Raw genomic sequence first — 72,089 nt, 5'->3', positions numbered from 1 at the left:
TTGCATCAATGCTATTTCCCTTCCAGGCATTTAAAGCCAAAAAGAAAATGTAAATGAAACTCGAATTAGGTCCAGAATTTTCAACTGTATCAATCTGACTAACCAGGAGTAAAATACGCAGCATGTCATTTCACATTTGAAAACAGAGACCAAGGAGGCCCTAAACCTAATCAAGGTTTTGCTTCATCTCTGTTTTCTTGTGCAGAAATGGTTGATCAAAATTAAGTGGCAACATTTTGACAGCAAAATAATGACTTCTTTACAAAGATTACTAAAATATGAAAGGAAATAAAAATCCTCAGCAAACGTCCACTGGAACTCAGGTCACATTTCATCTATTCAACTGCAGTTCATGGCACATAATATGTGCTCTAGAAAAGAGTAAAACACCTTAATGAGGCAGATAGAAGGGTCAGGGAAAAGAGTTTGTTCTGATGTGTCCCCATTAATGGTTCGCTTTTCCCTCCCTCCAGTCTTTCCCCTATACTTCCCTTCTCTTTATGAACTTAATCCTCACTTCTAATATTGGAATGTTTTGCTCCTATTTACTGCCTAAATAATACTTAGAAATACTGGCCTTTCTTGAATTATTGAGAATTTCAGTTACTCTAGAAATAATGTTAAAATATATATATAATATATATATCTGCTAACTGGTGTCCACTACTTTGAATGTTAGGGCAGCATTTCCTAAAGTGCTGGGATATGGCCTGGAGATGCTCTGTAAAAACTGGCTTCCTCAACATATATATCTGGGACTGGTGTTCCCTTTGGACCTTCACAAAGCAGGGAGGCATAGTAAAAGCTTACCTTGGTTTCACTCACTATTTTCCAAATTAATGTGACCATGGAATCTCTCTTTGCAAAATATTTACTGACATGATGTCATGTGCTTTGCAAATCATGCTTTTGGAAATGCTTGTTCAGGTGTCAAATAAAGATGGATTAGATTATCAGTTCTCTTGTAATTTATGAGATCTACATGAATCAGGATATTCTCCTGAATTCAGCCTACTATTTTTTTTTTAACAGTATCTCAATAGAGAAGACATAATGGAATTTGAAAGATATTGTTCCATTTTCATCAAACTTTCAGTATTGTTTTTGAAAAGTCCAGTGATGTTCCCCAGTATTATAAACTCTGTGATGATATGCTTTACTCTGGGTATTTTTTCGTTCACTGTGTCAAGCATTTACTTTGTTGTACCTTTTTTTTTAAACAAAATTTTTATTTTATGCCAGTTTTAGATTTTTAAAAATTATTGTGAACATAGTACAGAAAGTTCTTCTATCTTCTACAGCCAGTATTCCCTACTATTTACATCATATATTAGTATGGTACTTTCGTCACAATTAATGAACCAATATTGATACATTAACTAATGTCCATACTTTATTCAGATTACCTGAGTTTTTCAGTAGAGTTCTCTTCTGTTCTAGGATCCCATCCAGAATACCACATGTCATTGAGTCATCAGAACTCCATAGAATTCTCTCAACTCTGTCAGTTTCTTAGACTTTCCTTGTTGTTTATGACCTTGAGAGTTTTCAGTTTGTGACCTTGAGACATTTTGCAGAATGGCCTTCATTTGGGGTTTGCCTGAAGTTTTTCTTATGGTTAAAATGAGGTATTATGCTTTTTAGAAGACAACTACAGTGGTAAAGTGCTATTTCATCATATCATATCAAGGGTTCGTACTGTGAGCATGACTCATCATTGTTGATATTAACTTTGATCACCTAGCTAGGTGCAGTGTTGGACATGTTCCTCCACTGTAGGTTTACTCTTTATTTTCTTCCTTTCCGTACTGTACTCTTTGTAATAAAGCTGCAATGCTCAGCCCATGCCTGAGGACTGGAGAGTTTTGCTCCACCTCTTGAAGAGTGAGTATCTATATAAATTATTTGGAATTCTCCTGCATGAAAGATTTGTCTATTCTCCCACATTTATTTATTTAATCCTATATACATACATATGAATTTATGGATATTCATTTTATACTTTAGGTTATTATCCCTTAAAATGTTTGGCTATTGGGAGCTCCTTCAGTCGGCTCCTGTATCCCTTTGGCATACACCCATCATTGTATGTGTGTGTGTTTGAGCACTTCCTTACCTTCTGGCACTACATGAAGCTCCAGGCTCATCTTATATATTTCTGCCCCAAGTCCTACAGTCATCCAGAGAATGGTATTAGAAACCCAGATCTGGGTACTAGGTGTGCTTTTGCCAACTGGGATGAAATTGCGTTTAGGTGCTCTCAGTTGACAGAGCCAGGAGATATATGCATGCATACCAACATGTGTGTGCACACACACATATCACGATCTATATTTATCTTAAGCTAAGCATGAGTTCATAATGATGTCTCCAACTCTAAGACATTACCACCATGATAATTTAGCCTCCTCGTCTTGCTTAACTATAACCTCCAACTTCAACAGTGAGAATCCTGGCTCCTAACATCCACCGTTTATTTACTTAAGCGTTCAATTCCAGTATCCATGTATAGTGATTTTAGAAGTGTTAACCTGTATCTCTGTGGGGAAAGAACTTTATCATATAGTATACAGTTATTATATGCAGTTCCTTTTACCTTTAGCCTTTTGGAATCCAGTCATTTCTAGTTACTTAGGTCAGTTTCTTATACCTTTAACCACTTCAGTGAAGTGGTTCAATATATTTGTTGTACATAATTGATTCTTTTATCAGATTCTGTCTTTAATCCTGGGATTCCCATACGGCCATTTAAAAAAAATTATACATTAAGGTTTACTCTTTGTGTTGTACATTTAAATGGGGTTTGCAAAAGGCATAACGCCATGGATCCAGAATTATGGTTTCATACATTTAGTTCCATTACCTTAAAAATTCCCTTGTGCTTCAAAAATAAACTCAAAATGGATTAAAGACCTAAGTGTAAGGGCAGACACTATCAAACTCTTAGAGGAAAACATAGGCAGAACACTCTATGACATACATCACAGCAAGATTCTTTTTGACCCAGCTCCCAGAGAAATGGAAATAAGAACACAAATAAACAAATGGGACCTAATGAAACTTAAAAGCTTTTGCACAGCAAAGGAAACCATAAACAAGACCAAAAGACAACCATCAGAATGGGAGAAAATATTTGCAAATGAAGCAACTGACAAAGGATTAATCTCCAAGATTTACAAGCAGCTCATGCAGCTCAATAACAAAAAAACGAACAACCCAATCCAAAAATGGGCCGAAGACCTAAATAGACATTTCTCCAAAGAAGATATACAGATGGCCTACAGACACATGAAAGAATGCTCAACATCATTAATCATTAGAGAAATGCAAATCAAAACTACAATGAGATATCATCTCACACCGGTCAGAATGGCCATCATCAAAAAATCTAGAAACAATAAATGCTGGAGAGGGTGTGGAGGAAAGGGAACACTCTTGCACTGTTGGTGGGAATGTAAATTGATACAGCCACTATGGAGAACAGTATGGAGGTTCCTTAAAAAACTACAAATAGAACTACCATACGACCCAGCAATCCCACTACTGGGCATATACCCTGAGAAAACCATAGGTCAAAAAGAGTCATGTACCAAAATGTTCATTGCAGCTCTATTTACAATAGCCAGGACATGGAAGCAATCTAAATGTCCATCGACAGATGAATGGATAAAGAAGATGTGGCACATATATACAATGGAATATTACTCAGCCATAAAAAGAAATGAAATGGAGGTATTTGTAATGAGGTGGATGGAGTTAGAGTCTGTCATACAGAGTGAAGTAAGTCAGAAAGAGAAAAACAAATACAGTATGCTAACACATATATACGGAATCTAAGGGGAAAAAAAAAAAAAAAAGGCCATGAAGAACCTAGTGGCAAGACGGGAATAAAGACACAGACCTACTAGAGAATGGACTTGAGGATATGGGGAGGGGGTGGGGTGAGATGTGACAGGGTAAGAGAGTGTCATGGACATATATACACCACCAAATGTAAAATAGATAACTAGTGGGAAGCAGCCACATAGCACAGGGAGATCAGCTCGGTGCTTTGTGACCATCTAGAGGGATGGGATGGGGAGGGTGGGAGGGAGGGAGATGCAAGAGGGAAGAGAAATGGGAACATATTGTATATGTATAACTGATTCACTTTGTTATAAAGCAGAAGCTAACACACCATTGTAAGGCAATTATACTTCAATAAAGATGTTAAAAAAAAAAAAAAAAAAAAAAAAAAAAAAAAAAATTCCCTTGTGCTTCAATTATTCAACCCCCCCACCCCCCGTTTGTAGTTTTGGCTTTTTCAGAATGTCATATAATTGGAATCATACAATGTGTAGCCTTTGCCAATTAAATTCCTTAACTTAGCGATATACATTTAAGACTCTTCCGTGTGTCTTCATGGCTGACAGCTCATTTTTTAAAAATTACTGAACAATATTCTTATATAAGTATATGCCACATTTTGTGTATCCATTTACCTCTTAAGGATATCTTGGTTGCTTCCTGTTTGGGGACATTATGAATAAAGCTTCAATAAACATTCACGAGAAGGTTTTTATTTGGACATAAGTTTTCAAGTCTAGGTCAACCTAGACACATGACTGTGGATCATATGTTAAGGCGATGTTTAATTTTGTAAGAAACTGACAAACTGTCTTCCTAAGTGGCTATATCATCTGCATTTTTACCAGAAAGGAGTAAGAGTTCCTGTTGTTGCACATCTCACCAGCATTTGGCTGTTAATGTTTTGTGTTTTAGACATTCTAAATATATGTTTAGTAGTATCTTATTGTTATCTTAATTTGCAGTTTCCTACTGACAAGTGATGTTGAGCATTTTCTCGTATGATTATTTGGCCTATGTAAATCTTTGGTGAGGTGTCTGTTCAGATCTTATGCTCGTTTTTCAAATGGCTTATGTATTTTATTATTGTTCAGTTTTAAATACTTTTTGTATATTTTTGATATAAATCCTTAGATACGTATTTTGCAAATATTTCTACCAGTCTGTGGCTTGCCTTTTCATTCTCTTAACTGAGTCTTTTACAGAGCAGAAGTTTTTTTAATTTACTAAAGTCTAGTTCATCAAGTTTTTTTTCATGGATTGTGCTCTCGATATTATATTTAAAATCTCGTCACCTAGCCCAGGTGATGGTGATTTTCTCCCGTTTTATATTTATATTTAAGTTTATGTTACATTTTAAGTTAACTTTTGCATAAGATCTAGGCATATATATATATATATATATATATATATATATATATATATATATATATATATATAGTTCCAAAGCACCATTTGCTGAAAAGACTATTTTGTCCATTGAATTGACTTCTTTCTCAAAAGAACTGTTGACTATATTTGTATTGGTCTATTTCTGGACTTTTTACATTGTTACATTGATATATGTATCTATTCTTTGCCAACACCACACTGTTTTGATTTCTATATTGTAATAAATATTGAAATCACATATGTGAGTCCTCCAGCTTTATTTTTCTTCAGTATTGTGTTGCTATTCTAGATCTTTTGCCTCGCCACATGAACTTTAGAATCAGTTTATCGATATCTATGAAATAGCCTGCTGGGATTTTGATTAGGATTGTGTTTAATCCGTAGATCAAGTTAGGAAAAAGTGAAATCTTAAAATATTGAGTCTTACTGTATATTCCATTAACATAGACTAGCTCTTGATTTATTTAGATCTTTAATTTTGTTCATTAGGGTTTTGTAGTTTTCTGCATATAAGCTTTGTTAGATTACAAATTTATATATAGGTACAACCTATATAAAACACATTTAATATACCTAAATATTTCATGGGTTTTGGTGCTATCATACATGGTATTGCTTTTTAAATTTAAAATTCCAATTTTACATTACTAGTATTTTTGTAAAGCAATTTACTTTTGTATATTAGCCTTATATTCTGTGATCTTGTTGTACTTATTAGTTGCTGGAGATTTTTGTCAATTCTTTGGGTCTTTTTTCCATCTGACAAGAGAAACATTTTTATTTCTTGCTTTCCAATATGGTTATCTTTTATTTTATTTCCTTGTCTTATTTCACTATCTAGGATTTCTCATATGATATTGAATAGAAGGGATGAGAAAGGATACACTCTCCTTGATCCCAGTCTTAGACAGACGGTGCCCAGAGTCTTACCATTAAGTATAATGTACCTTTTATGCAGATGTTCTTATTTAAGTAGGAGTCCCTCTCCCTAGTTTGCTGATAATGTAATTATTATTATTGTTATTATTTTGGCTGCACTGGGTCTTCATTGCTGTGAGCGGGCTTTCTCTAATTGCGGTGAGCGGGGGCTACTCTTTGTTGCAGTGCCGGGCTTCTCATTGCGGTGGCTTCTCTTGTTGCGGAGCACGGGCTATAGACACACAGGCTTCAGTAATTGTGGCACGTGGGCTCAGTAGTTGTGGCACATGGGCTTAGTTGCTCCATGGCATGTGGGATCTTCCTGGACAAGGGCTCGAACCCATGTCCTCTGCATTGACAGGCGGATTCTTAACCACTGCGCCACCAGGGAAGCCCTGATAATGTAATTATGAATGAGTATTTTTTGGATTTTTTCCAATGCTTTTTCTACATCAATTGATATGATCATGTAATTTGTGTTCTTTAGTCTTTTCATGTAGAGAATTGCATTGATTAATTTTCTAATATTGAACAATCCTTGTGAACCTGGAATAAATTTCACTTGGTTGTGGTATATGATTGTTTTGCTTTCACCGTTGAATTCACTTTGCTAATATGTTGTTAAGAATATCTTTATCTATGTTCATCAAAGATGCTGATCTGTTGTTTCCCTTTTTACAATGTTTTTGTCTGGTTTTGGTCCTAGAGTAAGGTTAACCTCATAGAATGAATCTCCGCCTTCTGTTTTCAGCCAGAGATTATGGACCATCCTTAAATATTTGTAGAATTAACCAAACATCCCTTAAATATTTGACCTGTGTTTTCTTTTTTGGAAGGTTATTCATTATTGATTTGATTTCTTTAGTACAAAAAGAGTTACTCAGTCTCTCTATTTCTCCTTTTGTGAATTTTGGTAGTTTGTGTCTTTCAAAGAATTGGTTCATATTGTCTAAATAATAAAAAAAATTTGGTATAGTGTTGTTTGCAGTATTTCTTTATTATCATTTTAATATCCATAGAATTAGTAGTGATGACTCTTAGTTCCTTTCTGAAGCTGATAATTTGTGTCTTTTTTCTTTCAGTTTTGTTCAGTCTAGCTGGAGGTTTACTAATTTTATTAACATCAATCAGAGAACTAGCTTTTGGTTCAGTTGATTTTCTCAACTGTTTTACTGTTTTCAGCATCATTGATTTCTGCTCCAATTTTTATTAGTTTTTTCTCCTGCTTTCTGTAAGCCTAAACTTCTCTTCTTTCTCTAGCTTCCTAAAGTGGAAGCTTAGGTGATTTTAGATATTTCTTCTTTTTAAATTATGAATTTAATGCTATGCATTTCCCTCTAAGTGTTGCCTTCTCTGTGTCCCTCAAACTTTGATGAGTTGTGTTTTTATTTTAATTTATTTTAAAATATTTTTAACTTTCTCTTGACACTTCAACTCATACATTATTTAGAAGTGTATAGTTGTATATCTAAATATTTGAGTGTTTTCCAGCTATCTTTCTGTTATGATTTCTAGTTTATTTCCATCTTAATCTGAAAATGTACTTCATATTATTCCTTTTATTTTAAATTTGTTAAGATATGTTTTATGGCCTGGAATACAGTTCATCTAGATAAATGTTCCATGTGAAGTTGGACATCTCTAATTATTCCTTCTAAGAGAGAGTCTATGTTTTGTAGCTCTTTCAGCTGTAATCCATTATATATTATCAGAGTCCTGTTGGCACAGTGGTAAGGTGCAGGAGAAGGGAAGTGTTTTATAGTCTTATACTTAAATATCAGTCTTTGAATGGCCTGTGACCTTCTTGAGTCTTTCTTTTTAGATTGCTTCCCTACTTCCCTTTAGTTAAAACAGGAAGGTAGAGAGAGATGGAATGAGAGGAATCCTCTTCTTCCACAGCTCTGGGATAAGCTCTGGTACCCCCTCTCCCCTAGGAAAGTTGGCTTTTGTTATAGAGAAAACCATGGACATATTTCACGAGGATTATTCTTCCCTTCTCTCTACCAAGACTGTAAGCTTAACAGATCTTCACCAGTCACAAGAAGTGGTGAGGTTCTTAGAGATAAAGACCATGAAAATATGGGGGTTCCATGTAAGATTGAGACCCCGAAGTTTCTGTTTCTCAGGCTAGTCTACACTCAGACTCCAGCAATTTACTAAAATTGCTATACAAGTGTGCTTACCAGTTTATGCCTCCAATAGCTTCTCTAAGTAAACAGACCTCCTATGTGACTTTCTAATTTGTCTGTCTCTACAGATATGAGGGTAGCAGTTAATCCTGTAAAGTCAGTTTTCTGATGGGTCTAAGAAAGTCATTGATTTTCAGTTTGTTCAGCTTTTTCCTTGATATAAAGATAGGAATGATGAATTCCAGACTGTATATGTTGGAACTAAAATGGAAAGTAACACTTTTCATTTTGAAAACTCATACCCATCAGTTCTGAGAATTTTCATATATTTGACAAGTTTTAAACTTCTATTTCTCCTTTCCGGGAATTTCTGTTAGACACTAAGCCTCTTCAATTGATTTTCTAATTTTCCTGTATTTTTTCTCCTGTACTCTCCTTCTCCCTGTGATGGGTTGAATGGTGGCCTCCCAAAAGTTATGTCCATATGGTAACTCCCAGAACCTATGAATATGAACTCATTTGAAAAAAGGTTCTTTACAGAAGTAATTAAGTTAAATATTTCAAATCATGATCATCCTGGATTAGCCAGGTAGACCCTAAATTAAATGACAAGTGTCCTTACAAGAGACACACAAAGGAGATATGCTGGGAGAAGAGGAGGTCATGTGAAAATGGAAGCAGAAATTAGAGTGTAGTCACAAGTCAAGGAATGCCTGTAGCCACCAGAAGCTGGAAAAGGCATTGAAGGATTTGTCCTCAGAGACTTCAGTGGGAATGTGACTCTGCTGACACATTGATTTCAGATTTCTAGCCTCCAGAACTGTAAGGGAATATATTTTTTTTAAGAGGCCAACAGAAAACTACTAGAGCTAATCAATGAATTTAGTAAAGTTGCAGGATACAAAATTCATACACAGAAATCTCTTGCATTCCTATACACTAACAACGAAAGATCAGAAAGAGAAATTAAGGAAACAATCCCATTTACCACTGTAACAAAAAGAATGAAATACCTAGGAATAAACCTATCTAAGGAGGCAAAAGACTGGTACACAGAAAACTATAAGATACTGATGAAAGAAATCAAAGACGACACAAACCGATGGAGAGATATACCATGTTCTTGGATTGGAAGAATCAATATTGTGAATATTTTTGTTATTTTAAGCCACAAACTTTGTGGTAATTTGTCTTAACTGTCCTAGGAAACTAATATACTGCCCATTGTTCCATGCTTAATAATAGTTACTCAATGTCATCTTCCAACTCTTCTGTTTGCTTTTAAATTTCTGCTCTTTTATTTTTAATATTTATGGTATTATTTTTCCCTATTTGTCCTTTCTACATAACATTTTGTTCTTTTTGCTTGTACTAATTATCTTGTTTTTGAGGTTATCTTCCATTCTTTTCACTGACACTATTTTCACCAACTTATTTCTATTTTATTGGTTGGTTTCTCTCTTTCTTGTCAAAAGCTTTACACAGACATTGGGTATGATCTGGCTATAAATTCATAGTTTATAGTAGCTTTCTAAAAAGCTGATTGGAAGCTTTGTGTTTGTTGATGGTGGTTCTGACTGTTGGGTGACCAGGTGGTCATTTCATTGGAGAATTCTGAATGTCAGTGTGTGGGATGTTTTCTTTTGGACTAATCAATTTCTCCAGAGAAGAATTGTGCAATCTTCTGCCTAGAGATATATACCTCAAAGCCAGTGTTCTGTGAGTTGAACAAAAGCAGGGAGATGGAAGTTGCACTGGTCGTTATATGGATTGTTAGTCAATTCCTGAATGTCAGTGAACCACGGCATCCTTTCCTCCAATGAATGGCCTTCATCTGACTCCAAGGATGCTCTACCTATTACTCTCCAGGGAATAAACCTTTCCTCTCTGGTATGTAGAGAGGAGGTCTATTTGCCTGACTGAAGTGAAGCAGGATATCTCTGGTAATTTGATAGCTCTCTGGTGATTTTACAATCTTTCAGAAATTCTTTTTTTTTTAGCACACTTCTCAGACATGCCTTACTAATTTCAAAATGCTACCATCTCTAAGACCTTTCCAGAATACTGTATGTGATTACGCTTCATGTTTGTTAGCATTATTCCTCTGCTGACTCATATTTCAACTTTCTACTTTCTGTTAAATCATTTTGCACTCTTCCATCTGCTTCCCATCTACTCCAAACTGTTTAAATTGCTCAGTTGCTATTGTCTACTCTCTCATTCCATTATCTATTTAGGATTTAATAGACAGCATTTATTAAAATTGATTTGTTCCTTTCTACTCTCCCATTAACATAGTAGTAGAGATAAATGTGTGTGTTCAAGCTGCCATATAATACCCAGAGGTGCAATGTGTGGTAGACAGGGTAACGCCTACCCCTCCAAAGATGTCAATGTCCTAATCCCTAGACTTGTGAATATGTTGTATTACATAGAAAGAAGGAATTTTTCAGATATGATTTAGTTAAAGGTCTTAATATGGGAAAATAAGCCTGAATTTTGCAGGTGAAATGAATGAAATTATAAGTGTTCTTATAAGGGGGAGGCAGGAGTGTCAGAGTCAGAGGAAATGTGCTGATGGGAACAGAGATATGTGTGTATGTGTGTATAAGAGAGAGAGACAGAGCAGTGCTGCTTCTGGCTTTGCAGTTGGAGTAAGGAAACACAGCCAAGCAATACAGGCAGCCTCTAGAAGCTGGAAAAAGCAAGAAAAAAAGATCCTCCCTTAGAGTCTCCAGAAGAAATGTAGCTCGGCTTGATTTTAACACTGTAAGACCCATTTCCAACTTCAGACTTCCATAACTATAAGATAATAAAGTTAGTTGTTTTAAGCTGCCAAGTCTATGGTAATTTGTGTACATCAGAAACAAGAAACTGATATAGTTATATTAAGTTTTTAAAAAGCCGTCATAAAAGAGTATGTACAACAACATAATTCTGTATTTGCCTAAAAATCTATACACCCCAAATATACATATGTACCTACAAATACATGTATATATATATATATGTATATACTACACACATACACAATGGGAAAGAAGATAAAAATTATATTCACCAAAATATTAATAATAATTTTTAAATAGCCAAAACTGAACAAAGATTAGTTTTTCAATTGAAATCTAATTTTAAGAAGTCAAGGATTTTACCTTAAAGCATTAACGGTATTCCTTGCTATGGAGGTAGGGCCGTTTATGTCAACAATGCATGCTTCTTAATTTTACAGTCTGGAGAACAACCATATAGACATTAGGACAAATATTTTGAACACAAAAAATCTCAAGGACTCGTACAAAGAAAAGAACTTCAGGGGAGTCCTAGTAAAACACATTTGGCATAAAGCCACCAAGGCCTACGTGTAGTCAATGCATAATAAAATCCTTAAGACAGTTTCCTAATGCAAGGGAAAACTAGCAAATAATGTGCTTCAGTGCCTCCGTTTTCCCATTCTGCTCCCATGGCATCAATATGATCCAAGACATTCATAATAGATCTTGGTCCTGATTAGTCCAGGCTACACATTAGAATATTTTTCAACATATTGCTCTGGGCAGCCATTAACAACCATTTGGAATTTGCAAATGAGATAACACTTACGTGTCATGCTAGTTCTAGAATAAAAGTCTGATAAGTTCTTGAGATCAAATCTGGCAAATATTCTCTCCAGTGCCCTGCCTCAATGCCCAGGTCTTATAGAAATTTCCTCTATGCATCTCCCTACTCCCCAACGTACTTGAGCTGGGAAGTGTTTCCATGTCTTCTAATTTCTCTGGTTCTTACTACTTCACTTTATATCTGTCCAGAACTTCTCAACTGGTGTAGAAATGTTCATGTGTGCTGTCTGTATGCCCTGCTCCCCCACCTGAGTTTTCCATTTTAGGTGAGGATTGAAGTTCACTGAGATTAAGTAACTTGCCTGCAGTCAGACAGCTAATGAAATTTGGGCTTAAGATTTGATCCAGACAGTTTAACTTTAAGCATGTAGAAAAAAATTAAAGAAAAAAGATAAGGAGGATGGATGTGATTTGCGGGAAAGCTCCAGGAGATTAAACCCCAAATGATAAAGTTTTGAGGTAAAAGGATATCTTTTATCACAACCAGTTTTGTGTAGATCTCTGAAGGCACACATCATAGACCACTGACTACTCCACCAGTATCTGGAAATAAGTGGGAAAATTCTATGATCTATATCTGGGAGTCTGTACTCCCAGGTTGGTAACTGAGCATTCAACTCTGCCCTAGCATACGCTACTTCAAGACAACATGACAATAATTGGAGAAGAGTATCTAGCTTATAGGGGCAAAGAAGTCATTGCCTCCCCTTTCATAGGAAATTTTCAACTGAAAATTTCGGAGTCACAAGAATTCTGAAGTTTTGAAATCTGTTCTTCCTTGTCTGACAATTTCTGGAAAAGTTCGACTCTGCAGCAAGAGATTTTCTTCATTAATAGCATAAGTTGAGAACAAAACACACATTTCTTGGCTTTGTTGTTTTGTGTGTATATTAGAATTTTTGGCTAGAATTAAACAATGACAGTATCACTGCCAGATTTCCTCCTCATGATGATCATTTCCCTGGTAGTGAAAGAAACTCAAATCTCTGGTATGCCTTGTGCCATGAAACTTGTCATTTCCATTTCTAAAGGGTTTATTACAGAGACTCAGACTTAAACAATTTGTTAAGATTTCAAGCAAACGAGGAGGAAAGAAACAAAATCAAACTTGCCCTGAAACAAATTTGTATAAATAACACATGGATAATGCAGTATCAAATTGGATGACAAAAAGATGCCTCCAGTATCCCAATACAAGAGGTCTAAACCAAAGGGAAGAGGATTACAAAGTCCGCAAGCTGGGTAAGATGATGTTGTAGACTGAAACTCTAGCCAGGTTTAAGATCTCAGGATATTCCTATCTTCACTCAAACTCTTGGTGTGTAATTTGCTTACAGTGACTCATGCCCAAATCCATCATTTTTTCTTGATACCTCTTTTGCACATACCTCACATCTAATTCTTTGTTGTATCCTGTCGGCTATAATTAAAATACATCCAGACTTTGAGTACTTCTAGCCAGCTCCTTTCACCTCTTGCATTAGATCATGTCACTACTCCACTTAAGAATCCTCCAATGCCTTTGCCTCTTATTCAGAATAAGAGCTGAAGGGCTACCATGGCCTGCAGGATCCTTGCCCTTGTTTCCTTTGCTCACTCATTCATTCAAATCTCTGCTTGAATATTATGCTATGAGAACAACCTCCTAAAGTATACCACCAAAACTACCTCAAACATGGCCTTAGCTCTTCATTCTCTATCCCCATCTGTGGTCTTATATTTCTCTGTTGTGCTCATTGCTACCCAAAATATGTTCATTTCTTTGGTTTTTGCCCCACCCCCTAGAATACAAGCACCCCAGGAATGGTGCTTGTTTTGTTCACTGCTCTAGTCACAGCCTTTGTGAATACTCATAAAACATTTGTTGGATATATACACTACCAAATGTAAAATAGATAGCTAGTGGGAAGCAGCCGCATAGCACAGGGAGATCAGCTCGGTGCTTTGTGACCACCTAGAGGGGTGGGATAGGGAGGGTGGGAGGGAGGGAGATGCAAGAGGGAAGAGATATGGGAACATATGTATATGTATAACTGATTCACTTTGTTTTAAAGCAGAAACTAACACACCATTGTAAAGCAATTATACTTCAATAAAGATGTTAAAAAAAAAAGAAAAAATAAAGAAGGATGGGGAGAAGGAAATAGGCTTGTAAAAATTCTATTCATTTTGACATAAGAAAGAATATTTATCAGTACCCTAGTGATTTTATCAATGCTTTTCTCCAGTCTTAAAAATAGTATTTATATAGTATTTATAGGGATATTTGGTTTCAAATCCTGCTGGCTAGCTCTTAGTTATGACATCATGAGCAAATTACTTTCTTTCACAAAGTCTTCTTTACTATTTTTTAAAATTATAATAATAATATTTTATAAGATACCCTTAGAATTATAGGGAATAGCATATGTTATGGTGCCTAGGAGAATGTCCAACACATAACAAGCATTGCAAAGATTATTTGTGCTTTCTTATTTAAATGTGACATTTCTCTCCCAGTTTTAAGTGGTAGGGAAGCAGTCACCTTTTTTCTCAAACTTCCAGGTTTACTTGGCAAGACTAAAGTCATTGTATTTACAAAGGCAGGAGCTAGAGGAAAGGAAAGAACAGAAAACAAAAAGGTAATGGAAAAGTAGTTTCTGTCTTCCCACTTTTAAATAAGACTAGTCCTCATCAAATATATTAAATGGATAAAATTTCTTGTGTACCTTTCTGATTTCTATTACCTCTTGCATCATCTGTCTCTGGCCATCATAGGACCTTTGTCCTGTGAGCTAGTTGATAATCTCTTAGGTGTTATTCTTCCATGATATACTTACCTTTCAGCAGAAGACTCTTGGACTTGGAGATTAATATGTCTCCATACTCCAGAAGAAAGGGCCTGAAATGGGTCCACATCGCACTGTACACTTTGGATCCCCTTCGGGCACTGTATGGGAGCAAAGCTGTCTGCTCAGTACTCTTCAGTTTTTGCCATGGAGATGCTTACTTGGGGAAAAAGGAATTCTCTTCTCTTTAAGGCAAATACTGCATTCCGTGTGGCTTTGAATGACAATTCTTTCCCATTATAATAAACAGCTCACCCTGGAATCATGAGGAGGCAGTCTTATTTGTAGCAATGGTGTCACATGATCAGGAAGGTGATGTCACATTTGTCAGGTGTTTTTCGTTTTTTTTCCCATTTCCCATCACCAATAAGGGCGCTTCCATTTGCCTTCGCTCTGGGGCACTTGAAGCCACTCTGTCTACACACAGGTATCCCTAATCATAAATCTCACTCATGCTAAACTAAGTGCTTCAGGGATTCTCTCCTTGTTCTTTGTTTCATGTTTGACAGCTTCATACAGAAGGAGGCTTGGAACATTCCTGGAGATGTGTTATAAATTATTAAAATTGACAAAGCCCCCTTTCCCTTCTTTGTTGTGTGTGTGTGTGTGTGTGTGTGTGTGTGTGTGTAGTTTTCCCTCAAAGCTTAGGATCTAACATTCACTGAATGCCTTCAATTTTAATGGTGCTTTTTTTCTGTCATTGGATGACATGGGTTTTTTTCTTTTATGATTATTATTTTGGAAAGTAGGTATTATTCCTTTAGAAGAAAAGAAAGAAAGCCAAATCAAATCAGACACAAACCTCTGGGCTGTATTATGGCATTAGGCTTTATGTCCCAGAGCAGGTCATAGCATACCTTTGATATATGAAAACTTTTCATTCCCGGGTACATTTCATTTATTGAAATGCTGTTTGAGAGCAACTTTATTAAAGATGCAATACACTGGTACAATGCTGCTTTATTTTGTGTCACTGCGTTCATACAAAATCCTTTTTCCAAACACTTTGGAGAATTAAATAATACAAGACAGGAGAGAGTGTTCTGTATAAATTATACAACACTATGGCATAGGGAATAATTCAAAGAATCAGAAACCAATAGCTAAGTCTCAGAGAAATTGAAAGAAAGAGATTTTCAGATTTTTGTTTAATCCGAAGAAGGGTTTTTATTATGAAGAGCCATTGAAGTAGTGAGGAAAAATTGAATTCCCTGTAGAGCATGGGGGTCGATGTTTGACTACTCCAAATGCAACCTTCTCATTGCTTGACTTCTACTAAACCTCTTTCTAAGTTGCCCCCAGTGCTTTTATTTTGTGAAGAACCTATGAGTAATATTAAGACATATAAATTACCTATTACAACTTAATTTGCTTGATAATCCTAAAGTTTATTATCACACATAAAGGTGAGAATCACATACACACTGCTATATTCAAAATGGATAATCAAAAAGGACCTACTGTATAGCACAGGGAACTCTGCTCAATGTTATGTGGCAGCCTGGATGGGAGGGGAGTTTGGGGGAGAATGGATACATGTTTATGTATGGCTGAGTTGCTTTGCTGTACACCTGAAGCTATCACAACATTGTTAATTGGCTATACTCCAATATAAAATAAAAGTTAAAAAAAAAAAAGGTGGGAATCACAGAGGTAAAACGATCCATACACGTGATCAAGCAGCTGCCAAATAGTGGATGCTTGAGTCAAACCATGTCTCATTGAATCCAAGGCCCGGTACTTGCTACCATCCCTGTGGAGTTAGCAAGAACTGGAATTAACAAGCCACATCTCTCATTGAGCATATTCCTGTAGTTTTCTAACAAGGCTAGGCAGTTAAGCACTCTCAATCTTTGTTCTGACATGACTCAAGAGCCTTAATTCATTTAAAAAAGTAGCTAGAATGAATGAACCTCTAGGAGAGGGCCCAATGAACAATTTTCATTGTCCTAAAGAGCCTTCTCTTTCCGTGCTCTGATAACGACAATCGGGGTGAGTTGGGCAATAGACCATTTATCAGGTGTGCTGAGGTGACATCATCTTCCATCTCATGACCTGGAATAAATGTAATAAGTATAAGCGCATTCTTTTCTTCCTTGGTAGCAGGAGCCCTGATTTTGTTCTGGGAGAGAATATGCTCGCTTTCAAGTGATGGATTAGTCTAAGCCAATCATGAAAATTCTTTTTTTTTCTTTTTAATTTATTTATTATTTATTTTTGGCTGTGTTGGGTCTTCGTTTCTGTGTGAGGGCTTTCTCTAGTTCTGGCAAGCGGGGGCCACTCTTCATCGCGGTGCGCGGGCCTCTCACTATCGCGGCCTCTCCTGTTGCGGAGCACAGGCTCCAGACGCGCAGGCTCAGTAGTTGTGGCGCACGGGCTCGGTTGCTCCGCGGCATGTGGGATCTTCCCAGACCAGGGCTCGAACCCGTGTCCCCTGCATTGGCAGGCAGATTCTCAACCACTGCACCACCAGGGAAGCCCATGAAAATTCTTGTTTGCAGTTTCTCAGCGTCTCTTGCCCTGAGGAGGGGGCATAAGTCACAGTCCTGGCCAGTGAGACTGAAGTGAAATCTGCAAGCACTGCTGTCCTTTCTCCCTCCCTTTTTTTTACTCTAAGTGTGGCTGTGATGACTAGAGCTACAGCATTCATTTTGCAGCCACAGTGCATCCAGCATAAGAATGAAGGAGACCATGATAAGGACCAAAGACAAGAAAGGATCTAGGTGTCAAAAACATCCTTGAGTGGCTGCCTACCTCTAAATACTTGATACATGGAAAAAAACCCCACAACTTTTACTTGTTGCAGCCACTGTTAGTTTGGTGGTAGTTCTTATTTACAGTTGAACTCAATCCTAACAGATACACATAGATGATCTCAGCAGATACATGGATTTACATGGGGAGGGAGATCAGGGTTGCATTTTAGAGAGATAAATGCAAGGCTAAGGAGCAATGGAATCATCTCATCTGTGATTATAATTTTGGACCAGGTTACACTTCTCCATGACATCTAAACTGTAGATGTGACTACCAAGGTTAGCAAGGTCATGCATTTCTAAAGGTCAACTGACTAAGCAGCCATAAGTCTCACTCATCTATCGCATGTAATTACTGCCGTATTTCCTTAACCACATGTGGTTGGGTACACATATTGGTATGCACTTTTGCGTGTAGCTTTGTGTTAATATTATAGGCCAAGAACGAGGCTACACATAAGTAAACGTGGATTCTGCCTCTAGAAACTCCACTTACTAGATGGATATATCAATCAATGTAGGCTTGACTGTGCTGCAATAAAAACAACACTGAAATTAAAATAAATAATCCCTGAGTCTAAGTGGCTTAAATTAGTGAAAGGCTTACTATATGTTCACACCACCTGTCCATCCTGGGGCATCTAGGAAGCTTTGTTCTATGTTGTCCTGACTCAGGGTCCTAGGCTGGAGGGAGCTCCATCTCCCTGCTTCCATATTTTCCCTGATAGGAAAATGGATAAGGTAACTTACACATGATTCTTTTTTTAATTGAAGTATAGTTGATTTACAATGATTTGTTAATTTCTGCTGTACAGCAAAGTGATTCAGTTATACATATATATACATTCTTTTTTTATATTCTCTTCCATTATGGTTTATCATAGGATTGAGTATGGTTCCCTGTGCTATATAGTAGGACCTTGTTGTTTATCCATTCCATATATAATAGCTTACATCTGCTAACCCCAACCTCCAACTCCATCCCTCCCCCACCCTCCCCACTTGGCAACCACAGGTCTCTTCTCTGTGTCTGTGAGTCTGTCTCCATTTTGTAGATAAGTTCATTTGTATCACATTTTAGTTTCCACATATAAGTAATATCATATGGTATTTGTCTTTCTGTTTCTGATTTACTTCACTTAGTGTGATAGTCTCTAGTTCCATCCATGTTGCTGCAAATGGCATTATTTCATTCTTTTTTTATGGCTGAGTAGTATTCCATTGTATATATGTACCACATCTTCTTTATCCATTCATCTGTTGATGGACACTTAGGTTGTTTCCATGTCTTGGCTATTGTGAAAAGTGCTGCTATGAACATAAGTGTGAATGTATCTTTTTAAATTATAGTTTTGTTCAGATATATGCCCAAGAGTTGGATTGCTGGATCATATGGCAACTGTATTTTTAGTTTTTTGAGGAACTTCCATACTGTTTTTCCATAGTGACTGCACCAACTTACATTCCCGCCAACAGTGTAGGAGGGTTCCCTTTTTTCCACACCCTTTCCAGCATTTGTTATTAGTTGACTTTTTAATGATGGCCATTCTGACAGGTGTGAGGTGGTACCTTATTGTACTTTTGATTTGCATTTCTCTAATAATTAGTGATATTGGGCATCTATTTGTGTGCTTTTTGGCCATCTGTATGTCTTCCTTGGAGAAATGCCTATTTAGTTCTTCTTCCCATTTTTCAATTGGGTTGCTTGTTTTTTTGTTGTTGAGTTGTATGAGCTGTTTGTATATTTTGGAGATTAATCACTTGTCAGTCGCATCATTTGCAAATCTTTTCTCCCATTCCGTAGGTTGATTTTTTCATTTTGTTTATGGTTTCCTTTGCTGTACCAAAGCCTGTACATTCGATTAGGTCCCATCTGTTTATTTGTTGCTTTAATTTCTATTACTTTGGGAGACTGACCTAAGAAAACATTGGTATGGTTTATGTCAGAGAATGTTTTGCCTATACTCTCTTCTAGGAGTTTTATGGTGTCATGTCTTATGTTTAAGTCTTTAAGCCATTTTGGGTTTATTTTTGTGTATGGTGTGAGGGTGTGTTCTAACTTCATTGATTTACATGTGACTGTCCAACTTTCCCAACACCCCTTGCTGAAGAGACTGTTTTTTTCTCATTGTATATTTTTGCTTCTTTGGGGAAGATTTTTTGACTGTAGGTGTGTGGGTTTATTTCTAGGCTCTCTATTCTGTTCCATTGATCCATATGTCTGTTTTTGTGCCAATACCACTCCGTTTTGATTACTGTAGCTTTGTAGTATTGCCTGAAGTCTGGGAGGGTTATGACTCCTGCTTTGTTCTTTTCCCTCAGGTTTGCTTTGGCAATTCTGGGTCTCTTATGGTTCCATATCAATTTTAGAATTATTTGTTTTAGTTCAACTTACACATGATTCTTAAAGCTTCTGACAGAAAGTAACATATATTATTTTCCTCACACAGTGACTCTAAATATACCATTTCCCTTCTCCAGAGACTTATTTTCTTCATTTTAAGCAAAAATTTATTTCTAATGCTTCCTTGACTGCTCTAAACATACATAATCCAGAACATGGATTTGTTTGACCTTTCACCCTTCATTCACTAAGCTTTGGGGCTAAACTAAGCAGATGCTTGCCATCAAGGAGACAGAGCCTGAATTACTTTCTTTATCCTTAGCTCTTGGTAATTGAAAAGAGCTTGGGTAGTTACCATAAGAGCATGAGGTATGGACATCAGTGCCTTCTCTATTGCAACAAAGTGGTGTAATACAGTATTTCTGCCTAAACTCAGTGTCTCTGGCTTCCTATTATATGAAGGCAACAAAACAATAATTTCTTTGGACTCCCAGTACACCCTCTGCAGAACTCTAGTTGGCAAACTGTGCTCTTTAACCATGCTGGGTAAATAGCACCAGGTGTGACTGATGAGAACAAAGTGACTGTACTGTATACTCAGTGTGAAGACCTGATTTGTCCTGGATGCACAGACTTAATGGAGACTTTTCCTACAATGCTCAGTAGGCATTCTGTCTCCTAAGGACCACCTGCAGCTGCCGTCATCTTTGCCTAAACTCCTGCAATTTTGTAAGGAGAGAAAGCCCTGTCTCATATTGATATAGCATACCACCATTGGTCAGAGAATCTAGCAGTCACTTCTAAGCGTTTCCATAGTTCTGTGTGAATCTTCAGAAGCTTCTATGGATTTTTCAGGCAAAATCTCACTGCCCTTCCAGCACACAAGTGACTTGCCTAAGATGAGTGTACAAGTCACTTTGTTGCTGAAGTTTCACACTGAGGACACATGTCACAGACTTCAGGCCAACTTCTCAGTTGCCAAGACGGAGGCAAGAATTCTGAAGTAGCAACTTCACCTGGACCAAACTTTATTACCAGTGTGACTTGATTATTTTCTGTTTATTCCCTTAGGGAAAATAAAATCACCATCCACATGTTTACAGGGCATGAGATAACAACTTGACCTTGCCATTTTTAGGTCAGAATTATTCAGTTGTTTTGTCTATTTGAGAGTTTATGCAAAGCCCAGAATGATTCTATCTCCATACCTTTTTTTTAAGAGCTCATCCTTGCCTTTTCTCCTCACTTAAACATAAGGGATGCTTCCAAATGTGAATGACAAAGCTGCTAAAATGGTGATGAACATTTCCGTCAAAGCTGATCAAACAATTTTCCCATATCATTAGCCGACAAATCACTGAACACTTGGAATGCGATTTGTATTATGTAGAGTTTTATTTGTTTCAATTTACAATGAATTGAGTTTTTTAGATGGAAAATGAAAGCAAGAATTATTTTATTTTGAGAGCACCATGCTGAGAACAGGAAGGAAAAGAGTCTCGCCCAGTCTTTGGTTTTTGCTGTAGGCTCCTTGGAGAATGACAGTTCTTTCTTCACATGTTACTGAGAAGATCTGTGTTGTAGATTAAGAATGAAAGAGATAATTTCCTGATGGGTGAGACCCCGGGAAGAGATCAATGCAGGTAAAGAAAGACATAAAGTTATAATCTAACCTTAGCCAACAACGCCTCTTGCTCTACTCTTTGTGTTACCTCTAATTGAATAATTCATTATATATTTTTCCCCCTTGTTCATCTCTTAGAATTCTTGTCCCTAGTGTTCCATTCTAAGCATCCCTATTTCCCATGTGATGTAGTCTTCCTGGATAACATGTTCCTTTTCATTTTGAGATTCTTGAGGGGCATACAAATAGAGTTCATGTTTAACATATTCAGAACTGAATGTACCTTACTTTGCATATTCCTGTTCTCTTTCCTGTTTCAGAGAAAGTTACCATCATCTTTTAAAAAGTGCACACCAGAAACCCAAAGAAATATCTTTAATTAAATATGAAAAGTGAGGGGAAAAGTAGATTCAGCCTACAAATCTCTAAATGTTTTATTTAACCTTAAAATCCTTTTTTGTCCTCTCCTCATCTCCTCAATAACAATAGCCTTGCCTTAGTTCAAACTCCATCCTGTTTCCTAAATCACTCCCAACTGTCTTTCCTTCCAGTCATCACCATTTAAAAGCCATAGTTCTCACCACAGCATTTGTGCACACTAGAAAACAGAAATCTGTTCATGTCACTTCCGTGCATAAAAGTGTTCTTTGTCTTGCCAATGCTTTGGGGTCTAAGTTTACATTCAATTATGTACCATATAAGAGGAATTTATAGTAAATAAAAGCATGGTTCATTCCTTCATGGAGAGTAGAGGCCAGCTGGAGGAAAAATAAACAAGTAGATCAACTGTTGCGTCCCAGTGTGATGAGTATGCTGATAAAGATATGCATTCATTCTATGAGAGTATAGCAAAGAGATTGCTAAGTCAGACTAAAAGTCAGGAAGGATGATTGGAGGAGGGAATGCTTGAACTGAGTTCTATAAAATGAGTAGGATGGTAATAAATCAGATGGATAATAGGCAAAAGACTTACAATATTTGGCATATGGTAGGTGTTTGCCAAGAAAAAAATGTATGTAGACTAAAATATGTATGTATGTATGAATGAATAATTTTGCACTATATCATGGACATTTATTTCACCTGATTAGGTCATTTCTTAAACACTTATGAGATGTGACCACTCTAGATTTCTTCTCTAAAAGGGGAGAGTTAGAGTCAATGATTGTTCTATCAGTGAAATGTTAGACTCTCAAAAGAGTAAATATTAGCACAAGGACCAGGCATTTATTTGCAGGTAGAGATGGGCAAACTGTGTACAGATAATTGAAACAATCTGTAAGAATTCTTATAATGTAATTAGAGGTTCCCTCTTAAGCAACGAAAGTCTGGAATTATAGTTGTTCCAAACCATATATCAACTCTCTGTCATTTACAGGAAGTAATTTCAGAGTTCTCCAGCCCGTGTCTCATTATCTATCAGACATAGCCCAGGGTGACAGGCTCCCCTTCTGTTGTCTTAGAATAGTTCATCATTCTTCTGGTAGATGTATATTATCTATGACATTCTGAATATTTGATTTCTCAACTCAGATCTTCAGTTTTTTATGGGTAGAACATGAAGAACCTAAGAGCTCAGAAATTTATATGGATTTCCTAGAATTAAAAGTGGATTTTGGTATCATATATAAAATATACGGTCCTGATAATATTTCGTTCATCTTTCCTCATCAGCCACCTATAGCCTTTATATGAGGTAGGTTTTATTGGTGTTACTTTTGGTAAGGGGCTGAAATCAGAAGAAATGGAGAGATGCTGGGCAGGGAGAAGAAATTTCTTGTGAGCTCCATAAGTCTTAGACAAAAGTAAACCCCTGTGAGACTATATTATGTCCCTGTCTACCTTACTGGCTGCACAGGTGAAGATAAAATTTCCCAGGTGGCGGATTAGACTGTATAAATTACCATAGGACTCTAATGGGCCAGATGACTCAAAAGGAAGTTAGTAATATAAGATTCCGTTTGATCTGTTATAAGAAGGATGTTTTGCTTCCTTATTAACATATCTGCCTCCTTTTAAAGCTCTTCTAGAACTATCTAGCAGGCAATAGTGATCTCATCTCTGGTCTTCCCGGAAGCAAGTAAACTCCCCCATGTTTCCCCAAATCAATTATTGTCTATTAAATGCATCTACCCTCTCTGAAATGATCACACCACTTATAAAGTATGTTCCACACTGAAGCAAAACTTAGGAAAAACACATGAGCTGCCTATTTCTTCTCCTTTCTCCTGCCTGGGTGACTGGTTACCATTCTTAGTTTCTCAATTTATGTGCCAATTTATAAACTACTCACTCTAGAAGACAATAAGGTTTGACCAGCTAATATTTGTAAAGGGCATCTAGTATCCAAAAAGAAAAAATAAAAGTCAAGTTTATTGTTCCAGACTTTGATGAAGAACAGAAAAAAAAATCATTCTGTGTCTGTTCATTATTAAAAACAATGACAGCCATAAATAAATGCTGAGTAATATTTCCTAGCCATATAGCTCTTTCTTCCCAAAGGAAACCAAAGGGCTTGACAAGTATATCAAAATAAAATACTGGATATATGGGAGAGAGGGAAAAAAAAAAAAAAGAGAGAACCCTAGTGATGTTGACTGGCTTTATCATTTTTGTTGTCTTTCTATAACCCAAGAAAATGACATTTCTCATTAAAATGCCATATTTCATTTTGCTGGAACATAATGTCAACTCACTTCTTCCGTATTTTTTTTTAATAAAAAGCCATGAGAATTTAAGACTTAATGCCAACTTGCTTTGAGTTTTCAATCATTCAAGATATATCCTTAATGTTATTTATTTGACCACATTTAGAAATGTAGCTCTATGCCTCCCTTAAAATGGAATTAACAAAGAAAGCACATCACCCCTTCTATTGAAGTCTTAAAGTGGATCCAAAATCAATTATTCTACATGCTTCTTTTCTTTTCCATTTAATATTCCTTGTCATTCATAGAACGATCAGCTTCATAAAGTGAAAGGCCATGTACATTATTATTTTCTGTAACTGGGCTAAAGCTGTTTTGTTGGTAAAAGTGAGTCTGTGTCTGATATAGGCATGATACTTCTCAGGACATCATGATATGGTACAAATGATCGCCCTCTATGTGCTACCCTTCTCACTCAGTGAAAAGCCCAAATCCCGACTGTCACCTTCAGGGTGGTATATGCCACGGCTCTCTTGTGCCTGTCTGCTCCTTTCTCTATTTTCCCCTTTCCTCACCTCGCTGCTTCTTGTGGAGGGACACATCTATATCAAGAAAAATGATCTAAGTGCCCTACCACTCTATTTCTCTCAAATCACTTACTTATCACCTGTGTCATCTGAAAATTGTTACCTGTGAAATGGGGCTATCCATAACACCAACCTCGTAGAGTTTTGTGAGGATTGCATAGTATATTAAATATAAAATACCTGGAATAATGCCTGGGATGTGAAAGTTCCCAGTAGATGTTAATTATCATTATTCTTACTATTGTTATTTTAATTATTCACCTAACTGGCCTCTCACCCCACTAGAATCTGAACTCCTTGAGAGCAGAATGCCTTGCTTGGCGAACGGAAGGCAATTTGTCATTCTACTGAACACATGGATGCTTTCTAAACGCAGTGGGATCCAAATTTATTCAATAGGTCTTTGTTTCCATTTTGTTGTAGTTTTTGCATTTGTACAAAGAAAAGGATAGTGCTCTTTGATTCTTAAAAACATGACATGCTGCACATACAAGAGTTAGCATTTTAAACTTGACAGCTGATTAACTACAAAGCCCTCTTCAAAGACAGCTTAAAGAAGATTCATGGTAAATATAAGAGGGCAGCCCATTTACTCTTTGAAGAGGGTATGTGGTATATAAGTCATTCTCAGGATTACCATAGCAGTCATGACTGGACCCAAACATATAAATGATAGCAATAACAATAATAATAATAATACCGTCCCTTCATGTTTGTATAATACGTTTTAACTTTCAAACTTTATTCACATTCATTGGCTACCAATTTCATAGGTTTGTTGGGAAGATTTAATGAAACGTATTTTAAAAATCTTGCCCAGAGAGCCTGCTATATGTTAACACTTAATAAATGTTTCCTTTTGCTCCTTTGAATCTCATTAAAACTATAGGAAGCACATAGTGTCAGATGTAATAGGTATTGTTTTTTCCTCATCTTCACTGCTACCTGCCTAGTCCAAGCCAGCAACACAGTTTGCCTGGACCACACAGTGGCTTCCTATATTCCTATATTCCTGCTTTCTTTATGGCCTCCCTAAAATCCCTCTTCACATAGCAATAACCTACTAAAAACATAAACATGAAACTTTCTTGCTTAGAACTGGTTAATGCCTATCCATTGAACTTAGGATAGACTTGAAGCCTATTGCAGCTTTCTTAGAAGGCCCTACATGATCTAGCCCTGACTAGACTTCTCAAGTCTCCACTCAAAACCCCACTGCTCACTGTGCTCTAGCCTCTCTGGGCTTCTTTCTGTCCTTCAGTAAGTCCAGTTGGTCTTAGGGTCTTAAGAGTTGCTTTATCCTCTGCATGCAAGGCTCTACTCCCAGCTTTTTACTTGCCTGCCTCTTTTGCGACATGCAGGTTTCAGCTCAAATGTCACTCTCTCTTTGTTCAGATAAGCTAAAGTAACCCACTCTTCCCCATTGCTGTCACAGCACCCTGTTTTCATAGTGAATTCTCAGCAAATATTTGATTTTTCTTTTGCATACATAAGAAAAAACGTAGTCCAGAGAGATTAAATGGCTTGGGCAAGCCTCTAAGTGGTATGCTTGTGTAGAACTCAGGTCTCTAGAGCCCTGAAAAGGAGTTCTCTTTCCATACTCATGGCATGATGCATTACCTTTCCTAATACAGTTTCAAGTGCCTAAGATATCTGGGAAAATGTCAGTGCAACTGTCCAGTGATGCACATTTTTGTTCAGGGGATTTCCTCTAAACTTGATATAAGAATGTCATTGGCCAAACTTTCGGAGTCCCCATAAGAAATGGTACAAACATACCCAAAAGATACCTGAAATTTTTGTGTTAGAAAAATTGTCTGCACTTTTAAAAAGTTAAAAACAAGTAGCCAGGATCAAATAGTGTTAATGGCTGCACACTGTGAATATACTAAAAAGCACTGAATTGTATACTTTAAAGGGATACATTTTATGGCATGTGTGTTATATCTCAGTAAAGCTATTATTAAAATAATCATGAAGTGTAATATTCTCCTAACCCTGCCCTTTAATTTAAATGCAATTAAATAATGTAATTTAATTTATTAATTTATTGGGGTTACTGAAAACCTGTTAAGCTGTGTCTCCTCTATAAACCTGACTCCATTAATTAGGTCTCATGGCTGGGAAAACTTCTTCTTCTTTATGATATTGCTTGTTGGAAAATTCTCCCTGGATTTCCTCATTATAAGCCACTATCGCACCCATTCTACCCTTCGGGGAAACCTTTACATATTTTGCACGTAGTGTCTACTGTTATGTTGCTTTGTTAGGCAGCCACAGAAATTGCAGCAATAGAATTGCGTTTTTTAAATCCCCAAAGGAAAAAGAAGATTCTTATTTACCAGGCAACAGTGATAAGCCAGGGCCTGTCTGAGGACAGAACTCGTTAACAATCTTAGATACGGTACTTTATTTTCAACTGGGGTATGCTCTCCCTGGGTGATATCCAGCATGTTAGATTCTGGGTGACAGTGGTGACTCTACCACAAGGTCCAGACCCTTGCCCTTTCCTGTTTCTGAGGTCTGTAAATCTCCCTTGCCTGGTGTGCTTGTTCTTGTCTGACAAGAAAGAAATTAAGTACCAAATTTGTCTGCAGAATCCTACAATGATCTGGACTTCTTTTTGAATAAGACCTGACTCACATGAGAAATCGGTAGAGACAGTGGATATTTATTTCCTGCAAGGTCATTGCTCTGGTTGAACGGCATCTATTTTGCTATAATTTTATTCCCTTTCTTACTTAGCTAGAAAAAGGTATCATCATGTAGTTCTCCAAGAGACTGAAACGCTTCCTTTCTAGAACGAGCAGATTAACTCAGATCCATTAATCACTTCCAGAAACAACAGCTGCAATAACTAAAAACAAAGTCCTAATTTCAAATGAGATCTTGGTTGCCATAGAGAAAGCTAAACAATAAAGGTAAACCGTCTAGCTACATTTAATAACATTTACCCAATACTAAGCAAACCCTCCACCACCTATACTTCTGCAATACTTGCCAACCATATACACACTCAAAACACAGTACAGGTCCTACTTCACCACAGACTGCAACTTCTTTTTATGTGTCGGGATTATCATTTTACCTGCTTGGGCAAACCAGAATCCCTGTTGCCTCCCAAATGCAGGTTCCAGGACGTAGAACATAATACATAAAATGTCAAGGTTTACATGTGAGTGTGATGAAAAAATACAGAAGCTGCCTTTAAACGTGCCACTGCTTAGCAGTATGCTTTTTGGCAAGTCACTTACTGTCTTTAGCGTCACAGACTACATTATTCTCCCAGGTGAGCGATCTTCCACCCAGTAACTGATGGCTCTCTTATGCTGGTTATGGCTGAGTCTCCAGAGACGCTCCCAGTTTTATAACACCAGTATCATATCCAAATCAAAGCCCCATAAAACTGATTGACAAACTTTTGCATTCTAGATAGGTAGCCTCAGAAACAGAGGGTTACCTAAATAATATCAAATAGGAAAAAATCTATTCATGCTGCCAGATTCTCAGTGAATAGCTTACGACTAAAAGGGAAATCATTTCATTAAGGATTTAGTCGAGAATAAAGGTCTGTTGGGAAGGGAATGACAACTGCAGATTCTCCAGAAACAATCACCAGGAAGACATTTTCCTCTGCCACAGAAAATCTCTTTAGTGGGTTTCTTCTCAGTAAGAGTGATTTGCTTTTCGTTTTCCTGTTCTATCCTTCGAGATCTCTCAGCTCACATACCAGTGGATTCCTCTAATCTCGTTCACCAATTTCCTTTCCTGCAAAATTAACATTTTGTATTTAAGCATCCCCTTAATGCTCTTCTCTCTTAGCCACAGCCCACCTGGAGAGTCTAAAATAACATACACCGTATTGACACTGCTCTGCTGAGATTTTGATAACAGACACCTGTGCAGCCTAAGTAGCTCTTGACTTATTTCTTCCAGAATGTATTAATAATTGTGGCCACATTTATTTTCCTCCAGATGTGAATTAAAAATGTCACAAGGGCCAATTTCAGCGCAAACTTGGAAGTGGTTCAAGCTGCTTCCTCTCCTTCACTCTCTCCACACCATTTTGCTATCTTTCAAGCACAGCGCAGAGTATGCCCATCAATCAGAGAGCTGCTGGGAGTCCCAGGAGCAGACCGCAGGTGGCAAGTTTCACGGCATGTACCTTAAAGTGCATCCTCACGTCAATAAACACGCAGCTATTTAAGCAGCAACCGCCGCCACATGCAAATATAACCATATCAATGTGACTGACTTATTCAAATTGGTCCCTGAAGTGTGTGTCACAAAATAACCAGGCAGGTCTGGAATCCACTCTGCCATTTTTATCCTTTAGAAACAATTTTTTAATCAACATTTTCAGCCTTGCCAGCATTTCTCTTTCTCTAGGTTAATTTAAGATAGCTAGTCAATTTGTGAGGCATTGGAGCTGTTGTTAAGTAACTCTCTGGGCTTTCAAAATCTCTTTGATGCGGCCCACCCCTAACCACTGCGGCCGGCTCTACATTAAACATTTCTTTCATGGGTATTTTTCGTTTCTTGGAAGCAGCTTTGTACTTTTCTATTCGCATGAGACCAGATCTCCTTTTGCAGGTTAGCTCATAGCCAGAGCCTCTATTGATTTTGAAAGCTCATAAGGGAAGAAATCCAGAGAAACATCTCGGTAGTTAAACCAAGACACTTCTTCCTTGGTTGTGTTGTTTAACCGGCTTCAAGACGTGCCTTTCACCTTTATTCATCCGTTTACTCACATGCCCATGTCACTTGTACCTCCCCCAACCTCCCTACCACACAGACACACAAGGTGCTCTTAATATTATAAAGCAATACACAGCCACATGAACTGAACACCGAACCATATAATAGCAGTAGTGCAGGAGGAAGCAGTTAAAAGCAGCAATAATAAGGGATTAAGAAGAGAATGAATTGCTTTCTTTTTTGGAGGCCTTTACCCCTTTTAGTGCAGCTGGGTTCCATTTACCAAATGACCTCCTCCTCCTGGAAAGAAAAATAACGACCAGGGCCCAGAATGATAAATTATGTCTTTCACTCAAGAAATGCTAAGAACCCTGCTTGCCTCACGCTGTACATATCAGAGAAGAAGATGCACGGCATTATAGCTCTACAGCCTTCCTTATTATGAAAACAGAATGATTTTTTATAATTTGCTATTCCATTCTCACTCTGGGGAAGAGAGTCCTGAGCTCCAGAAGGGAACTCTCTGCTCTTGCTAAAGCTGCTAGATGCGGAAAGGGACTTCATTAATATACCTATCGGATGTTACATTCCCCAGGTTTTCTACAGAGCTGACCCTTAAAAGAAGACACTTCTCCCATGAAAAAGGAGCATCATCTGGTAAAGAACGTCACCTACATCCATGAAAAGTGGCTAAAAAGAGTTCTAAGGTAAGTAGGGTCAAACTGAATTTATGACAAGCTGTTTAATGGTACCAACTGCAGAACAAGCATAGAATTAGGGTCGGTTGAATCTTTAAGATACCTTTGTCCTGTTAAAAAGTTTGTACTCTAGGTCAATTATTCTGGGAACCTGGGCCATCCCTCACAGACCACAGTCATCTCTTAGGAATTACTCAGAACAACAGCTCCCTCACTGGGCCCCTTTAATCCAGCATTGCCCCTCTCCAATCCTGTCTGCCTACTGCAGGCAGAATAGTATTTCCAGGATACTCAGCTGATCATGTCAATCTAGGGTTAAAAACCCATCAGAAGGAGGATTCACAAGGGCTGAGGTTAAGGTCCAAATGTTTGATCACTTTATATCAGGGGCTTCCGAATCTTTTTTTACTGGTTTCCCCTTTTATCACTTGCCACCTTATTCCTAACACCTCAGCCAAACTGAGCTTTGTCTGAGGAAGAAAAAAAGGTCCAGCTCGTGAAGGATTCAGTGCCTGACACAACCTTCCTTGTATGCTTGGCCCGGTGATTACCCACTTATCCTTCAGATCTCATTTTAAAAATCACAGTTTACGGGAGACTTGTCCTGATACTCTGAGATCCCACTGGGTTTGTCTCAGACGTGACCCTCCCCCAGCCCACTGTGCACCTATTTTCATCCCTATCACACTTTAGCCTTATTCTGTTTTGTTTGTTTGCCTTCCCCACTGACTGTAGGTTGGCTTGAGGTAAGGATTGTATCTGTATTGCTCAAGGATTATATTGTTTGTGTGTGTGTGTGTTTAATTGAAGTGTAATTAATGTACAATATTACATTAGTTTCAGATGTTCAACATAATGACCCAACATTAAATATTATGAAATGATCACCAAGGTAAGTCTAGTAACCATCTGTCACCATAGAAACTTATTGCAATATTATTGACTATATTCCTTATGCTGTATATTACATCCCCATGACACTTATTTTATAACTGAAAGTTTGTGTCTCTTAATCCCCTTCACCTATTTCTCCAAACTCCCCACTCCCCTCCCCTCCCCTCCCCTCCCCTCCGGCAACCACCAGTTTGTTCTCTGTATCTAAGAGCCTGCTTCTGTTTTGCTTTGCTTGTTCATTTGTTTTGTTTTTTTAGATTCCACAAATAAGTGAAATCATATGGTATTTGACTTTCTCTGTCTGATATATTTCACTTAGCATATTACCCTCTAGGTCCATCTGTATTGTCACAAATGGCAATATTTCATTCTTTTTTATGGCTAACATTCCACTGTATGTATATACCACATTTTCTTTATACATTCATTTATCAGTGGACACTTATGTTGTTTCCATATCTTGGTTATTGTAAAAAATGCTGCAGCGAACATAGGGGTGTGTACATCTTTTCAAATTAGTGCTTTTGTTTTCTGTGGGAAAATACTCAAGTGGAATTGCTGGATTGTATGGTAGTTCTGTTTTTAATTTTTTGAGAAACTTCCACACTGTTTTCCATAGTCTCTGTTCCAATTTATAGTTCTACCAACAGTGCATGAGAGTTTCCTTTCCTCAGCATCCCCACCAACACTTGTTACTGGTTGTCTTTTTGATGATACCTCAGGTGTGAGGTGGTGTCTCACTGTGGTTTTGATTTGCATTTCCCTGACGATTAGTGATGTTGAGCATCTTTTCATGTGTCTGTTGGCCGTCTGTATGTACTCTTTGGAGAAAAGCCTATTCAGGTCATCTGCTAGTTTTTTAATCTGATTGTTTTTATGATGTTGAGTTGTAATGATTTATTTACATAATTTGGGTGTTAACTCCTTATCAGATATATCATTTGCAAATACCTTCTCCTATTCGGTAGGTTGCCCTTCTGTTTTGTTGATGGTTTCCTTCACTGTGCAAAAGCTTTTTAGTTTGATGTAGTTTCATTTGTTTTTGTTTGCTTGTTTGATTTTGTTTTGTTTTGTTTTTTGCTTTTATTGTTCATTTCTGAGGAGACAGATCCAAACTATATTGCTAAGAGCAGTGTCAGAGTGTGTACTGCCTGTTTTTTTTGAAGAGTTTTATGGTTTCAGGTCTTACATTTAAGTCTATAACACATTTTGAGTTTATTTTTGTATATAGTATAAGAAAATGGTTGTTTCATGCTTTTGCAGGATTGTATTATTTGTTTTGTATATCAGTGCCTGGCATATATGATGATTGAACAAATGCATAGATGAATGAATAAACCCTAATGGCAGAAAAATTGGGGAAACATAGATGGAGCTATGCCATATTGTTGTAGGCTGACTTAGTAGAGAAATTAATACCTCCCTAGATGGAATCAATTCAGGCATCAGAGAAAACATCTCATCCCAAAATTCCAGTCTTATTTTCCCCACTCTGAATACCTTTCCTATGAGATTTCTGACATCTAAAATCTTATAATTAGTTGTGCACACTACTATATATAAAATACATAACCAACAAGGATCTACTGTATAGCACAGAGAACTATACTCAATATTTTGTAATAACCTAAAAAGGAAAAGAATCTGAAAAAGAAAAGAAATATATATATATATATACACACACACACATATATATGTATATATCTGTATAACTGAATCACTTTGCTGTACATCTGAAACTAATACAACATTGTAAATCAACTATACTTCAATACAAAAATTAAATAAAATAAAGTCTTACAATTCACTGTGGGACTTAACATTCTGTCTTCTCTGAAATACCCACGGGAAGTAACACTGCACATAGTATTAGCACATCCAAACATTCCTGGAAGCAGTTCTGAAAAATCAGGGAGAATTATTTTACTTCATGTCTGAGGGCAGCAGGGAAGACTGAAAGGGTCCTGTTTTTCAAGAGCCATAAATGAAAGCGGAAGACAAGAGCAAATTAACTCAATCTCTGAAAAATGTTACTTTCTCTACATGCCTAGTAAGGAATCACTGAGCTCAAGAAAGAGACATTTCAGAATCTTTTTCTGACCTCCTGTTCCATATCATCTTCCACTCCTCCACGATTTACATTCCATGTAAAGAAACCTTAGGGAATTACTATCAATTGCTTAATTCCACCAGTATTCCATAATGTGAAAAGTCCATTATCCCTTGCCTGGATTTTTGATTCATTCCTTCAACAAATGTTTACTGAGGACCTACTACATGCCAGACACTCTTCTGTTCTGGGAATTCAACAGTGAATTTTTTCTTTGACCCTCCTAGCTTCATGGAGCTTATATTCTAGTCAAACTCTTCTTAGATATAAAGTAAGAACTGGTTGGAAGCTTATTGAATAAATGACTTAATATGAGATTAAACAATTAAAGAGCTATTAATAAACAGCTATAAAAATTAGAATGTTCTTATTTCTTCTCTCGGATTTCCACTATATTTAAAAGGCAATGTAGAATCACAGTTAAGAATTTGGGCATAGAATCAGAGATAAATCTGGGTTTCAATTTTAGTTGCACCACTTACTAGCTGGGTGAACTTGAGCAAATTATTTCTTTGGACCTCAGTTTTCCCACTGTAACATACGGGTAACTTAGTAGGACTTTGACCTTATGCAATTGAGATGGCAGTTAAAGGAGAATATCTGAAGAAAACATCTGGCAAATGAGATATCAACACAATGTCTGGCAAATGGGAGGAGAATTCAACAATGTTAGCTATTATTTCTTTTCCCCTAAGTTTCTAACCTGAATCAGAAAGAGGATTATTATTAGCATCTTTTGCTTTTTATAAAAATAAATCTACACAGTCATAAGGAGGGGAATTGTCATATACTCAATTATTAGATCTGATTCTCAAGGCAAACCACACTAACTCCTTCTGCCTTCCTGTTGACAGCACCCTATTAAACAGAAAAGCTCACATCAGCGGATATGGGACAAATCAGCCCAGGTCCTGAAAGATGCCACTACCCCCAGCATGCCTGGAGAGGAGTCAGAATGCTCTAGAAATAGCAAACAATGCACGAATGCCCTTGGAAGATGACTGTATCTGTGCTAAGTGAGAATTATCCCATCACAGGAAGACACAAAAGCATGTCTGAAACACACATACCAAACACTCTAATTAAGTGATTATGTTAAACCACATTCACCCCTTCCTTTAAAAGGGCATTTGTTTTTCTTTACTAATTTTACACCTGGGAAATACACATATGCATACACAAATACACACAGATATAAATATTTTCCCCTTAAGGCATAGTCTCAGAAAAGAAACTTTATTCCTAGTAATGAAAGGGCTTCAGAGAAGTTGAATCTATTTATGATGCATGACATTTGCGTTGAGTATAGCCGACCAAGATTTTTCATAAACTTTCATCTTCCTAGAATCACTTGTCATTCTCAAAAGACAGGAAGGCCCGTAGAAGACATTTTCACTCTTAAATATGATTTACTTGTGGTTCCCATAGAACTTTCCTTATTTATTTGCATAGTTTCTATTACGATGTCTTCTTAATATAGTTTATGCATAATATATATGACAGAGAGAGAGAGAGAATCTAAGAACCCAAAGTTAGTTCTCTGCTTCTTTCATCCAAGGATCTTCCTGGAAAAGTTATATAAAACTCTGTAGTTAGGTTAATTTAATCTGCTAAAAGAGAAGCACAAAGACACATTTTGATTTACATATGAGATGGAAGATATCAAAATTTCTCTAGCAGGCTGATTTGAATAAAAGAAATGAGCAGTGAGTTCATGATTTTTCTGCCTCTAATCCTGCGCCATGAAAAGTTTGGTATTTTTTGGAATCTAACCTGTGGGTAGAATTTTAGATATCACTTGCAAATTATTTTACTTTGTAATAATTGTCTTAAAATGTTTACATACTATTTTAGTCTTAATTCTACAACATTTTAGCAAGATGCTTCTTGCCAAAGCTTCCTTCCAAAGAACTAAGAGAGAAACCTCTCTTTATGAGGACTTCTTGGAACTTTCTATCTCGCCCAAGCAGGCAGGGCAACCCACTTCCCAGCGTGTCCTACCCAAGAAGAAGGTGAAGGCTAGTCAAGTTTCAAGTTTGCTTCCAGCTATTAAAATCCAACAGCTCAAAAGGTATTCTCCTGAGGCTTCCTGGATATTATTTCATGTTTTTGTTTATTTGTCCATAGTGCAACATTCACATCAATCACATTTATTTTTTCCTCCATGAAATAACCCTAAATGTAAGTAATAATACTTGGCAAAGAGGGTACTATTAAGAAATTTATAAATGACTCTGTTGGATTCTTAGATTGTAGGCCATTCCAAAGCACTCAAGGGTAATAACTTGAGATAAACCCAAGGGTGTGCATAGGTTAGAAATACGACTGAGAGAGACCAAAAATGCAAAATTTTTTAAAAAAATGAAAATTAGACATACTCAGAATTATAAGGATTCTTAAATGTTTCATTTGTACCTAAATTTTAAATAAGGTAAGCAGGTGTTTGTACTAGAGTTATGGTGAGGTGGAAATGATTTATACTAATGAGTATGACCATATAACTACTAAATTTATTGGGCCAAATACCAGAAAGATAAATATGTACATCTTTTCTAGTACATCATTTCTACTTCTTTTATGATTTTGCTTTTTTTGTAAAAGTCTTCTGAACTAGTATTCTCCAAAACACTCTTTTGGATGATTTTAATAAATACACCTTGAAAAAAATTTTAAATGATTCAAGGTCAAATACATTTTGGAAATATGGAATACTTTATTTCCCTTGGAGTTGCAATTCCTGTAAACATATTAAAACTCTGAGTAGCTCTAAAGTAAGAAAGCTTGCTCATTATTGAATCTGATGGTTTTTAAATTATTTGATCCTTAAATATGTTTTCTTGACATATTTATTAATATTTCTGGAATAATTGCCTTGGGAAACAGGGAAAATATACCAGGAGAAAATATGGCTAAGAATGTTCATAATTTTGACATGGATATAGTCTTCCTTAATATAGCACATAAAATAATTATTTTTTATCTCATGTACAGAAACAAAATTGGAAGATGGATAATTTATTAGAAAAAACACCCACAATACTTGTAGCAGACAAAAGGTTAATATCACTAAAACACAAAGAGGTCTTATTTGTCAATTAGAAATAAAACCATGAACACATTAATAGACTCCATGGCAAAACACCTAAAAGGAAATTTTAAAAATATAATAATCAGTGAATATATGAAAAATAGGTATAATCTCACAAATATGCAATACAAAATGTCTGATATTTGGATGTCTAAAACATATTTTTGAGTGAACTAATACGAGCATATCACAGGAAAGCATGGCTAAATGCATTTATTGATAGATGACTGGAATGACAGTTTACTGGAATGTTGAGGGTGGTCTCCCATGGATGGTGATATGAGGATCTTAGCAGATGCTGTCAATGCTCTTCCAGTACTTCTTAGCTTTTGTTTTCCTGTACAAGCTTCACAGTGTTCTGGTTGAAAATGCCTGAAACTCTGCCTTCCATTTTTCTCTAACCCCACATGTGGAGCCATCTGGAATTAAGGTAAAGTGAAAGCTTGGAGGGTAGCGCTCCACCAGTGATAAGTCATATTTAGAGAATAAACACTCCAGCTTACTCTCCTTGGGGTAGAGTGGTTACAACTCTGAGGCACGGTCCTTACTCTCAGATCTCCAGCAAATCAAGGTCTAGCTGCTCTCAGCAGTAGCATTCTCATTAAGACTCTTACTGGATGCGTTTCCTGTCTCAATTCCACACTCCCCTAAGAGGGCTTCCAGCAATCACCTTCCACATAAGTCAGTTACACTCAAGTCCTTGCCATAGCTGCTGCTTGGAGAAGCTCAAGAAATGAGCTGTTTGCACTTCTTTTCTTTATACTCTTTTGTAGTGGTAACATCTTTTTCTGTAGGTATGTGTGTATGTATATATATACATATACACATATAAAAATTTTGTAGTCCTCAAAATGAGGGACTCACTCTCCTAGGTCTGCAGTGGACATTCTTGTCTTATAAACATACTACCTATGAATGAACTGTTCATATCACACTGCCCTGAAATTCTTCTGGGCCCTCAACTACTACTACCTAGGAACTGCCTACCTCTGCACTGACCTGCTAGAAAGACATATCTAGAAGCTCCTAAATGTCCTTCCTGGGTGACAGTAGGCTTTCTTTCATTTACCTTTTTAAATCTCTCTCTCTCTCTCTCTCTCTCTCATTTCTTTCTCTCCTATTTTTTTGGCCTCTATGCCTGTCTTTCTGTTGTCTCCTTCCCCAAGACTTTAATCAATATTAGCACAGTGCTTGATGTGTAGACAGCACTCAGTAATATTTGGTAACTACATGAATGAATGAATGATGCCAAAGCTAGAAACTGCAACCTCTAAACATCTGCTTCTGGAATCCCCTACATCCTGGGAGTAATGAAATTATGCTTTGGGTAGGATATTCTTCATCAAGGTATCTTTCATCAAATGTCTACCTGAGCAGATGGTGGTTGTTAAACACCTGGGTTGGTGTGTGACCTGGACAGGCTATTTAATGTCTCCAAGGCTCCATTTCCTGTGCTTTACTATGTAGTGTTGACATGAGGATTACAGAGGTTCCTTATGTAAAACACAGTGCATAGTAGGAGTTCAAATAATGTCATCTCCTGGAGGAAAGAGGTTTATGGGTATATCCAATTCTTCAGAGATGTATCAGGACATATGCAGCCTTTGAAGATCAGCCAGTTCTATATTGCACTCTATGATGTAGTCCTTTGTTGGGAAAGTCTGCTGGCAAGGCCATAGGTTGGAATTCAGGATCACTGAAAATCTGGGGACTGCCTCTGCAGTCTCACAACTAATCTAGAAATCTAAAGGCTTTTGGTTCTTTGAATACACTAAAGATGGATCCCCCATGTTTGCAGGTTCTAAACTCTCTATCCTGTTCTGTGGGATTCTTATTGTCCTGGTACACCATTTTTAAAAGAAGAGCTTTTCAAAAAGTCATAATGTCCACTTTGCCTTGAACTATAAAATCCTGTTAAGGAGCTACAAATATATGTATGTCACATAATTTCAAGAAGCTTCTAAAACCATGTTTATTCACACTTAGAAAAGGCAGGAGTATTTCTTCTCTACTACATAAAATTACCATCAAATAATAGTTATTAAATGCTGCTCTTCTCCCTACAGTGTATTTAAACTGATAGATTTGTCCTCCGTAATATTAAAGTCATCTCAGACTAGCTTGTCTAGAGACATATTATTTGAGAAACCTCATCGGTAAAAAATTCCACATACATAAAGATAAATCGGAGCTCCTAAATGTGATTCCTGGGTGACAGAGGCTTTGTTTCATTTGCCTTTTTGAATCACTCTCTGTCTCTCTCTCTCATTTCTTTCTCTCCTATTTGTTTGGCTTCTATGCCTGTCTTTCTGTTGTCGCCTATTTTGACCTCTCTGTTTTGAAATGAAAACATCTTTGTCACTGCAGATGTGTGACCTCTAGAGTTGGTGCCCTAGGCTTTTAAAAAAATTGACTCTAACTGCATTTTTCCATATTCTTCTCCATTGTCTCAATTTCTGTTGTGTGTGTGTGTGTGTGTGTATATACACACACACACACACACACACACACATACCTGAAAATGCTATATTCATATCAGGAAGTATTGATTTAACCATAGACTAGATGATTCTTTAAGGCAGAGCAGAAAAATAAAATCCTGTGTAAGAGGAAAAGCTAGCAAAAACCTTATAAAGCACAATTACATAGCTCTATACAACTATAAAGCAATTTTTATTTTAGGCTTGCAAAATATTCCTGCACTTCATAATTAATTCCATATCGGTGTCCCAGAAATATGGAGGAGCACAAAAGGTTTGGAAAGGATTCAGAGGAGATTAGTAAAATGAGCTGAATTTGCAGAAAAGAAGCCAGATGGCTAATCTAATATTGGCAATGGGTGTGCAGAGCGTGGAGAGTGATGGGGAACAGGGGTCACCGCATCTCCAGCTTCACTATTGACGTAGTGGAGACATTTTCAGGAAAAGAGGAAGAAAACAGTGTTCTGATATCGGTAATTCAAAGTCTTTAAATCCCATTTAATATATATTTTTACAATTTTGAAGTTTATTTTATTAGGAAACTAGTATGTTTAGGCCTGCTGAAAGGCAGAGGGACAGACTAGCAAATTGCAGGCACCTTAGCAAATTTCCCAGTTCTTTGAACTTGTAGCTGGTTTGTTAAAACCTTGAGAAAGTATGAACACCACCACAGGTGGCAAATAGGGCAGCCACAGGGCCTGAGATGTGCTATCCTTTGCCTTATTGCTAAATAAGTAAATGTCTTTCTTCTATACCTTCTCTCTTTACCTACTGAGCCCCTGGGGAGCCACACCTATTTTAGATCAACTTACAAAAAGAAATGTAATTAGTGAATTTCATGGTATCTCCTGTTTCTTGAATGTAGCAAGTAAAATGCCTGTGTCCACCGTTCCTTGCTAAAGGCAGAGCCACGTGGTCTGAAAGTTATATTCCAAATTCATCTAGGCTGATTTTGTCTTCGTTTGTGACTGAGACAAATTAAATAGCAATTGTATGAGACAGTCTTTTGTCTTCATGAAGAACTGAGATGCCTTTTATACATGAACTGCTGTTTTATTATTTTCTGCTCTTGCACTTTAAATTAATGGCCTAGTTAATTATGGTTGAATTCAAGTCAAATTTCTATACAAGTGCTAGTGAGTGGCATTCATATTAATACTAAAGAGTTCATCAGGATTTGTTTTCTTAAATACCAAGAAAATTAATTATTATTGGGCCATTATTTTAAGGTGTCCTAACTTCAACATTTTTCTCTTCTGAATAGTTGCATTTTATAAGAATTGGGTCATTTGGACATATTGGATAGGGTCTTCTAATCATAAATTTAAAAAATAATAGCAAAGGGCATGATGATTTCCAAGTTGGCAGACAATCCAAGATGCATGTTTTAAGAATAGCTGGGGTTTGAAGAACTTTAGGTCACTTTAGTCGATATGCCCATGGATTAAAAACATTCTTGAATGGAATCCCATATCATCCAAGTTAGAATCACTGCTGGGGCACAGAAAACGGGCATGAGGAAGAGGACTTAAGAAACAGTGTGATTGCTACAGAAACGGATCTTACAACAAGTACCCCCAGGGCTAACTTGGGATCAGATTACTGAACTTGACCCCTCCTATAAAGAGCATCTGGAACGACCATCTTTAACAGAGTCAAGAGGAAGCTAAACACTGATGCTTCCACTAATATTTTTATAAAGACTCTTGTGAGTGTCCATCAGTCAAGTATGCATTATTTAGCATTGATTTTATATGCACTGGCAACATTGGGAATGACATAAATTCAGCTTTCCACGCCATGACTATCATCGCTTAATGCCCTTTATACCTACACATTTTATTTATTCTCTTAATTGTGGAAAGCAGCCACCAAGAGAGATGTGCACACTGTGAGAGGAGGTGAGAAGGAAGCCAAGATGGTAAGGCTCTGGGCTCCATTTCCCACTGTAAACAGAACACCTATTTTATGCCTCACTGATCTGTACAAAATTGCATTTGGAAAAAAAATTTTCACTGCTAATTATAATGGTATTTCATGTATAGAAAATATAATCATTATTTTATTTATAATAGTATAATATAGTATAAATTTAGCATATATTTAAAATACACATTTATGTATTTAAAATAAAATGTGTAATATGGCATAAAATAAATTGCATATTATACCATATTATTTCACTACTTCACATTATTTATAAATATAAATATATTCATTAAGGTGGAGGTTGGCAGATTTAGTATATATGGTTTCATTTACCCAACACAAGCCACTTAAAATAGATAAAAAAAAAAAGAGGTATCTAAAAATAATTCAGCCATAACACCATGGGTGGGAGGGGCTCAGAATGCCATCAGCAGAGCAGAAATTGTGAGAAACTTTATAAGACAGAGGCAAATTGGTAAACTTATCCCACCAGTAATCTTACTTGAATTCCTACTACACTAATGCTTTTTTCTCTTTTACTCTCTTGACTCACATAATAGAAAAAAATGTGATGTATCATTGTTATTTTACTTTGCAGATTTTTTTGCTATTAATTTGTATTTCCTATTTATTCCTCTGTCCCTTTTTAAAATGGGAATCTTTGGGGTTTTCTTATTAATGCATCATAAAATTATCATTATTTGTCTGTCAATGATATTTGACCTTTTTTCCAGCTATTTCCCTGTTTTCTGTTTGCATTTAAATTTTATTTGTGGAATTTGTGTTTTTAATCTGTAAGATGGGAGAAACAGTTTTAGACATATACTGTACCCCGATTTTCTGCGGTTTTAAAACACCTGAAGAAAAGATAAAAGCAGTGAAAAGCATTCACAACTTCAGGGTGGGACAGTATATTCTAAATTCATAGTGTACATAGTTATTATATCAATAATGTCAGTGAATTCCAATAATACTTATTATTACATTTGATTCCTAAATTGTATAGAAAGATTAAATTGATCATCCCCTTTCAACATTTTTAATTGCATATTACTATCTAGATTTTGAATACCCCATATATCATAAAGAAATAGATTTAACACTTTAGATTTTTTAAACCTTCAATTTGACAGTATCTTTCATTTTTTAAATGAATGTAATTATCTTTGGCTATGAAGTGTGATAATTCACTCATACTGTACTTTGGAATTAAAGGCATTTCAAGACAGTCTTAGGCAGCTCATTGGTTATAAGTGGGATGTTGATATGAGGAGTAACTTAATTTAATCATTATTATTTGAATTACTGCACATAGATTGTATTATTCTTCTGTGAAAAGAGCTATAAAATTCCTTCCATTTTTAAGGAAGCTCTGAAGGAAATATGAAAAGCACATTTTTATGTTGAGAAACTTTTCACATGTTTAGAAATAGTACATAATCTTACTGAGCTTTACAGTTACAACCAATGTTTTTTTTGTTTTTTTTTTTTTTCACACACACACACTGTATTTTATTTTTACAAGAGATAAATAGACTGACACCAAGCATTGTACATGGATGACCACAACAAAAGCAAAAATGATTGCAATTACCAAACATGAAACACACTCATACTATGTCATAATATTGACATTCAGTCCAGTAATCCTCCACTGTAACAGCTCCTTTACTTTGCAGTGAAAATTGATTTGTATATTCTTTGCCTCTGAGTCCTTGTGGGATTTTTTTTTTTTTTTAATTCAGACAGAAAGTCACAAAAATTATACTCATCCTCATCAGTTCACTCAGTCCCATGTAATTAATTGTTTTTTTTCATCTTGATCTTTTGTTAGCACTTTTATGAGTTCATCAGTTTTTCATCAGAGTTCTGAAAATGCTTATTCATTCAGTTCAGCAGTACAGTCAGTTACCAGAAACCTGTACTTGTCAGAGTCTTTTCCATGAATTTCTTGAAGATGAAACCCTTTTATGGGAACATATTTGCAAAATCATCAGAGTACACCCAGAACTGTCTGTAAATGACAAAAGACTTAAAAATGACCATGGTAAAAGATTTGATGAAAGTTCATAATAATGCAGTTGACAAGAAAATTAGTTATTTCTGAGATATACATTTTAAAGTAATAACTAGGATTATTACTTATATCATTATACCAGAACATATAAGATTTTTAGAAATTTCATGTAATGTCTGAAACATTTATATTAACATATTTCCATACATATTTCCATACAAATACAAATATAAGATTTTTAGAAATTTCATGTAATGTCTGAAACCTTTATATTAACATATTTCCATACATATTTCCATACAAATACAAATATAAGATTTTTAGGAATTTCATGTAATGTCTGAAACATTTATATTAACATATTTCCATACAAATAACCCAATGAAAGTTTAGTATTAGTTGTTTTGTTTGTTTTTTTATACTGTAGGTTCTTATTAGGCATCAATTTTATACACATCAGTGTATACATGTCAATCCCAACCGCCCAATTCAGCACACCACCATCCCCACCTCACCGCAGTTTTCCCCCCTTGGTGTCCATATGTCCATTCTCTACATCTGTGTCTCAACTTCTGCCCTGCAAACTGGCTCATGTGTACCATTCTTCTAGGTTCCACATACATGCATTAATATATGATATTTGTTTTTCTCTTTCTGACTTACTTCACTCTGTATGACAGTCTCTAGATCCATCCACGTCTCAACAAATGACTCAATTTCGTTCCTTTTTATGGCTGAGTAATATTCCATTGTATATATGTACCACAACTTCTTTATCCATTCGTCTGTTGATGGGCATTTAGGTTGCTTCCATGACCTGGCTATTGTAAATAGTGCTGCAATGAACATTCGGGTGCATGTGTCTTTTTGAATTACGGTTTTCTCTGGGTATATGCCCAGTAGTGGGATTGCTGGGTCATATGGTAATTCTATTTTTAGTTTTTTAAGGACCCTCCATATTGTTCTCCATAGTGGCTGTATCAATTTACATTCCCACCAACAGTGCAAGAGGGTTCCCTTTTCTCCACACCCTCTCCAGCATTTGTTGTTTGTAGATTTTCTGATGATGCCCATTCTAACAGGAGTGAGGTGATACCTCATTGTAGTTTTGATTTGCATTTCTCTAATAATTAGTGATGTTGAGCAGCTTTTCATGTGCTTCGTGGCCGTCTGTATGTCTTCTTTGGAGAAATGTCTATTTAGGTCTTCTGCCTATTTTTGGATTGGGGTGTTTGTTTCTTTGATATTGAGCTGAATGAGCTGTTTATATATTTTGGAGATTAATCCTTTGTCCGTTGATTCATTTGCAAATATTTTCTCCCATTTTGAGGGTTGTCTTTTCGTCTTGTTTATGGTTTCCTTTGCTGTGCAAAAGCTTTGAAGTTTCATTAGGTCCCACTTGTTTATTTTTGTTTTTATTTCCATTACTCTAGGAGGTGGATCAAAAAAGATCTTGCTGTGATTTATGTCAAAGAGTGTTCTTCCTATGTTTTCCTCTAAGAGTTTTATAGTGTCCAGTCTTATATTTAGGTCTCTAATCCATTTTGAGTTTATTTTTGTGTATGGTGTTAGGGAGTATTCTAATTTCATTCTTTTACATGTAGCTGTCCAGTTTTCCCAGCACCACTTATTGAAGAGACTGTCTTTTCTCCATTGTATATCTTTGCCTCCTTTGTCATAGATTAGTTGACCATAGGTGCGTGGGTTAATCTCTGGGCTTTCTATCTTCTTCCATTGATCTATGTTTCTGTTTTTGTGCCAGTACCATATTGTCTTGATTACTGTAGCTTTGTAGTATAGCCTGAAGTCAGGGAGTCTGATTCCTCCAGCTCCATTTTTTTGCCTCAAGACTGCTTTGGCTATTCGGGGTCTTTTGTGTCTCCATACAAATTTTAAGATGATTTGTTCTAGCTCCGTAAAAAATGCCATTGGTAATTTGATAGGGATTGCATTGAATCTGTAGATTGCTTTGGGTAGTATACTCATTTTCACAATGTTGATTCTTCCAATCCAAGAACATGGTGTATCTCTCCATCTGTTGGTATCATCTTTAATTTCTTTCATCAGTGTCTTATAGTTTTGTGCATACAGGTCTTTTGTCTCCCTAGGTAGGTTTATTCCTAGGTATTTTATTCTTTTTGTTGCAGTGGTAAATGGGAGTGTTTCCATAATTTCTCTTTCAGATTTTTCATCATTAGTGTATAGGAATGCAAGAGTTTTCTGTGCATTAATTTTGTACCCTGCAACTTTACCATATTCATTAATTAGCTCTAGCAGTTTTCTGGTGGCAGTTTTAGGATTCTCTATGTATAGTATCATGTCATCCGCAAACAGTGACAGTTTTACTTCCTCTTTTCCAATTTGTATTCCTTTTATTTCTTTTTCTTCTCTGATTGCCGTGGCTAGGACTTCCAGAATTATGTTGAATAATAGTGGTGAGAGTGGACATCCTTGTCTCGTTCCTGATCTTAGAGGAAATGCTTTCAGTTTTTCACCATTGAGAATGATGTTTGCTGTGGGTTTGTCATATATGGCCTTTATTATGTTGAGGTAGGTTCCCTCTATGCCCACTTTCTGGAGAGTTTTTATCATAAATGGGTGTTGAATTTTGTCAAAAGCTTTTTCTGCATCTATTGAGATGATCATATGGTTTTTCTTCTTCAATTTGTTAATATGGTGTATCACATTGATTGATTTGTGTATATTGAAGAATCCTTGCATCCCTGGGATAAATCCCACTTGATCGTGGTGTATGATCCTTTTAATGTGTTGTTGGATTCTGTTTGCTAGTATTTTGTTGAGGATTTTTGCATCTATATTCATCAGTGATATTGGTCTGTAATTTTCTTTTTTTGTAGTGTCTTTGTCTGGTTTTGGTATCAGGGTGATGGTGGCCTCATAGAATGAGTTTGGGAGTGTTCCTTCCTCTGCAATCTTTTGGAAGAGTTTGAGAAGGATGGGTGTTAGCTCTTCTCTAAATGTTTGATAGAATTCACCTGTGAAGCCATCTGGTCCTGGACTTTTGTTTGTTGGAAGATTTTTAATCACAGTTTCAATTTCATTACTTGTGATTGGTCTGTTCATATTTTCTGTTTCTTCCTGATTCAGTCTTGGAAGGTTATACCTTTCTAAGAATTTGTCCATTTCTTCCAGGTTGTCCATTTTATTGACATAAAGTTGCTTATAGTAGTCTCTTAGGATGTTTTGTATTTCTGCAGTGTCTGTTGTAACTTCTCCTTTTTCATTTCTGATTTTATTGATTTGAGTCCTCTCCCCCTTTTTCTTGATGAGTCTGGCTAATGGCTTATCAATTTTGTTTATCTTCTCAAAGAACCAACTTTTAGTTTTATTGATCTTTGCTATTGTTTTCTTTGTTTCTATCTCATTTATTTCTGCTCTGATCTTTATGATTTCTTTCCTTCTGCTAACTTTGGGTTTTGTTTGTTCTTCTTTCTCTAATTTCTTTAGGTGTAAGGTTAGATTGTTTACTTGAGATTTTTCTTGTTTCTTTAGGTAGGCTTGTATAGCTATAAACTTCCCTCTTAGAACCGCTTTTGCTGCATCCCATAGGTTTTGGGTCGTCGTGTTTTCATTGTCATTTGTCTCTAGGTATTTTTTTATTTCCTCTTTGATTTCTTCAGTGATCTTTTGGTTATTTAGTAACGTATTGTTTAGCCTCCATGTGTTTGTCTTTTTTACGTTTTTTTCCCTGTAATTCATTTCTAATCTCATAGCGTTGTGGTCAGAAAAGATGCTTGGTATGATTTCAATTTTCTTAAATTTACTGAGGCTTGATTTGTGACCCAAGATGTGATCTATCCTGGAGAATGTACCGTGCGCACTTGAGAAGAACGTGTAATCTGCTGTTTTTGGATGGAATGTCCTATATATATCAATTAAATCTATCTGGTCTATTGTGTCATTTAAAGCTTCTGTTTCCTTATTTATTTTCATTTTGGATGATCTGTCCATTGGTGTAAGTGAAGTGTTAAAGTCCCCCACTATTATTGTGTTACTGTCAATTTCCTCTTTTATAGCTGTTAGCAGTTGCCTTATGTATTGAGGTGCTCCTATGTTGGGTGCATATATATTTATAATTGTTATATCTTCTTCTTGGATTGATCCCTGGATCATTATGTAGTGTCCTTCCTTGTCTCTTGTAACATTCTTTATTTTAAAGTCTATTTTATCTGATATGAGTATAGCTACTCCAGCTTTCTTTTGATTTCCATTTGCATGGAATATCTTTTTCCATCCCCTAACTTTCAGTCTGTATGTGTCCCTAGGTCTAAAGTGGGTCTCTTGTAGACAGCATATATATGGGTCCTGTTTTTGTATCCATTCAGTCTATGTCTTTTGGTTGGGGCGTTTAATCCATTCACGTTTAAGGTAATTATCGATATGTATGTTCCTATGACCATTTTCTTAATTGTTTTGGGTTTGTTTTTGTAGGTCCTTTTCTTCTCTTGTGTTTCCCACTTAGAGAAGTTCCTTTAGCATTTGTTGTAGAGCTGGTTTGGTGGTGCTGAATTCTCTTAGCTTTTGCTTGTCTGTAAAGCTTTTGATTTCTCCATCAAATCTAAATGAGATCCTTGCTGGGTAGAGTAATCTTGGTTGTAGGTTCTTCCCTTTCATCACTTTAAGTATATCATGCCACTCCCTTCTGGCTTGCAGAGTTTCTGCTGAGAAATCAGCTGTTAACCTTATGGGAGTTCCCTTGTATGTTATTTTTCGTTTTTCCCTTGCTGCTTTCAATAATTTTTCTTTGTCTTTAATTTTTGCCACTTTGATTACTATGTGTCTCGGCGTGTTTCTCCTTGGGTTTATTCTGTATGGGACTCTCTGCGCTTCCTGGACTTGGGTGGCTATCTCCTTTCCCATGTTAGGGAAGTTTTCGACTATAATCTCTTCAAATATTTTCTCTGGTCCTTTCTCTCTCTCTTCTCCTTCTGGGACCCCTATAATGCGAATGTTGTTGCGTTTAATGTTGTCCCAGAGGTCTCTTAGGCTGTCTTCATTTCTTTTCATTCTTTTTTCTTTAGTCTGTTCCGCAGCAGTGAATTCCACCATTCTGTCTTCCAGGTCACTTATCTGTTCTTCTGCCTCAGTTATTCTGCTATTGATTCCTTCTAGTGTAGTTTTCATTTCAGTTATTGTATTGGTCATCTCTGTTTGTTTGTTCTTTAATTCTTCTAGGTCTTTGTTAATCATTTCTTGCATCTTCTCAATCTTTGCCTCCATTCTTATTCCGAGGTCCTGGATCATCTTCACTATCATTATTCTAAATTCTTTCTCTGGAAGGTTGCCTATCTCCACTTCATTTAGTTGTTTTTCTGGGGTTTTTTCTTGTTCCTTCATCTGGTATATAGCCCTCTGCCTTTTCATCTTCTCTATCTTTCTGTAACTGTGGTTTTTGGTCCGCAGGCTGCAGGATTGTAGTTTTTCTTGCTTCTGCTCTCTGCCCTCTGGTGGTTGAGGCTATCTAAGAGGCTTGATGGTAGGCTCTGGTGGTGGGTAGAGCTGACTGTTGCTGTGGCGGTCAGAGCTCAGTAAAACCTTAATCCACTTGACTGTTGATGGGTGGGGCTGGGTTCCCTCCCTGTTGCTGTGGCGGTCAGAGCTTAGTAAAACCTTAATCCACTTGACTGTTGATGGGTGGGGCTGGGTTCCCTCCCTGTTGGTTGTTTTGCCTGAGGCAACCCAACACTGGAGCCTACCCGTGCTCTTTGGTGGGGTTAATGGCAGACTCTGGGAGGGCTCACGGCAAGGAGAACTTCCCAGAACCTCGGCTGCCAGTGTCCTTATCCCCCCGGTGAAACAGAGCCACCACTCGCCTCTGCAGGAGACCCCCCAACACCAGCAGGTAGGTCTGGTTCAGTCTCCCCCAGGGTCACTGCTCCATCCCCTGGGTCCCGATGCACACATTACTTTGTGTGTGCCCTCCAAGAGTGGGGTCTCTGTTTCCCCCAGTCCTGTCACAGTCCTGCAATCAATTCCCACTAGGCTTCAAAGTCTGATTCTCTAGGAGTTCCTTCTCCCGTAGCCGGACCCCCAGGTTGGGAAGCCTGACGTGGGGCTCAGAACCTTCACTCCAGTGGGTGGACTTCTGTGGTATAAGTGTTCGCCAGTCTGTGAGTCACCCACCCAGCAGTTATGGGATTTGATTTTACTCTGATTGCGCCCCTCCTACCGTCTCACTGTGGCTTCTCCTCTGTCCTTGGATGTGGGGTATCCTCCTTGGTGAAGTCCAGGTTCTTCCTGTCAATGATTGTCCAGCAGCCAGTTTTGATTCTGGTGCTCTCCCAAGAGGGAGTGAGAGCACGTCCTTCTACTCCGCCATCTTGGTTAATCCATCACAACCAATGTTAATGACCAATAATTTGGGTTGAATCTATGCTGGAATCCACCCAAAATAAAAAATAATAATAATAATAGTAATTTATTTATATATTATTATACATTATGTATAATTATATTTATATAATTATTTTATATTATGTATTAATATAGAATATAGAATAATTGTGTAATATATAACATTATATATATTATAATACATAATATTATAATAATATAGTCAGAATAATAAGAAATAATAATATTATTATTATTACTATTATTTGAAGATTTTGAAAAGCTGTCTGCCAGATAAGTGAGTTTAATTTTTTGACCATGATATTAGATTTTAAGAGGCTTTCGATAAATCAATTAAGCAAACTGTGTTTGGCTCAAATCTTCATTTATAAGTGAGATTGGATAATGTCAGGTGAGCTTTGTTTTTTCATAAGATTCTAATCCAGTTGCAAAGCATTTTTTTCTTTATACTTAGATTTTCTTTACATGTATATTAGTTGAATTAGGTATCTGATATTTATAGCTAAAATAATCCAGGCTATCTTAAATAAAAATGAAATTCGTTGGTTCACACATTTCATTTGAATTCTAACTCAATATCATCCCAGAGTGGACTTTTTTCTATTTCTTCACTATTTTTTTCTTTTTTTTCTGTGTGCTGGCTTTATTTTCAGACAAGCAAGGTGGCCAAAATAGCTCCAAGGTTATATCTAACCTTTTAAGCAATCCAGTGGAAAGAGAGCCCCTCAGTTTGGAACTCTGCGAAAACATCACAGAAGTGGCTTTGAGCCACATGCCTGTCTTAAAACAATCACTGTGGCCAGGGGGATGTGATACTTCAATTGGCGAAACCTATACCTTTATCCATTCCTGAAGCCAAGGAATGGCTTCAAGTGCAGAGTGAGTTCTCTAAAGGAAAACTGCGGTGCTGATATCAGAACAGGAAATAGATGCTGAGGAAACAAAAGCACCAGGTAGTCTCAATAATCAGTCAGGAGACTCCCACTGGGTACCGTGTGTTTTATTTAATTCTACTTTCCCTTCCACAAATTGATGAGAAAATGTATTGAGATATCCTGTCCAGGACTGAAGTTACATACACATCTGTGTCAGAGACTGTGATTTATCCTCTCTGAAAGTCTTAATAAATATTATTACAGATACATTCTAGAATGCATCAGTATAAATTGAATCAGGTAACTATGACATGAATGATCCTACACTGCAGGAATCAGAGGCTCCAAAGATGTGGGTTTGTTTGGATGAGAGGAGACCAAGTTCTTGTTGACACCATTCACAGCTCTAAGAGCTGAAAACTGAATGCCCTGCAGCCAGGTAGCAGGTCTAGACCAGAAAGGGAAAGATTGACAAGAGAATATTAAGTAGAATCATTAATTAGATTATTATATAATAACTGAAAATATATGATCTAATATGTAAAAATTGTCTGATAAAACATTTGCATTGGTCCTTTGATTTTCAAAAATTGGAATTTCAATCTTAAAGGACTTTGGGACTTTAAATTTCTATAGTACTTGAGATGTTTAGTTTTCCCTTCCCTCCTGGGCTAGTCTAACTTAGCTGTTTCCCCTTCTCTAAAGTTACCCCACTCCAACCAATGAGCGCCTTTCCTGCAGATCATTGATTCTAAGCCTTACTTTTTCTTTTTTGCTATTAGTGGCATTGTATTTGTAGGTGTTCTTTGCATCATATATTACACTGCCCAGATAATATCCACACCTTCTATGGTGACTTCGAGAACCTATCCAACCTCCTACCTCTGCCCCATATAAACCCTCTCCATCAGATAGTCTAATGTACTTACTGACCTGTGGCAAAAAAAAAAAAAACACTTTTATTTCTCAGAGTAGAGCTTTCTGGTGGTGAAGAGGAACCCACTGGACTTTCTTTTAAGAACATTGAATTAATTCATCTTAAGTCAGAACCCCTCCCCTTCCAGGTTTACCAGCATTTGAGTGTTGATTTTAATGATGAAATTTGTTCTCAGAGCAGCCAGGGCACGTTAACCCCTCTTTATGGGCCACATTATTACCTTCAATTGCCACATAAAGACCTGGTTTTCTTGCATTTCTCCCCAGTAATATTTGGATTTTTAACCATTGTAAAATTTTAAGTGTAGAGTAAATATTTTTCTTTCCATAATGAGGCTCACAGATTTCAGGAATCTAAATGATCCAGGGGAAAATCAATCGCTCCAGTTTAGCTTTAACAAGGACCACCTTTATTGCCTATTGATTTTCATCTTCACAATCAGCTGCATATAGGGAAGGGGGATTAGACTCCAGCATGGTTCCTATCACTGCTGGCTTCCTGATCCTCTGGAAAATTTCTATACTGCACACCACACCTTAGAAAAGTAAATATTACATAACAGGCCTTACCTTCATGTCCTCTTCAACCTGACCCTGATCTTCCTTTTCAGTCACATCTCCTGTGCCTGTCCTACATGGACCCTCTGCTTCAACCATTCTGATCAGCGTACTGCAACACAAGAATACCATATTTATTTCTCAGAGCAGAGACTTGAAGTAGAAAAGAAACTTAGAACTTTGAAGTGAGACTTGAAAGACGGATTGGATTTTGATGGTCAAACTTTGCCCATCTCAAGCCTTTCCTGAACATTTCAAGTAGCATCAATACCTTGACCTTGACCTTCTACACCAGAGAGAACAATATACCCATGAGATACCACCCAACTCCAGACATTGCTACATTCTTACTGCTAAACTCAAATATATTTGTTACATTATGTGTTGTGCTTATTCATTGGCTTAATGACCCTCTCACTAGAATGAAGGCAGGACTTTTTGACTTTTTTGTTCACGGTTACGTCCATAGCATTTAGAATAGTGCCTCACATATAGGAGGCACTCAGTAACAGTTTGGCAAATGAGTATGGTTCGGAAGCTTTCTCAACCCAGAACTACTGTCTAGTACTGTCAGTTAATGAGCATTAGAATTCAAGACTAATTTCCACCTGCATTTGCCACTTACCTTAGGCTAAGATGTATTTCATTGTTTGTCATGAATGTGTCTTATCTCCCCCGTTACTAGACAACTAAAGAATCTCCATAACTAAATAGCTACCTATAATTAATTTTTTAAAAAGGGAGGGTGCATCGTGAATAACGCAGATGCCGATAGCTTTCCGTTAATGGGTTTCTACTGTGGTGGTTTTGTAACGTGTCAACTTAGCTAGACTAAAGTACATCTGCAGAATTCCCTTTTTTGTATATTTCTGGTTTGGGTGGACCAAAAGAGAGATTCTCTTGTGAGATTTGGAGGGAAGACATGCAGTAGCAACTATCTGATGGTCATTCACATTGGTGTTTATCTGCTTGCTTATCTCATTGGCCTGAGGCAGAGACAGGCTGAAGTCTCACTTTTCCTCAGCCTTCCTCCTCATTGAACTCCTGGGCCAGATGTGCATGTTCAGCTCCATGACAAGAGGCCCTGGCTTCTGCAGGACATGCATGCCACCAAGGCCAGAGCCAACAGGTACTAACACAGGGTTTAGCTTGTGCTCCTAGTTCCAGCTTTTGCTTGTGGGTAGTAGCTTATTCTTATTCTCCAAAGCTTTACATCTATCTACTCTTCCTGCCTGCCTGCCTGCCTGCCTGCGTGCCTGCCTGCTGTATGGGCTTCAAACTCCAGCACCAGTCATGGGGACAGCAGCCTTGCAGAGAGCTGTTTAACCAGCCCCCACCGTTGCCTAATGACAAATCCTTGTCCAAGCATCTATCTATCTATCTATCTATCTATCTATCTATCTATCTATCTATCTATCATCTATCTATTTACCCATACGATTGGACCCTTACTGATACACCTACTATATGCCAGGTTGGCAACTTATCTTCATTTCTTTCAACAGCACTATATGTTATAATTATCCTCCTGTTTCAAATTTCAAAACCACATCTGCTTGGTTCCCAAATCTGTTATCTTTTCATACAACATACAGTCTTCTTAACTACAGATTCTTCTCTCAAAATATTTATAAAATAAAACTTTTCTGCATCATAAATATATTAACATGATTCCACTAGCTCCTGCCAAAGCATTTTGTATTTTGGAGCAAAAAACCCCAAAGTTGATGAAAAACAAAGCACAAACAGCAGAATGTTTCCCTTTACTTAGGTCCATCTAGGAGCTTCTCCAATGTGAGCTTTGAGAACTTGGCTGAAATTTGACTGAAGCACCAATTTTAACATCAGCTTGGGCTTTTAAAACTGAAAGGGTGATCTAGAGGATTGCCCTTGACTGTGTAAAACAAATAAAAACCTCAACCGAATAAGTTCACTACTTAAACTTGTACCACGGCTTTTAAGCCGAATGTGTCCTACTTGGTTTTTAGGAAGTATTTATTTCTGAATCTTCACTTTAAGAATAAAATAACATCTCTCTTTTGAAGGTGATGGTCTAAAACTGATGCCAAACAAAACATTCTATTTTTTTTTTTATTGTTATGAAACCGAACAATGGCTTCTTTCCTACCCCAGCTCCTACACCAGATTATAGTCTATTACCAGCCACAGAGAAATCTCCTCAATGGGAAAATGCATGTAAAGTGCTTTAAAATCGTGCTTGGAACACAGTTTTTACCAATATTAACTTATTATTTTCATGTTAAGTGTTGTTTTCTACTATTATTTTGTTGTAGCTGGTAAGAGACTCTTCACTTAATCTCAGGCAAACGAATTCTGTATCCCAAAGGCCCCACTTGATTTCCATGTTAATACCATTAAGAGTAACACGGAGGTTTCCAGGATGTGTGTTGTACTCCATAGGGCCAGCAGAGGGCGCAAGAAGTTCTCTATAAAAGTAACTTTCCTTTCTGCCTCAAACGGGCAGATTGGAGATAAAGTAATCCTTGGGGTGGTTCAGCATCACACAGAGTAGCTTCACAAAGAACTAGTGTTTTCCATTTCCAACCGTGGAATGAAAAGAGAAATGATGTTTCCTCTTGTCTTCCAGTTTTATGGACCAATGCCTCCTCTCCATAGAAATTATTGAAAAATTTGGTTCACCCTGAATAGTTCATTGATTCAGTAGCAAACTCATTCAGCTCGCAAATAAGCTATTCATTTACTCACTCACTCATTCATTCACTGATTCATAGAGATAGATGTTTAGTTAAGACTTATGAGACCCTAACTTTGTAGTTGAAAATGTGAGCCATGTTTGCAGGGGTAAAAGGAAGATTAAATCAAATAACAAAAGAACAGAAATTAGAGAGGTTTGGATATACCTTTTGGACACCAATCTAAAACCAGTTCTAGTATGGTGCTAACAAGCCATTTAATGATATGACTTGTCATTAGTGATAATTCATTAGCTCGTCAATATTATACATGTCTGTTAATCGCCTCCTGGATATGGCTCTCTCTAGAGGACCACAGAATGAGATTTTCGACTTTTCAAAACAGTTTTCACCCTTTTCCTCTTGAATTTATCTAATATCTTATGCTTCTCAAAGAGAGTTGACACAGATAATCAGATTTGCAGTGGACCTAAGAGGCCCAAAGAGTCATTACTGTTAACTTTATCTACCCATGAGTCACTGTATCCATCAAGTAAAGGGAGGTTAAGGACAGGTAGTTATGAAATAAACTGGAACTGGAATTCAGGATCCTGATTCCCAACACCATTTGATATCATGGGAGAACAATCCAGAATAGGTGTTTAGTAAACACTTGCTGGTTGCATGCTCTGCCTCTCTCTGTTTCAGTGATCGTCTGATACTTGGTGACTGTCAGCTAAACAGAGGGAGAGAGAGTAAGTCACAAAGAATCTCGCTTTAAAAACAAATGAGATAATGAAAAAGTTCTGGAACCAGGCAGTGGTAATGATTGCACAGCATTGTGAATGTACTTAATAGCACTGAATTGTACAGTCTAAAATTGTTAAAATGGTAAATTTTTTGTTATGAGTATCTTACCCCAATTTAAAAAATGGCATCAATAGGGGGTCATTTGCATTCTGGGCACAGAAACCACCAAAGAGAGGGAAGGGTACAGGTGTCCAGGAAGTCTCTGTAAGGAGAAACCCTACTATGAAGAAGAGGTGGCCAAATGATTTCTCATAGTCCTTCCAAAGCCAAAATTCTGTGTTTCTGATATTCCAGCTAATCAGCATCTTGGTTTAGGGTTGCATTTCTTCTGAGAGACAATTTATTTTCATTCTACTCAAACAGTTTTTATCAAAAACAAAACACGGACTTGGTTCTCAAAGAGGTCATAGTCCTTTGGGACTGGGAATGTATTCCCATATAATAAGTGTTTAAGTAAAAACAAAAACAGAACCCATCAGGAATGAGGCATTTATTCAGTGAAGACTTAAAGGGGTTTTCTCTGAAAACTGGCTCCTAACTTTGGTGAGAGAAGTCCCCATACTGGGCCCTAAACAGTCCTGACAACCATATCAGAAGTTAACACATTTGTGTTAAAATAATCTGCAATCAGGTGTTCAAAATATTTTGAACATTTCTCTACAGCCAGTTAGGGAAAACACTTCTTTTTCCTCACCTCAGCTTTCTTCTGCTCTCTTTTGCCATAACGTATTACAGACCACCTAGTTTACAACCTATAATCAGCTTTGTCTGGATTGAAAAAAAGAATTATTCCACAAGGTAAGGAATCAACATTTGCTGTTCTATTTAATTTTCCTGATTGATGAGATTTCCTGCTTTAATGATGTAAAGGCCTTGGAGCAACTTCCCTGTAGGGTGTTTGAAACGTTTAATGTTTTAGGTGTGTAGCCATCTGTGCACTGCTCCTGCAGCGAGGTCTGTTCATGCCCACGGCCAGACTCATTCTTGAAGCCCACCCTTGGTCAGGGTCAGGAGAATGGCTTCCGTTTCTTTGACTCACCTGTGACTCTAACTGTGAGAAGTGAGCCAGAATGAATGAGGCAGAAACGGATCAGTTTAACTTGATTTCATTAGCAATCTGTTTAACTCTCTAGCTTTGCTCTTTTATTTCTCATGGAGAATTATTGCTATTTTGCATATGGTATGTTTGGAGAACAATATACATTAATGTCACATGACATTAAAAATCCTTGCAGTCTCTAATGAGGACAGACAACCTGCTGGCCTAGGAGAAGGTGCATTCCTGGAAGGGAAGGTATTTAAATCCATTTTCTGCATCTCCACATTTTGAGCCAATACGTGCTCATTTCCTAGGATGCATAAGTGCTGAGGTACTTAGCAACAGATGGAGTCTACCAGTGGACCTCAGGTTGCCTGCTAGACTTTCCGTGGTCCTCCAGGAGCTTAACTATCACTCTCAGCCTGGTTCAGGCAAACACTGGCACCTCTTTATGCAGCAGGTCCCCCAAGATTCAACCTCAGGCCCAGCATTTCATAAGCCACGTGAAACTGCCTTTCTTCTTCCCATACATATAGTTAGAGCATTTTCTCTGGATTAAATGAGAGGAGAGAAGAGGATTGAGTTGAGGATAATCAATCCTGGAAAACTTACAGATGAACTAACCAGCCTGAGCAAAAAATGTCCAGGAGGACGTGAAGTGAACAGATTATAGACACACATGACGTGAGGCTGGTGTTCCTTCCTGTTTTGAGGAACATCACAGAATCACACGCAGGCCAGCATTTATTCTGACCGGTTGGTGCCTTGGCCATAGGATTGGAGAATATGTTTTTCTACTTTTCTAATTTTTAACTCCTTTTATTTATTTTTTCCAGTTTTATTGAGATATAATTTACATATATAATGTTGTATATATTTAAGGTGTATAATATAATGATTTGTTATATGTATATATTGTGAAACAATTATCACAATAAGTTTAGTTAACATCCGTTACCTCAATAGTGATGTTTTTTCTTGTGATGAGAATTTTAAGATCTACTCTTTTAGCAACTTTCAAATATGTAATACAGTATTATTAACTATAGTCACCATGCTGTACATTAAATTCCCAGAATTTATTCTAGAAGTTTATGCCTTTTGACCACCTTTACCTATTGCCGTACCTTCCCTCATTCCCCACCTCTGCTCTGGTAACCACCAATCTGTTCTTTCTGTGAGTTGTTTTTTTTTTTTAGATTCCACATATAAATGAGATCTTACAGTATTTGTCTTTCTCTGTCTGACTTATTTCACTTAGCATAATGCCCTCAAGGTTAATCCATGTTGTTGCAAGTGGCAGAGTTTCCTTTTTTATGTCTGAATAATATTCTATTGTTATATACATACCACATTTTCTTTATCCATCTGTCTGCCAATGGACACTTAGATTGTTCCATCACCACTAGACCTGCCTTACAAGAAATGCTTTACGTGAACATTCTTTAAGTGGAAAGCAAAGGATGCTAATTAACATCATAAAAACATATGAATGTATTTGTAAAACTCACTGGTAATGTTAAATATATAGTCAAAGTCAGATTCTCTAATATTGTAATAGTTTTACATAATTCATTTACAACTCTAGTTTACAAGTTAAAAAAACAAATGTATTCAAAGTAAGTATAACTACAATAATTTGTTATTGGTTCAATATTTTGAGTGGTCACCTCAGCTACTATGGTTTGGTTGAAATATTGCCCATCATTTTGTCATCTTCAAAGCCACAGGAAACCTTTTCTAAACGAAGTCAAACAACCTGGAATCAAACTTTGTTCTGGTTATTAATTAGTTATGAGCCTTGAGATAAGTCACTTTCTCTCTGTGTGGTCTAGTTTCCTAAACTGAAATATAAGAGATAAGATTAGATAACATTGAAAGTTGAATCCAGGTCTAAAGCAGTGTTTCTCTGGTCGTGTGTTTACCAAATACAAAAACACAATCTACTGCCGATCATGGAAGGTCAGTCATGATGGAAAGACACTGTGCCCCCCTCAGGGGGAGATGCAGGTGCACAGAAGCATTCATTCCTTGCATAGCTTTTTATTAATATTGAAAGTCTCTTAAGTGCCAGGCACTGAGTTAGGTGATGGAACTTAACAGTGAGCAAAAGCATCTATGAACCAAATTTAGTTGAGTTTAGAAGATATTGGGCAGATTCATACTCTGAAAGAGACCATGGGCTTTGGGGTCAAAAAGGGCTTGCTCTAAACTCCAGGCCTGCCCCTTACTAACTGGCATTTAGACTTTGTCACCATGCGAAGTTTGCATGGTATTATTCAGTGTGTTTGGAGGAATAAAATTCTGCACATGTGGCTGTAAAAAGACACTTGTTCGTTTGTATCTTGCAAAGAAACTCTTCTATCGAGGCATTTTCATTACTAGTCTCTTCCTTGGGGGAAGAATCACCCATTAGTTCTAGTAAATTGGTAATTGTATTATGCCTTTAAGCAGAATAAGTAAGTTAAATATATTTTTGATTTATGGAATTATTAACATTTGAGTCCTTGTTAATTTGAGCACATATTAAAACTAGTATTAGGAGAACAAGGGAAAAACAGGAGAAAGAAGGAGGGCTGTTTTTGAGCAGGTGGTAGGAGCAGGTAGGAAGGAGCATGAGATTGAATCTATAATGAACAAATACTCCTCTTAATCATGTGTTAACCAGACAGCTTTAGTTTTTGATGAGATAACTTGCCCCTCTAAATCCCTGTATTCTGGTATTTAATAACTGAACAGATCGTTGCTTTAGTGGTAAACTGTGTCAGGAAACTGTGGTCCCAGAATTTCAAGAACCCATGATTGAAGAGGTTAGAATAATCAAGAATAAGCACCCCATGTTCTAGAGCATCTCTCAACAGTGATTTTTTTCCTCAGGGAATAGAGGTGAGTAGGAATAGGGGAATGGTGGACAAAAGAAAGAGAAGAGGAAAAAAGCAAACATTTTATGTTCTAAAATATTAACACTAGATATAAATTTATGGCTGAGAGACAGAGAGAGAGAGAGGGAGAAAGAGATAGAGAAAGAGAACTCTAATGTTCCAAGATATATTAAAATAACCATAATACAGCCTGAATCCTAAAGAAGACCAGAGTTTTTGTTTGCTCTTTGTTTTTGTTTTTAACTTTTATTTTATTGAGGTAAGAACACTGACTTGAGATTTACCTTCTAAACAAATTTTAACTGTAAAACACATTCTTGTTGACTATAGTTAATAACAATGTTGTATGGCAGAACTCTAGAACTTATTCATCATTGTTTTACTGAAACTTTATGCTTATTTATTAGTAATTTCACTTTTCCCCTTTCCTCAGCCTCTGGCAACTAACATTTTACTCTTTGAGTCTATGGATTTAACTATTTTAGATATGTCGTATAAGTGGAATCATGCAGTATTTGTCTTTCTGTGACTGGCTTATTTCAGTATATTGTCCTCAAGGTGCATCCATGTTGTCGCGTATTACAGAATCTCCTTCAATTTTAAGGCTGAATAATATTCCATTTTATGTATATACCACATTTTCCTTATTCACTCATGTCTCTGGAAATTTAGTTTGTTTCCAGAACTACGATGTTGTGCATAGTGCAGCAATGAACACAGGAAGTCTAATATGTATTCAAGATCCTGATTTTCATTTTTCTGGATAAATATCCAGAACTGAGATTGCTGGATCATACGATAGTTCTATATATTTTTTTTTTGAGGAAATTCTATACTGTTTTAGATAGCATCTGCCCCATCTGCATTCCTAACAATAGTGTGCAAGGGTTCCAATTTTTCTACATCCTGGCTGACATTTGCTCTCTTTTGTCTGAGATGTTATCTCACTGTGATTTTGATTTTCAGTTCCCTGATGATTAGCCCATTTTTTAATTAGATGATGATGATGGTGATGACGATGATGATTTTACTATTAAGTTGTAGGAGTTCCCTACATATTTTGAAGACTAACTCCTTATCAGATATATGGTTTTCTGGCTCTATAGGTTGCCTTTTCACGCTTTTGATTGTTTCCTTTGCAAAAGCTTTTCAGGTTTAAGTAGTCCCACTTGTTTATTTTTAAATATTTTTTGTCTTTGCTTTTGTTGCAGTATTCATGGAGTCATTGTTATGATCAATATCGTGAAGCTTTCTTTCCCCTTTTTTTTCTTCTAGGAGCTTTATGATTTCAGGTTTTACATTTAATTCTTTAATCTATTTTGAATTGGTTTTTGTATATAAGGGTCCAATTTCATTGTTTTGCCTGTAGATATTCAGTTTTCTCAACACCATTTGTTAAAGAGACTATTCTTTCCCCATTGTGTATTCTTGGCACCCTTGTTGAAGATAAGTTGCCTATATATGCATGGATTTATTTCTTCACTCTCTATTTTGTTCCATTGGTCTATATATCTGTTTTCAGGCCAGTACCATACTCTTTTGATTACTGTAGCTTTGTAATACAATTTGAAATCAGGAAGTGTGATGCCTCCAGGAGTTTTTTCTTCCTTTTCAGGATTGATTTGGGTATTTCTGATCTTTTGTGATTCCATGTGATGTAAAATTTTTTTTTTCTATTTCCAAGAAAAATGCCACTGAGATTTTGATAGGCATTTCATTGAATCTGTAGATCACTTTGGGTAGTATGGATATTCTAACAATATTAAGTATTCCAGTTCATAAATTCAAGATGTGTTTTCATTTATTTACATCTTATTTAATTTTTTTCACCCACGTTTTATAGCTTTCAGTGTACAGATCTTTCACTTCTTTGGTTAAGTTTATTCCTAAGTCATTTTATTTTTTTTTGGCTGCATTGGGTCTTCGTTGCTGCGCACGGGCTTTCTCTAGTTGCGGCAAGAGGGGGCTACTCTTTGTTGTGGTGTGCGGGCTTCTCATTGCGGTGGCTTCTCTTGTTGAGGAGCACGGGCTTTAGGTGCATGGACTTCAGTAGTTGTGGCACACAGGCTCAGTAGTTGTGGCTCACGGGCTCTAGAGCACAGGCTCAGTAGTTGTGGTGCACAGGCTTAGTTGCTCCGCGGCATATGGGATCTTCCCAGACCAGGGCTTGAATCATGTCCCCTGCAATGGCAGGTGGATTCTTAACCACTGCACCACCAGGGAAGACCTATTCCTAAGTAGTTTTGATGCTATTGTAAAAGGGATTGCTTTTCTAATTTTTTTTCAGATTGCTTTTTGTTAGTGTATAGAAACACACCAGAAGTTTGTATGTTGATTCTGTATTCTGAAACTTTACTAAACTTGTTGATTAGTTCTAACTGCTTTTTGTTGGAATTTTTAGTGTTTTCTCTATATATGATTTTATTGTCTATAAACAGGGAACATTTTGCTACTTACTTTCTAATTTGGATGTCTTTTATTTGTTTTTCTTGCCTAATTTCTCTGTCTAAGACTTCCAGTGCTATGTTGAATAAAAGTGGCAAGAATGGACATCCTTACCTTGTTCCTAATCTTAAAGGAAGCACTTGTATATTTTCAAAGTTGATATTAGTTACAAATGATGTCAACTGTGGGCTTTTCATATTCAGCCTTTATTATATTAAGGTAATATACTTGTATTCCTAGTTTATTGACAGGTGTTATCATGACAATGAATATTGTCAAAATTTTTCTGCATCTGTTGAGACAGTAATGTGACTTTTAATTCTTTACTCTGTTAATATGGTGTATCCCAATAATTGATTTTCATATGTTGAATCATCTTTGCATCCCATGGATAAATCCCCCTTGATCATAGTATATGATCCTTTTCATGTGCTGTTGGATTTGGTTTGCTAGTATTTTGTTGAGGATTTTTGCATCTATATTCATCAGGGACATTGGTCTGCAGTTTTGTTTTCTTGTGATGCCTTTGTCTGGCTTTCATATCAAGGTATTGCTGGCCTCAAAAATTGAGTTTTGATGTGTTCCATCCTCTTCAATTATTTGGAAGAGTTTGAGAAAGACTGACATTAATTCGTTTTTAAATGTTTGGTAGAGTTCACCAGTGAAGCCATCTGGTCCTGGGCTTTTCACTGTTGGGAGGTTTTTGATAACTGATTCAATCAGTTTTGTTTTCTTAAGCACTTTGAAAAAGCCTAGAGAAATAGAGCCTGAGGATATATAAATGTGTACCAGGGAGAAATCCCTATAGGAACATTAAATAGGTGTTTTGGAGTTAAGTATTAGTGTATTTTCAGAAGAATGGCAATGGGTAATTCTAGCATTGTCCTCTGACCTCTTCCACCACACACACACACACACACACCACACATACCTGCTACCTTTTTTAACATAGTAAGTGAAACCTTGTGCTGATATTTCAAGGCTGTCTCTTCCAGTTTATCCTCCACGCACCTAAGTGCCTAGTACAAGGCTCCTGCTATTCTCTATTCCTAGATCACCCACTGACTCAATGTGATAAAGCAGGACATACATACCTAGGAAAGCCTTTGGCTCTGGAGAAATCTGTACCCATCCTAGATGGGAACATTCATTTTTACTTCCTTTAGAGCAGATATGAGAAAATGCCTCACCCTGTCTGGGAGGGGCCTTCATGGTTTTCTTCAAAGAGGTGGGGAAGAAAGCATGTGACCTGGAGTAGGTGCAAGTGACCTGAAAATCCAGGAAGTGCTCCTTGTTCCCCATCATTATCGTAGAAGTGAAAGGGAAGCACAGTGAGATTAAGCCACTTGCTCAAGGCCACACAGCAAGAGGGTAGAGCTGGACTCAGTCCTTTTGACTTCAAACTCTGTTTTGGTTTTTCCATTATGCCATTTTCAAACCACCGAGAAATAAGTGATGTGGGCCTGAGCCCCTAATCTGCCTATGTATGAAGAAGAACATTAACTTTCAAGTGTGTTGACATACCTAGTGTCCTTTTTAAGCATGCACCCTTCATGTGCAAATGTCACATTACTGATCATGGGCATATAGAAGTACCACTTGAGACATTGTCTAATGGTGATAACATAGCTACATAAAGTTGTCTGTAATTGTTTGCTCAATCTCTAGAGTGGTCACAGATCCTGGCTGCAGATCAGCCAGCTAGAGGGAGGGGTCATGATACACAGAAGGGCTCCTCAGCTGGGAGTTAAAACATCCCTCCTTGTCCCTAGTTAAATGTTTTTCAGTGTAGGTTTTGGAAATCAGTGTAAACTGTGGGCAATACCAGGGAATAACTGCATCTAGTGTACCACTACATCAAAGGAATGTCACAGAAAGGCCTAGGGGCTCAAACTTGAATGGGAAATGGGAAGAGATCAGAGATTTAGCCAGCTTCTCAGGAGGCAATCAGCACAGGTCTGGATTTAGATTGCCTGGGCTACAACTGTGCCTCTGCCACTGCTTTAGATAAATTGCCTGGGAATCAGACTCTGATACAGGGAGATGATTGTGCTGTTGAAACAAAATCTGTAGGAGAGTGAAGGAGTGGGGTAAGGCAGAAGGAGTTGAATAGATACGATGCTGGCACAGCAAACAATCCCACAGGTTGCTCTGGAGTCAGAATGGTCTATTGAAATCACTCCATGAAGCAAGGGTGCAAGACTTTATGTCCCTGTACTGATCAGTCATTTGACACAGCAGTTCTTGGAGAGGAGCATACCTTGGGGAAGGTGTTCTCTTCTTTCCCTGCTGAGGAAAATTCCCAAGAAGGTCTCAGCTGACAGCTGTCAGTTGTCAACACTTCCTACAGCTGGGGAAAGAGTACCTAATCCCAAAGGGGAAATCTTGGTGATGGACACAGTGTCCTCTATCGTCCATGACTTGTGCCACTCAGATCCTATTGTTCCATATAAATTGTGGGAATAGCACCTATAGGATTCTGTTATTTTACTAGGGAAACGTAGAAAGTATAGTGGGATAAAGTATAGCACCTTCTTCTGCAGCTGAACTTGAAGCCACAACTGAAATTCATCATGTCTCTCCCCTACTATCTATTCTGAATTCTTTGCACCCTCAGTGAGCACTTCTGTTGGTATCAGGAACTCATTTGGTGACATAATTAATACCTTCATCAGATCGGAGGGGTCTGAGCCCTTAGTCACCCTGCTTTCCTTAAGCCATGGCCACTGCTCTTATATATATTTATTATCAAAATTAGCAAGTGACACTCTAGTGAATGATATGGTGGCAGACATATTCTTCCCTGACCATTGTGTGTAACAGCTATGCTACCTCATGTCAATGACCAGAATCAGGTACCCCGCCCCATCCCCTTTCCTGTGGATCTCTTGGCATGAGGAGACCAAAATAACATGTAACAACCATGACTTGAAGTTTATTAAAACCTTTTTCTTTGTCCCATGGTGAAAGCATTTCCCTCTGGGAACTAGGATCTCCAAACCTGCAAAGCCCAGAGTTGTGAGACTGAGAAGCATATATTCCCCAGAAGTGTCACCTAGAATGATGGTGAGCAGCACCACTACAATGTCACTTCTAGGCTCCTAGACTGAGATGTTTACCTACTGGGGAAAAGAACTATAAAATGGTTGTTGATTTTGTGTGTATTCTGCGTCTTTGATAGTGGTGCTTTATCTCCACGTGAACACCTTTAAGGAGCATTGCAGATGCTTGTGGGTAGTATGGTATGTAGTAGGGCCAAGGGATCCCACTATCATGTGCAACTGCCACATCTTCTTTGCTATTAAGTGGGATTGTTGCCCTGACGTGATCTTATGCGGGGTCCTGTACCAGCAAAGAAAATGCTTTGTATCCCAGAGATCATGATGCTGGTTGAGCCCCTAAGAGCAGGAAAGGCAAATCCATAACCAGCTTATATGTTTATTCTAGTCAGGATGAATCTTTGTGCTTTCTAGGGTGAAAAATGTCCAATAGTAATCAACTTGTCATCAAGTGGCTGGTCGATCTTGCTCTCTGTTGTTGGAGGTGTAGACTTTTGGCATTCATAGTGGCTGAGTCAGCTTATGCTATTGGGCCCATGCCTATTCTCCATTTCTACTACTATGTCTACCTTGTTTGCAAGTCCATTGTGCTAGCACAGGAGTGCCCAATTACAGATACATTGCTATTAACTGGCCAAGTTATTCTGTCTACTTGGTTGTTTGTTGTCTCTTTTGCAATAGATGCCCTCTGGTGAGTGTTGATATTAACATGTGATAGCAGGAATTTTACACTTTATGTCTGCTCTCATAGGTCCATCCACAGTCCTCTTACTTGAATTCATTGTCACCAAACTTTCAGTCCTTCTTCTTCAAAGTCCTAAGCAACTAGCCAAGCTATTTGTCACTGTCCATGAGTCTGTATTTATTCCTCTGCCAGGCCACTCCTCTCTCCATACAAAGAGGAAAGGGCACACTGGACAAAGCTTTGCCCACTGGGAGTATTTCACTTCACTGTTACCTTTTAACATCACTGCTGGGTGTGGCTGCAACTTGGCTTTGTTGCTTCTCTGTCAAGAGGTATAAGTGACTTCCTCCCTGAAGCCATAGGGGTGAGCTAAAGGAGAGAAATCCATTTAACAGTGGTGGTTGATATGGTGTCTCAATGGCCTGCATACTCAGCTTACTTGTGCCCTCTCCCAGATGTATTACTTCTATGTTATGACTTGGTGGTTTTGATAGAACTCAGATCATGATGGATAATTAGGGACACATGTTTACTTGAAGCCCTACTTGGCAGGATCTCTGTAGCTATTAAGTCCTAGTCACACAGCAGGAGATATTTTTCAAATGTGTAATTTTCTACTGTGCATGACATGCCCTTGCTCCAGAACACTACCAGTGCTCCACAACCTTATATTGTGATTCTCCTTATAGGAGCCTTCAAAAAATTGGAGCCTTCAAAAAATTTCATATGACATATATTCCCACCATAGATATTTCTAATGCCATTGGACCTGCAGGATTTACCAGTTGTCTTAGATCAATATCTCAGAAATAGACTTTGAGACAAAGACTTGGGTGCAAGAAGTTTATTAGGGAGTGCCCATAGGGTGTGAAGGCTCTAGGACTGAGGAGAAGGACGATTTGGACTGTATGCATTTGTACCAGAGGCCTCAGTCAATCCCACTGGGAGCTCTGGAGCTGGGACAGATCTACACAAATGCATCTCTTAGGGTAAGGGGACCAGACTTTCATAGGCTGTCACCAACAAGGCATTGGTAATAGGCTGCCCCCAAGGAGAGGACATGACTTTGGGCTTGGTGGTTTCTCTGCTGAGGATAATACTCAGAAACTCAGCTGTGAGCAGTCAGTCACAAATGCTCTCAAAAGCTGGGGGAAAAACTATCTTATTCCTGAAGGTATTCACTACAGACTGGCCTTGTCTTTGTGTCTTATTTCCTTAGCTATACATTTAAGAAAGCAGGACCAACCTCACCAGGTTTTTTAAAAGATTAGGTAATTTTATTCATGTAAAGTGCCAACTAGTGTATAGTAAGCATTCAAGAAAATGTTAGGTTCCAACAAAATATGCTTGTATTTTAATAATAATACTAACCATGAGGTACCTGAGTTATAAAGGTGTAGGCTTAAAGAGAGACTGGGCATTCCCTGTTGCATTAAGTAATCCTCATTAAGTTGTCTTACATAATTCAACTTGTTACCTAAGAGAATCCCTAAATGAATAGAAGTGACATTAGTGAGGACCAACTCCAGAAGTTTCCTTTAAGAAACTTCTTTCTACCATCTTGCTATATTAGTTGGGAGGCATTTACAGAAGTGTATAGACATATATGACAGTCTAGCACCACCATCTTATGGACAATTCCCAAGCCATAGGTTAAAGATAAGGATGGCTGTCTGGGTTCTAGGAGGAGTAAGAAGGTTGAGGGAAAATAGATGAACTGACTCAAACAAGAGATTAGGGTGGGGAGTTCTGGGCAACCCCAGTGGACATTGAGAGGAGCAGTGGGAAAATACTTATTGATGATTGTATAACGAATGGAAGCAGAATAAAGATAGTTCTGTTGTCAGGTAGGCTTGTTTGTGAATCCCAAGTCAGATCTTAGACGTAGGAATTATCCTAACTGGCACAAGCTTATAAAGCAACTGCTTCTCATGAATTCTTAAAGGAACATAATAATCCTGCCTAACTCATAGCCTTGTGGCAAGAACTAAATAAGACACAGTATTTAAAGTGCTCAGCACAATGCATGGTACAAGGTGAATATAAATATTTATTGGTTATTAGAATTATTAGGAAGCATTTACCAAGGGCAAGGCAATCAACTTGGGCAAGCAGTGGTAGTGGTAATGGTAATAAGTAATAGAGCATATAATCGAGGACTACCTAACCTAATATTTGTCCTCAGGGAACTTATCTCAGATATTTTATAGTGCTTAAAACAGACTCTCAACTCATCTTGATAAAAGTTCACAGTCAAGCTCTGTACTTGGAACCTAGGAAAAAGGGAACTGGTGCATTTTTCAGATGTAGAAATTTGTTTCAGTGGTTTGCTTTTTAACCAATTCTTTCTAGCACCTATACTCCCTCTCTTGTTTGTCTCCTCCTTTAGGAAAGTGTTAAAACCTTTTTCTTTTCATGACAGGCAGTGAAAAGGGCACTGTGTTTCTGCCGGACCCCGCTAAGATTTGTTGACATTGAGCTGAAATTGGATAATCCATTCATTATTTATAGACCTGTTCACATAATGAAAGATGTTTCTTTTTCTTTTCCTTTCTTTAAATGAGCCACACAATAAAAATGTTTAATTAATGGCATGTGCAAGGCTTAAGCAAAGATTTACTTGTTTTATGGGTTCAGCAAATTCTTTCAGCCGCTTCCTCCCAGATGCTGACAAGCTGTTTGGTTTATGTTCATTAGCTCTTCTAAAAACCAGCCAAGTATTAAGATTAATTTTAAAGTAGCTCAGGTAATCTCTGAGGTAGGGGATGATGTCTTTATCACCTCACCCACATCACGTAGACCCTTTATAGAGCATCTCCAGGTCCTCAAAGGAGGTGTTAGATGAACCAGCCCCAGCTTGCTGGCATATAGAGAGTAATTCTCCATTACGTAGAAACTACTTATTGTTAACTACTTATAAACACATCAAAAATGTGTGTTTTAAAAATCTTCCAGTGTCTTCTTACTTTTTAAAAAAATTCCTTTAGTCTTGATTGAAAGCAAGACCCATCATTAATTTTAGATAGCTGTTCACATAATTAATATTTTATATTTACCAAGTGATTCCCATTGTCTCAAAAAATAGAGACCTACACATCTGTAGATAAGCAATCTAAAGTCAGTTGCTTATCAAAACAATATTCCGGAAAGCTTTGTATTGCAGAAGGAAATAGGATGATACCATCAGGGAAACAGAGTCCTGGAGATAATCATTTGTTTAAAGGTAGGGCTTCAGATAAGAAATGAAATCTCCTACCATAGCTCACTTTTGGCTCTTTCTTACTGAACTTAGGTTGGGATGTTCTCATAACTTCTTCTTTGTGCACTTACATTCTTTGAAACCTATACCTTCTCAGCTCAACATTTTACCAACCAAGTTAACTTCATTGATTAAATGGTATATCTAATATACTTGAAAGCCAGACAGATAATTTTTTTTAACACTTCCCTCTTCCATACAATAATAGATATAATTTTAGTAATAATCATGAAATGAAAAGATTAGCCAGAAATAATAATAGCTGGGAGAGGAAAATGCAAACTGGATATTTCTTTTATGGAAATTCATATATATAATCATGGTAGTTAACAAACAAAAATAATTAAAAGTAGTATAATATTAAAAAAGGAAAATAGTAATAATTAATTTTAAGTACACTACTTTATGTTTTTAGAAAAAGGAGTAAAATTTATACCTACATATTGGATATAGTAATAAATAATAATGTTACAGTTTCTGTTTTTACACCTACCTTCTGCAAATTAGTAAATGATCTCATCAAAATTGATCCTTTTGACATATTCTTGCTCCGTAGACTAGCTAAAGAACACATTGTATTAATTTTAATTTCCAAAGCTTCTCTCACATGAAGCAATATACATACAAATAATTAAGAAAAGTTTTAAACTCCAGGATAAGTTTGTCAAAGTCATACAAATTTCTTTACGTAATAAATTCCAGAAATCACCATAATTTCACGTCATTTTTTTCAAATTGATTCTGTGAGCTTTCAAATGTTTCTTCAGCAGAAAAATTTTAAACACAAATGAAAAATTCTAAGCGGTCAAATAGAATAACATAATTAAAGTAATTCATGTTCTGTATCTTGGTCTTTGTAATCACTGGGTTATTACGTTGAATCTACTTTTTAAATGCAGGAGTATATGGTGCCATAGAACCTACAGATGAACTGTGCCTGAAACAAGCTTAAACAACTGTGAACATACAACTGTGTATGACTACCTTCCATGCAGAACACAATGTTTATTAAAGAATATATAATAAACATACAATAATTTGGATCTTCTACATATATTTAAAAATACAGCAAAAATTGGAGGAATTGTTTAGAACTTAGACCAACATAATATTTTTCTGGGAGTATTTTATTTTATTATTTTATTAACTTTATTGGAGTATAATTGCTTTACATTGTTGTGTTAGTTTCTGCTGCATAACAAAGTGAATCAGCTGTACGTATGCATATAACCCCATATCCCTTCCCTCTTGCGTCTCCCTCCCACCCTCCCTATCCCACCCCTCTTTGGTCAAAAAGCACCGAGCTGATCTCCCTGTGCTATGCAGCTGCTTCCCACTAGCTATCTGTTTTACATTTGGTAGTTTATATATGTCAATGCCACTCTCTCACTTCATCCCAGCTTACCCTTCCCCCTCCCCATGTCCTCAAGTCTGTTCTCTATGTCTGCATTTTTATTCCTGTCCTGCCCCTAGGTTCTTCAGACCTTTTTTTTTTTAGATTCCATATACATGTGTTAGCATACAGTATTTGTTATTCCCTTTCTGACTTACTTCACTCTGTGTGACAGACTCTAGGTCCATCCACCTCACTACAAGTAACTCAATTTCATTTCTTTTCATGGCTGAGTAATATTCCATTGTATATATGTGCCACATCTTCTTTATCCATTCATCTGTCAGTGGACACTTAGGTTGCTTCCATGTCCTGGCTATTGTAAATAGTGCTGCAATGAACATTGTGGTACATGACTCTTTTTAAATTATGGTTTTCTCTGGGTATATGCCCAGTAGAGGGATTGCTGGGTCGTATGGTAGTTCTATTTTTAGTTTTATAAAGAACCTCCATACTGTTCTCCATAATGGCTGTATCAATTTACATTCCCACCAACAGTGCAAGAAGGTTCCCTTTTCTCCACACCTCCTCCAGCATTTATTGTTTGTAGATTTTTTGATGATGGCCATTCTGACTAGTGTGAGATGACACCTCAGTGTAGTTTTGATTTGCATGTCTCTAATGATTAGTGATGTTGAGCATCCTTTCATGTGTTTGTTGGCAATCTGTATATCTTCTTTGGAGAAATGTCTATTTAGGTCTTCTGCCCATTTTTGGATAGGGTTGTTTGTTTTTTTGATATTGAGCTGCATGAACTGCTTGCATATTTAGAGATTAATCCTTTGTCAGTTGCTTCATTTGCAAATATTTTCTCACATTCTGGGGTTGTCTTTTCGTCTTGTTTATGGTTTCCTTTGCTGTGCAAAAGTTTTGAAGTTTCATTAGGTCCCATTTGTTTATTTTTGTCTTTATTTCCATTTCTCTAGGAGGTGGGTCAAAAAGGCTCTTGCTGTGATTTATGTCATAGAGTGTTCTGCCTATGTTTTCCTCTAAGAATTTGATGGTATCTGGCCTTACATTGAGTTCTTTAATCCATTTTGAGTTTATTTTTGTGTATGGTGTTAGGGAGTGTTCTAATTTCATTCTTTTACGTGTAGCTGTGCGGTGTTCCCAGCACCACTTATTGAAGAGGTTGTCTTTTCTCCACTGTATATTCTTGCCTCCTTTATCAAAGATAGGTGACCATAGGTGCGTGGGTTTATCTCTGGGCTTTCTATCCTGTTCCATTGATCTATATTTCTGTTTCTGTGACAGTACCATACTGTCTTGATTACTGTAGCTTTGTAGTATAGTCTGAAGTCAGGGAGCCTGATTCCTCCAGCTCCATTTTTCTTTCTCAAGATTGCTTTGGCTATTTGGGGTCTTTTGTGTTTCCATACAAATTGTGAAATTTTTTGTTCTAGTTCTGTGAAAAATGCCATTGGTATTTTGATAGGGATTGCATTGAATCTGTAGATTGCTTTGGGTATTATAGTCATTTTCACAAGGTTGAGTCTTCTAATCCAAGAACATGGTACATCTCTCCATCTGTTTCTGTCATCTTTAATTTCTTTCATCAGTCTTATAATTTTCTGCATACAGGTAATTCGTCTCCTTAGGTAGGTTTATTCCAAGGTATTTTATTCTTTTTGTTGCAGTGGTAAATGGGAGTGTTTCCTTAGTTTCTCTTTCAGATTTTTCATCATTAGTGTATAGAATGCAAGAGGTTTCTGTGCATTAATTTTGTATCCTGCTACTCTACCAAATTCATTGATTAGCTCTAGTAGTTTTCTGGTAGCATCTTTAGGATTCTCTATGTATAGTATCATGTCATCTGCAAAGAGTGACAGTTTTACTTCTTTTCTGTTTGGATTCCTTTAATTTCTTTTTCGTCTCTGATTGCTGTGGCTAAAACTTCCAAAACTATGTTGAATAATAGTGGTGAGAGTGGACAACCTTGTCGTGTTCCTGATGTTAGTGGAAATAGTTTCAGTTTTTTACCATTGAGAACGATGTTGGCTGTGGGTTTGTCATATATGGCCTTTATTATGCTGAAGTAGGTTCCCTCTATGCCTACTTTCTGGAAAGTTTTTATCATAAACGGATGTTGAATTTTGTCAAAAGTTTTTTCTGCATCTATTGAGATTGTCATATGGTTTTTCTCCTTCAGTTTGTTAATATGGTGTATCACATTGATTGATTTACATATACTGAAGAATCCTTGCATTGCTGGGATAAACCCCACTTGATCATGGTGTATGATCCTTTTAATGTGCTGCTGGATTCTGTTTGCTAGTATTTTGTTGAGGATTTTTGCATCTGTGTTCATCAGTGATATTGGTCTGTAGTTTTCGTTATTTGTGACATCTTTGTCTGGTTTTGGTATCAGCATGATAGTGGCCTCGTAGAATGAGTTTGGGAGTGTTCCTCCCTCTGCTATATTTTGGAAGAGTTTGAGAGGGATAGGTGTTAGCTCATCTTTAAATGCTTGATAGAATCCGCCTGTGAAGCCATCTGGTCATGGACTTTTGTTTGTT

Source organism: Balaenoptera physalus (genome assembly GCF_965194825.1).
Source record: "Balaenoptera physalus genome assembly, chromosome: 14".
In the NCBI taxonomy this organism is placed as follows: domain Eukaryota; kingdom Metazoa; phylum Chordata; class Mammalia; order Artiodactyla; family Balaenopteridae; genus Balaenoptera; species Balaenoptera physalus.
This window is presented reverse-complemented; position numbering follows the sequence as displayed.